This window comes from Mustelus asterias, chromosome 18, assembly GCF_964213995.1.
Source record: "Mustelus asterias chromosome 18, sMusAst1.hap1.1, whole genome shotgun sequence".
NCBI lineage: Eukaryota > Metazoa > Chordata > Chondrichthyes > Carcharhiniformes > Triakidae > Mustelus > Mustelus asterias.
This window is the reverse complement of record NC_135818.1, coordinates 30,258,393-30,330,481: the sequence shown is the minus strand read 5'-3', so window position 1 is coordinate 30,330,481 and position 72,089 is coordinate 30,258,393. Positions and strand designations below refer to the sequence as shown.

Sequence of the window (72,089 nt, the reverse complement as noted above, 5' to 3'; positions counted from 1 at the left end):
TGTCCGAAATGGACACTGCAGACAAAGCCACGGCTGCTCCTTTGCCTCTGGAGGAATGCAGTGAACCAGAACTATGGCGCTCACGTCAAGAGAGACGAGCGCCTGTTCGATACACCCTGTCCAATTCAGACGTTGAGTTGGAGGAACCGGACCAAGCATTGAAACCCAAAAGAGACTTGTGAGGCATGTGAACTGTCAAGGTGTAATGGTCTTAAAGGGGGAGGGGTGTAATGACCGCAACAAGGCCCATGAGGCTTGCCTTGATCTCCCTGATTGAGGTAATGATTGCCTGCCCAATCAGGGAATCTCACCTGTGTATATATTGAGGAGTGTCAGGTCTACTGACAGTCCCGATTCTGACTTTGTATCTGAAGCACTCTTAGGATTGGAACTGTTTCACTTTAGGTATGATTCAACTGACCCGTTAGGGAGCTTTTCTCAAATCAAGTTCATTTAAGTTAACATGTATAGAAAGAAAATTAGCAATAATTTTTACCAGGGAGAAAGAAAGTCTCTAGGTACTCGCTAGCACCCACCAACAGCAGAATTTCCAGGAAGGAAAGAATACCTACTTCCAGCGAGCCAGCAGAATTTTCAATACCAGGGAGAAAGAAAAATAGAAACACTGCTTTTCAGTCTGATGTCCAAACACCTTTTAAACTAAACCTGAAAGTAGGAGTGTGGAGGAACCACATGACTTTGACTTGTCAATCAATCTTCCTACAACACTTCAATCAACAAAACCTCATTTAAACCGTTTAAGCAGCAATAAAAAGACACCGAAGCAGGCAGCCAGTGCCGCAATGAAATTTAAAGGCCTGCTTACAAACTGCAGAGAACATGATTTCAGAAAAAAATTCTTAAAGGTCACAATAGCCCTTCAATATTCAGATCCCAATCTATGCCATGTCTTTGTTATAACTATCAGATTATACTTATTAATTTATATTTGCTCTATCAGTTTAGCTGTTTTGTTTTGAATGCCAAATGCGTTTAGATACTGTGCCATTAGTTTTGTCCTTTTGGAGCATCTAATTTTATCTGCTGATTTACTCGGTTTGCAGCTCTATCCCTGTCTGTCATGGTTTGTTCATCATTTCCCATATTGGTACCTTACTCTCTTGCTTTGTCTCCACTCTTTGGTTTACCTCACCTTTCCAAATTTAATCTCTTATTCCCATATTCGATTTAAAACCCTCTCTACCTCCCTAGCTATGCAGCTCGCTAGGACACCAGGCTCAGCATGGTTCAGGTGTAGACCACCCCAATATCCCACTTTCCCCAGCATTGGTGCCAGTGCCCCATGAAGCAGAACCCTCTTCTCGCACACCCGTCTTTGAGCCATGTATTCAATTGTCTAATCTTATTTGTTCTATGTCAATTTGCACAGGGCTGAGGTAATACTCCAGAAATTATTATCCTTGATGTTCTGCTTCTTAATTTGCTGCCCAGCTCCTCGTACTGATTATGCAGAACCTCCTTCTTCATCCTGCCTATGTCGTTAGTATCTACATGGACCACAACAAGTGAATCTCCCCCTCCACTGCAAGTTCCTCTCCAGCCCTGAGCAAATGTCCCAGGTGCTGGCAGACAACATAGCTCTTGCTCCTTGCTACAAAGTACAATGTCAATCCTCCTCACCATACTGTTCTGTATGACCATAACATTCCTTTGTGCTCTCCCTATTGAATGGTTTCCTGTACCACAATGTCAAAGAACAAAAGAACAAAGAACAATATAGCACAGGAACAGGCCCTTCGGCCCTCCAAGCCCGCGCCACTCCCTGGTCCAAACTAGACCATTCTTTTGTATCCCTCCATTCCCACTCCGTTCATGTGGCTATCTAGATAAGTCTTAAACGTTCCCAGTGTGTCCGCCTCCACCACCTTGCCCGGCAGCGCATTCCAGGCCCCCACCACCCTCTGTGTAAAATACGTCCTTCTGATATCCATGTTAAACCTCCCCCCCCCTCACCTTGAACCTATGACCCCTCGTGAACGTCACCACCAACCTGGGAAAAAGCTTCCCACCATTCACCCTATCTATGCCTTTCATAATTTTATACACCTCTATTAGGTCACCCCTCATCCTCCGTCTTTCCAGTGAGAACAACCCCAGTTTACCCAATCTCTCCTCATAACTAAGCCCTTCCATACCAGGCAACATCCTGGTAAACCTCCTCTGCACTCTCTCTAAAGCCTCCATGTCCTTCTGGTAGTGTGGCGACCAGAACTGGGCGCAGTATTCCAAATGCGGACGAACCAACGTTCTGTCCAACCGCAACATCAGACCCCAACTTTTATACTCTATGCCCCGTCCTATAAAGGCAAGCATGCCATATGCCTTCTTCACTACCTTCTCCACCTGTGCCATCACCTTCAAGGATCTGTGCACTTGCACACCCAGGTCCCTCTGCGTATCTACACCCTTTATGGTTCTGCCATTTATCGTATAGCTCCTCCCTACGTTAGTTCTACCAAAATGCATCACTTCGCACTTATCTGGATTGAACTCCATCTGCCATTTCTTTGCCCAAATTTCCAGCCTATCTATATCCTCCTGTAGCCTCTGACAATGTTCCTCACTATCTGCAAGTCCAGCCATTTTCGTGTCGTCTGCAAACTTACTGATCACCCCAGTTACACCTTCTTCCAGATCGTTTATATAAATCACAAACAGCAGAGGTCCCAATACAGAGCCCTGCGGAACACCACTAGTCACAGGCATCTAGCCGGAAAAAGACCCTTCCACTACCACCCTCTGTCTTCTGTGACCAAGCCAGTTCTCCACCCATCTAGCCACCTCCCCCTTTATCCCATGAGATCCAACCTTTTGCACCAACTTACCATGAGGGACTTTGTCAAATGCTTTACTAAAGTCCATATAGACGACATCCACGGCTCTTCCCTCATCAACCATTCTAGTCACTTCTTCAAAAAACTCCACCAGGTTAGTGAGGCATGACCTCCCTCTCACAAAACCATGCTGACTATCGTTATTGAGTTTATTCCTTTTTAAATGCGCATACATCCTATCTCTAAGAATCCTCTCCAACAACTTTCTATGATTTCTATGGTAACTGGGGTGATCAGTAAGTTTGCAGACGACACGAAAATGGCTGGACTTGCAGATAGTGAGGAACATTGTCAGAGGCTACAGGAGGCTACAGAACTTCCCTACCACAGACGTCAAGCTCACCGGCCTATAATTTCCCGGGTTATCCTTCCTACCCTTCTTAAATAACGGGACCACATTAGCTATCCTCCAATCCTCTGGGACCTCACCTGTGTCCAGTGACGAGATAAAGATTTGCGTCAGAGGCCCAGCGATTTTATCTCTCGTCTCCCTGAGCAGCCTGGGATAGATTCCATCAGGCCCTGGGGAGTTGTCAGTCTTTATATTCCCTAAAAAACCTAACACTTCCTCCCTTGTAATGGAGATTTTCTCTAACGGGTCAACACACCCCTCCGAGACACTCCCAGTCAACACATCCCTCTCCTTTGTGAATCCCGATGCAAAGTATTCATTTAGGATCTCTCCTACTTCTTTGGGCTCTAAGCATAATTCCCCACTTTTGTCCCTGAGAGATCCGATTTTTTCCCTGACAACCCTTTTGTTCCTGACGTATGAATAAAATGCCTTGGGATTCTCCGTAATCCTGTCTGCCAAGGACATTTCGTGACCCCTTTTTGCCCTTCTAATTCCTCGTCATGGTCAGTGTTATATTTCAATACTATTAGATTCATCAATACATGGAGGTTATTCAAAATCGCAGCTTCTGCTTATTTTACTTCAGCAACTGAATTAACTAACAACATGGGTTCTGCGATCCCATGAAGTACTGGCTTGCAAAGTGCAACTGACTAAACGAGGCATTCAGTATATAACATTCCTTACATAATCCCCCTTATTGGAAATGTCAGTTTAGCAAAACATTTTCTGATCTAGGGAAAGATGGTAGACGCCCTCAAAAGAAAAACCACGTAGGTTCACCTGAACTGTGACTCAGATGCTCAGGAGGTCTTGTCTCCTGGTGTGGGTTATGGCAGATCTCTGGTGCTTTTATAGGGTAATGTTCTTTGGAGACTGATGGCAATTTCCGATTTGTAGCAGAATCTGAAGTAGTGTCTAATGCAAGTGAGAAGCTACACTAAGGAGGTGAGACTGGAGTCAATATTCCTTGACTTGGAGATGAGACATTCGAAGGGGTAAAATCAAACTCTTTCATAAGAGGTGCATTCTTAGAGATGGAGCTTTACTTGGCAACAGTTGGTCAACATGTCTCCGTCAAGTGAGATCATTCGCAGTTTGGACTGTGTATGGAACAGGTCCTGCCTGAGCAATCACAGGAGGAGGAAGCCATTGAGCTCCGGCAGCTTAATTACGAGCCAGAACTCCTTGTCCAAAACAGAATATTTTTGATATTGATGTTTGTGCTCTTTTCTTCACTTGGTCATGTTGATTTTGTACAACTTGTCATGTTTTTGTTAGTTTCAGAAGATCAAATCATGTGCACAGTTGCCATCCCATTAGTAGTAATGCTGGGATTGCTTTAGTTATAGCATGTGCCGTGTTTTGATTTGTCAGCAAAAGACACTTTTAAATGGAGGAACATCCTTGTGCTGATCTTGATGTTTGTGTGGAGTTTGCACATTCTCCTCCATGTCTGCGTGGGTTTCCTTCGGGTGCTCCGGTTTCCTCCCACAGTCCAAAGATGTGCGGGTTAGGTGGATTGGTTATGCTAAATTGCCCCTTAGCGTCAGGGGGACTAGCTAGGGTAAATGCATGGGGTTGTGGGAATAGGGCCAGGGTGGGATTGAGGTCAGTGCATTTGCGATGGGCCGAATGTCCTCCTTCTGCACTGTAGGATTCTATGATTCTATGATTCTAAATCTCTCTTATAATCCATTGGTGGATGAGTAGTATGGTGCTGAAGTGAGGTGATGAATTCTGTTACCTTGCGCTTCTCAAAAAAATTCTCAACCTCCTGCAAGAGAAATTGAGGTCTTTTGCCAGTCTCAAACTGACGGAGCAGGAAGGAACACTATGGATGATGGATGATGGAAGCATATACTGCCTCCGTTGGTCCAGGCAATATTTAACGGGGATCCTGATGAAGTGCGGATGTTGATTTATAAAACCGAAGACGTCAATGCTTTGGTAGGCCACTGCTACATTTTTGGCAAAACTTATCTCCAGAACACTATTTATTTACTGATTAGTTCATAGAATTGGATCTATAAATCTGGGTCATTCTGATGAGTGCTGATCAACTTCAACTCACTGGACACCAGAGACAAATGTTGCACAGTTTGCATGCCTGAGCAAATGTTGGCGGCCAGGGCATTTCTCAATGGTTGGAATTGGCTGACATTTATCATTCATTCCAAGAATAGTTTGCCAAATACTGAGTAAGTAACATTGGAAATAGATTTCTCTCTAAACTGTGGGAGGTTTATAGTTTGAAATCTAATTTCCAATGACGTGTATGGCTGGTCCTGTAACAAATGTGTTGAATGAATCAACCTATTTATCATTAGATAAGGTTCCATTGTATGCAGGCCATAATGCATACAATTTATTTGCATGTAATGCTTTATCCTACCGAGGGTAGTAAACGCAATTTCCCTGACTGGGAATTTGTTGAAAAGATTAAATGTACTAGGTGACACTCTTTTTCTCCTCCTTAGCTTTTCTAGGCAGTTTCAGAAGTTTTGATTTCTCGTTGTTTCATGACAAAAATTACACTCTGCTGCCTTGAACAATTGATATTATTAATAGTAAGAAGTCTCACAACACCAGGTTAAAGTCTAACAGGTTTATTTGGAATCACAAGAATGACACTTACCTGATGAAGGAGCAACGCTCTGAAAGCTCGTGATTTCAAATAAATCTGTTGGACTTTAACCTGGTGTTGTGAGACTTCTTACTGTGCCCACCCCAGTCTAATGTCAGCATCTCCACTCTTTGATATTATTAATGTTTAAGCCTGAGCAGTGTGTTGGAACGCCATTTCAGTTTGGGAAGCACCACAGCTCAGTTGAACCTTGTCCTCAAATGGCAGTCACAAACAATAAGTTTGCAGATGACCCAAAATGGGTAATGTACTGGACATTGAAGAAAGTTATCTAAGATTACAACGGGATCTTGATCAATGGCCAGTAGGCCGAGGAAAGGCAGATGGAGTTTAATCCGGATAAGTACGAGATGTTTTGCTAAAACAAACCAGGCAAGACTTACACAGTTAATGTTAGGGCCCTGGGGAGTGTTGTCGAACAGAGAGACCTAAGGGTGTAGGTACAAGTTTAGGGCCAGTTATAGATGGCAGAGGGAAGTTATGTGTGGAACCGGAGGAGATTGGTGAAGCATTGAACCAATATTTCTCTTCGGTGTTCACGCAAGGGGACATGAATATAGCTGAGGAGGACACTGGGTTGCAAGGGAGTAGAATAGACAGTATTACAGTTGATAAGGAGGATGTGCAGGATATTCTGGAGGGTCTGAAAATAGATAAATCCCCTGGTCCGGATGGGATTTATCCAAGGATTCTCTGGGAGGCAAGAGAAGTGATTGCAGAGCCTCTGGCTCTGATCTTCAGGTCGTCGTTGGCCTCTGGTATAGTACCAGAAGATTGGAGGTTAGCGAATGTTGTCCCATTGTTTAAGAAGGGGAACAGAGACTTCCCCGGGAATTATAGACCGGTGAGTCTCACTTCTGTTGTCGGCAAGATGTTGGAAAAAATTATAAGGGATAGGATTTATAGTTATTTGGAGAGTAATGAATTGATAGGTGATAGTCAGCATGGTTTTGTGGCAGGTAGGTCGTGCCTTACTAACCTTATTGAGTTTTTTGAGAAAGTGACCAAGGAGGTGGATGGGGGCAAGGCAGTGGACGTGGTATATATGGATTTTAGTAAGGCGTTTGATAAGGTTCACCATGGTAGGCTTCTGCAGAAAATGCAGATGTATGGGATTGGGGGTGATCTAGGAAATTGGATCAGGAATTGGCTAGCGGATAGGAAACAGAGGGTGGTGGTTGATAGTAAATATTCATCATGGAGTGCGGTTACAAGTGGTGTACCTCAGGGATCTGTTTTGGGGCCACTGCTGTTTGTAATATTTATTAATGATCTGGATGAGGGTATAGTTGGGTGGATTAGCAAATTTGCTGATGACACCAAAGTCGGTGGTGTGGTAGACAGTGAGGAAGGGTGTCGTAGTTTGCAGGAAGACTTAGACAGGTTGCAAAGTTGGGCCGAGAGGTGGCGGATGGAGTTTAATGCGGAGAAGTGTGAGGTAATTCACTTTGGTAGGAATAACAGATGTGTTGAGTATAGGGCTAACGGGAGGACTTTGAATAGTGTGGAGGAGCAGAGGGATCTAGGTGTATGTGTGCATAGATCCCTGAAAGTTGGGAATCAAGTAGATAAGGTTGTTAAGAAGGCATATGGTGTCTTGGCGTTTATTGGTAGGGGGATTGAATTTAGGAGTCGTAGCGTTATGTTGCAACTGTACACAACTCTGGTGCGGCCGCACTTGGAGTACTGTGTGCAGTTCTGGTCCCCACATTACAGGAAGGATGTGGAGGCTTTGGAGAGGGTGCAGAGGAGGTTTACCAGGATGTTGCCTGGTATGGAGGGGAGATCCTATGAGGAGAGGCTGAGGGATTTGGGATTGTTTTCGCTGGAAAGGCGGCGGCTAAGAGGGGATCTTATTGAAACATATAAGATGATTAGAGGTTTAGATAGGGTGGATAGTGATAGCCTTTTTCCTCTGATGGAGAAATCCAGCACGAGGGGGCATGGCTTTAAATTGAGGGGGGGTAGTTATAGAACCGATGTCAGGGGTAGGTTCTTTACCCAGAGGGTGGTGAGGGATTGGAATGCCCTGCCAGCATCAGTAGTAAATGCGCCTAGTTTGGGGGCGTTTAAGAGATCCGTAGATAGGTTCATGGACGAAAAGAAATTGGTTTAGGTTGGAGGGTCACATTTTTTTTTAACTGGTCGGTGCAACATCGTGGGCCGAAGGGCCTGTTCTGCGCTGTAATGTTCTATGTTCTATGTTCTATAGTTCCTTGAAAGTGGCGTCATAGGCAAACAGGGTGGTGAAGGCGGCGTTTGGCACACTTGCCTTGATCGGTCAGAGCATGGAATACAGGAGTTGGGGCATTATGTTACAACTGTACAAGATATTGGTCATGCCACATTTGGAGTACTGTGTATGATTCTGGTAGCCCTGCTATAGAAAGGATGTTATTAAACTGGAAAGGGTGCAAAAAAGATCTACAAGGATGTTACTGGGACTAGAAGGTTTGAATTATAAGGAGAGGCTGGATATGCTGGGACTTCTTTCCCTGGAGCATAGGAGGATGAGGGGTGACCTTTTAGAGTTATATAAAATCATGAGGGACATAGATAAGATGAATAGCCAAAGTCTTCTCCCCAGGGGAGGGGTCTCTAAAACTAACATAGGTTTAAGGGGAAAGATTCAAAAGAGACCTGAGGGACAACTTTTTCACACAGAGGGTGGTGCGTATATGGAATGAGCTGCCAAAGGAGTTTTAAAGTTTCTTTATTAGTGTCACAAGTAGGCTCGCATTAACACTGCAATGAAGTTACTGTGAAAATCCCCTAGTCGCCACACTTCAGCGCCTGTTCAGGTACAGTGAGGGAGAATTTGGCATGGCCAATGCACCTAACCAGCACGTCTTTCGGACTGTGGGAGGAAACCAGAGCACCCGGAGGAAACCCACGCAGACACTGGGAAATGCGCAGATTCTGCATAGACAGTGACCCAAGCTGGGAATTGAACCTGGGTCCCTGGTACTGTGAGGCAGCAGTGTTAACTGCTGTGAGGCAGCAGTGCTAACAATGTGCAACGTGCTGCCCCTAGCAGGGTAGATAAGGGGAAACCAGCGAATATAGTATGTAGTTGCTGGGCTCGCAAAATCTCACTAACTGTCCTGTCTGGAGACAATACACATCTCTTTAACCTGTCCTTAACCCTCTCTCCACTCACATTGTCTGTACCTTTAAGACTTGATCACCTGTAAAGACTCACATTCCAACCATTATTTCGTAAATTGAGTTTGTGTCTTTATATGCCCTGTTTGTGAACAGAACTCCCACTCACCTGATGAAGGGGCAGCGCTCTGAAAGCTAGTGGATTGTGCTACCAAATAAACCTGTTGGACTTTAACCTAGTGTTGTGAGACTTCTTACTTCAGATTTTCAGAAGGCATTGGATAAGGTACCACATGATAAGAGCTCATGGGATGGGGGTACTAAGTTAGCATGGATTTGGATCAGTTAAAGGATGTAAAACAGCAGGAAAAGCAGTTAATTTGCAGGATTGCAGCTTGTGACTAGTGGAATACTGCCAGAATCAGTGTTGGGGCCTCAGCTTTTTACAATTTGTATTAATGATTTGAATAAAGGGACTGAGCGTAATGTATACACATTTGTTGTCAGTACAAAGTTTGTTGGTAATGTAAACTGCGAGAAGAATACAGTTTACAACAGGTTTTCTGGTACAGAACTTGGAGTATTGATGAAAAAAGATATTTGCCAAAGCTTTTCATCTTGCACACATCAGGACCATTGTAAAAATACCAATGTTAGGGAAACAACAACTTTATACAATATGAGAAAAGAGTGCTGATTGCTTGGCAAGTGGACTCTGGTGACACGTTTGTCCTGTTGAGTGCAAGATGAAAAGCTTTGACAAAATTTCTTTTTTCAGTAATAATCAAACTATTAAATATTGGTGCGCACCTTGTACAAGAAACACAAAGTTAATGTCCAGGCACAGCAAGCAGTTGGGAAGGTGAATGTTATATTCACCTTCAATGCAAGGGAGTTGGGAAACACAAAATTAGGGAGTTGTACTACAATAAAGCAATGCTTTGATGAGACTGCACCCAGAATACTCTGAAAGGTTCTGGTCAAGGGGGGATACACTTAGAGATGATGCAATGAAAGCTCACTGGAGTAATTCATAGGAGGAGGGTTTTCCTGGGACACTGACATTGAATAGAACGGGCCGAGAGAATAGAATCTTGGGTTATAGCACAGAGGAAGGTCATTTGGTTCATGTCATCTGGCTCTCCGAAGAAGCAATTCACCTCATGCCACTCCCCAACCTTCTCCCAATAGCCTGTACATTCTTCTCGTTTAGATGATTTAATTTTCTCTTGAAACTGCCTCCACCACATTCTTGGGCAGTGATTTCCAGATCCTAATAGAGTTGTAGAAGTTTCCATCATGGAAACAGGCCCTTTGGCCCAACTTGTCCATGCCGCCCCTTTTTTTTTTAAAGCCCTAAGCTGGTCCCAATTGCCCGCATTTGGCCCATATACCCTATACTAATAATTTTCTATGTAAAGTAAAAAGCTTTATCACGTGTTGCCAGTTACCTTAAATCTGTGCCCTCTTGTTTCTTGATCCTTCCATTAAGTTTCATTAGAGCCATGCTCTATCTATTCTATCCACACTTCACATAATTTTGAATAGCTTGATCATATTCATACTCAGGTAACTGCAAGAAAACATGGGATTCTGAGTGGCTCTGACAGATTAGATGCTGGCTGAAGAGTCTAAAACTACAGAGCATAGTTCTGGATAGGAGTCGGCATTTGCTGCCTCACAGCGCCAGGGACCCGAGTTCAATTGCGTGTGGAGTTTGCACATTCTCCCCACGTCTGTGTGGGTTTCCTCTGGGTGCTCCAGTTTCCTCCCACAGTCCAAAAATGTGCAGGTTAGATGCATCAACTGTGGCAACCTCATTGCTGCAGCCAGCCCCTGAAGGTTCTGGAACAGCAATCCCTGCTGACCAAGGTGATCCTCCACCCTGCTCCCTGATTGGTTCCGCAGGTCATGTGACCCTTACTCTGCCGATTGATCCTTAAAGGGACAATCACAGCATCCGACCCATTCTAAGTCCTGTTTATACAAATGTCAATACTGAATTTACATGGACCCAGATAATTAAACATTTAGTACATGAATCCAATCCATTAAGAATTAACTCTTTCAGGTGGTTTCCGATTCCTAGTGGAGCAGCATAACTCCTCTGGCTGGAATGCTTACCCTGAAGTACTGTCAGTAGAAACCACAATCAGGCATAGACATCTTGGTTCCATCTGTTTCCATGGGGATGTCAGTTGCATCAGTAACAGGATAACCTGGTACTTAAATGCTTGGATAGTCCACAACATTCCCTGATGGCAATTTGGATTCTGATGGCAGCACTGGCTGTTGGGGCAACTCTTGCTCTCTCAAATGGTCTACATGTTTCCGGATGATCCTTCCTTCTATGTCCCCTTGATAAGTCAGGTTCCATTTTTGGACAACAACTCCAGGAACCCAAAATTTGATTTGATTTATTATTGTCACATGTATTAGTATACAGTGAAAAATATTGTTTCTTGCACGCTATACAGACAAAGCATACCATCCATCGGAAAGGAAAGAATGCAGAATGTAGTGTTGCAGTCATAGCTAGGGTGTAGAGAAAGATCAACTTAATGCGAGGTAGGTCCATTCAAAAGTCTTATGACAGCAGGGTAGAAGCTGTTTTTGAGTTGATTGGTTCGTGACCTCAGACTTTTATATCTTTTTCCTGACGGAAGAAGGTGGATGAGGGTATGTCAGGGGTGCATGGGGTCCTTGATTATGCTGGCCCAAGTCAACGGGAAGTATAGACAGTGTCAATAGATGGTAGCCTGGTTTGCATGATGGACTGGGCTTCATTCACAACCCTTTGTAGTTTCTTGCAGTCTTGGACAGAGCAGGAGCCGTACCAAGCTGTGATACAACCAGAAAGAATGCTTTCTATGGTGCATCTGTAGAAGTTGGTGAGAGTTGTAGTGGGCATGCTCAATTTCCTTAGTCTCCTGAGAAAGTAGAGGCTTTGGTGGGCTTTCATAACTATAGCATCCGCATGGAGGGACCAGGACAGGTTGTTGGTGATCTTCAATCTGGATACCTAAAAACTTGAAGCTCTCCACCATTTCTACTTCTTCACCATTGATGTAGACAGGGGCATGTTCTCCACTACGCTTCCCGAAGTCAGTGACGATCTCTTTCATTTTATTGACATTGAGGGAGAGATTATTGTCGTCGCACCAGTTCACCAGATTCTCTATCTCTTTCCTATACTTCATCTCATCATTGTTTGAGATCCGACTCACGATGGCAGTGTCATCAGCAACTTGAAAATCAAGTTGGAGGGGAATTTGGCCACACAGCCATAGGTGTATAAGGAGTATAATAGGGGGATGAGAACACATCTTTGCAGAGCCCCGGTGTTGATGATCGTGGAGGAGGTGGCGTTGCCTATCCTTACTGACCGCGGTTTGTGGGTTATCACAGAAGAAATCATAGAAACCCTACAGTGCAGAAAGGTTAGGATCCAGTTGCAGAGGGAGGAGTGGAGCCCCAGGCCATGAAGTTTGGAGATGAATCTTGTAGGAATAATGGTGTTAAAGGCTGAGCTGTAGTCTATGAATAAGAGTCTGACATAGATGTCTTTGTTATCTAGGTGTTCCAGGGTTGAGTGTAGGGCCAGGGAGATGGCGTCTGCTGTGGACCTGTTGCATTGATAGGTGATGTGGAGATGCCGGCATTGGACTGGGGTAAACACAGTAAGAAGTCTCACAACACCAGGTTAAAGTCCAATAGGTTTATTTGGTGGCGGGGGCCACTGGCTTTCGGAGCACTCGCTGCTCCTTCGTCAGGTGGGTAGGAGTTCTGTTCACAAACAGGGCATATGGAGACACAAACTCAATTTACAAAATAATGGTTAATAATGTGAATCTTTACAGGTGTGTATGTGAATACACATCTCTTTAACGCATGCTTAACACTCTCTCCACTCACATTGTCTGTACCTTTGAGACTTGATTACCTGTAAAGACTCGCATTATTAACCATTATTTTGTAAATTGAGTTTGTCTCTTTGTATGCCCTGTTTGTGAGCGGGAGCTCCCGCTTGCCTGACAGGGGAGCGGTGGGCGCTCCGAAGGCTAGTGGCTTTTGCTACCAAATAAACTGTTGAATCTTAACCTGGTGTTGTGAGACTTCTTACTGCATTGATAGGTGAACAGTAATGGTTCCAGGCAGTCTGCTCAGCAGGAATTGATTTGTGCTATGACTAATCTTTCAAAGCGCTTCATATTGATGGATGTCAGAGCCACTGAACGATAGTCATTAAGGCACACTGCCTGGCTTTTCTTTGGTATCGGGATGACGGTTGTCGTCTTGACGCAGGATTGGTGTAAAGAGAGGTTGAAGATGTCTGTGAATACTCCCGCCAGCTGGTCTGCGCAGAACTTGAGTACTCATCTGGATACCCCATCTGGGTCAGTTGCTTTCCGTGGGTTGACTTTTGAGAAGGTTGTTCTGACGTCGGCAATGGTGACCTCGGATACATGTTCATCCATGGCTTCTGGGATGGAGGACGTGCTTTCACTGACCTCTTGCTCAAAACGGGCACAGAATGTGTTGAGCTTATTTGGGAGTTGCGGGTGGCGGGGAGGGGGGGGGGGGTGCATTGGAACCAGCGATTTTACCTGCCTTCATCTTGTAGCTTATGTTTTGCAGACCTTGCCATAGTTGACCCACTTCCAAAATTCCGCACATACATTGTTTCATCCACTGAAAATGACCGTGTTGACTTACATGGATCATGGATTGTATTCTGACTGCTTTGGCTGGCCTCAACTCTCCCAAGCAAATTTGGAAACACAAGACTCTGGTCTTGTTCTCAGATGACGGTTCATTAACAACTCTCCTTGCGGGACTCCCATTGTTGCATGTGGAAATGCTCCTATAGCCCAGAAGGAAGCATAAGATTCTGGTCTTCTGGGTCCCCCCTGACTGCTCCTTTAGGCCAAACTTAAAAGTTGGACGGCTCATTCAGCTAATCCATTGGAAGCTGGGTTGTAAGGCCCAGTCCTAATATAATTGATACCACTGAGGGCGATGAAATTCTGAAACTCAGGACTCATGAAGGCTGTTCCATTATCAGACTCTATGACTTCAGGTATTCCGTGGGTGCAGAAACATTGGTGTAATTTATCAACTGTGGTGCGATAATTATTGAGCCTTCACTTCAAACACTTCCATCCACTTTGTACATTAACAAAGAGCAAAAACAGTCTGAATTGGTGAACATGATCAATATGGACTTGTACCCATGGCCGGCCAGACCACTCCGAAGGGTGCAGTGGGGCTGCAGCAGGCAATTTTAATTGCAATTGGCACTGCTCACAGTACTTGACTAGGGCACTCAATAGTGGAATCAATGCCAGGCCACCAGACATGTGAGCATCTTCATCTGAGTATACCCGGATGGGCACTGTGTAATTCAGCTAGGGGCAACTTTTCCTGGTACAAGGACGACGATTCCTCCTCCCCACAGTATGATGCCATCTTGGCAATTCCACTCATCTTTTCATATAAAATAGTTTAATCTCTTCAGAAGCTGACTTATTAGCCCAACCCATTGATAAAAGCAAAATACTTCGGATGCTGGAATCTGAAACAAAACAAAAAATGCTGGAAAATCTCAGCAGGTCTGACAGCATCTGTAGGGAGAGAATAGAGCCAATGTTTTGAGTCTAGCTGATCCTTCATCGGGGGGGGGGGGAGGGCGGGGGGGGGGGCAAAGGTACAACAGTCTCGCAAAGGTAGTGACTAAATGCATCTGCATTCACTATATATGTTCCAGGCTGGTGCTTGAAGATATATTCATAGGCAGAGAGGACTAACATACAACGTTGAATTCTTGCTGATGCAATTAGCAGAATAGCCGGGTCTGGATGGGATGTACCCCAGGTTACTGTGGGAGGCAAGGGAAGAGATTGCAGAGCCTCTGGCGATGATCTTTGCGTCGTCGATGGAGACGGGAGAGGTGCCGGAGGATTGGAGGATTGCGGATGTGGTTCCTATTTTCAAGAAAGGGAATAGGGATAGCCCAGGAAATTACCGACCGGTGAGTCTAACCTCAGTGGTTGGTAAGCTGATGGAGAAGATCCTGAGGGACAAGATTTATGAGCATTTAGAGAGGTTTAGTATGCTCAAGAATACTCAGCATGGCTTTGTCAAAGGCAGATCATGCCTTACGAGCCTGGTGGAGTTCTTCGAAAATGTGACTAAACACATTGACGAAGGGAAAGCGGTAGATGTGGTTTATATGGATTTTAGCAAGGCGTTCGATAAGGTCCCCCATGCAAGGCTTCTAGAAAAAGTGAGAGGGCATGAGATCCAAGGGGCTGCTGCCCTGTGGATCCAGAACTGGCTTGCCTAAAGGAGGCAGAGAGTGGGTATAGATGGGTCTTTTTCTAAATGGAGGTCGGTCACCAGTGGTGTGCCCCAGGGATCTGTTCTGGGACCCTTGCTGTTTGTCATTTTCATAAATGACCTGGATGAGGAAGTGGAGGGATGGGTTGGTAAGTTTGCCGACAACACGAAGGTTAGTGGGGTTGTGGATAGTCTGGAGGGATGTTAGAAGGTACAGAGGGACATAGATAGGATGCAAGACTGGGCGGAGAAGTGGCAGATGGACTTCAACCCAGATAAATGCGTAGTGGTCCATTTTGGCAGGTCAAATGGGATGAAGGAGTACAATATAAAGGGAAAGACTCTTAGTACTGTAGAGGATCAGAAGGACCTTGGGGTCCGGGTCCATAGGACTCTAAAATCGGCCCTGCAGGTGGAGGAGGTGGTTAAGAAGGCGTATGGTGTGCTGGCCTTTATCAATCGAGGGATTGAGTTTAGGAGTCTGGGGATAATGATGCAGCTATTAAAGACCCTCGTCAGACCCCACTTGGAGTACTGTGCTCAGTTCTAGTCACCTCATTACAGGAAGGATGTGGAAAAATTGAAAGGGTGCAGAGGAGATTTACAAGGATGTTGCCTGGATTGAGTGGCATGCCTTATGAGGATAGGCTGAGGGAGCTCGGTCTTTTCTCCTTGGAGAGACGTAGGATGAGAGGAGACCTAATAGAGGTCTATAATATGTTGAGAGGCATAGATCGGGTGGACTCTCAGAGGCTTTTTCCCAGGGTGGAAATGGCTGCTACGAGAGGACACAGGTTTAAGGTGCTGGGGGGTAGGTACAGGGGAAATGTTAGGGGGAAGCTTTCCACACAGAGGGTGGTGGGCGAGTGGAATCGGCTGCCGTCAGTGGTGGTGGAGACAAATTCAATAGGGTCTTTTAAGAGACTCCTGGATGAGTACATGGGACTTAATAGGATGGAGGGTTATAGGTAGGCCTAAAAGGTAGAGATATGTTCGGCACAACTTGTGGGCCGAACATATCACTTTTCCACTTATCTTTGTGTCGTCTGCAAACTTCGTTACCCTACACTCCGTCCCCTCCTCCAGATCATCTATATAAATGGTAAATAGTTGCGGCCCGAGTACCGATCCCTGCGGCACGCCACTAGCTACCTTCCTCCAACCGGAAAAACACCCATGACCATATGAACCCCAAGATCTCTCTGTTCCTCCACAGTCTTCAGAACCCTACCTTTGACCCTGTAATCCACATTTAAATTTGTCCTACCAAAATGAATCACCTCGCATTTGTCAGGGTTAAACTCCATTTGCCATTTTTAAACCTTATCCATTTTGGTCAGGCACTAAGCCAGCATCTCCCATGAGTCAGAGGGTATTTTTGACCTCTTCAGGGAGACTTTGAGGATATCCTAAAACATTTTGCTGTCTTCCTGGGAGTTTCCTATTGCAACCTCTATGTAACCTCTATTGTAACCTCAATGGGCAGCACGGTAGCACAGTGGTTAGCACTGCTGCTTCACAGCTCCAGGGTCCCGGGTTCGATTCCCAGCTCGGGTCACTGTCTGTGTGGAGTTTGCACATTCTCCTCGTGTCTGCGTGGGTTTCCTCCGGGTGCTCCTGTTTTCTCCCACAGTCCAAAGATGTGCAGGTTAGGTTGATTGGCCAGGTTAAAAATTGCCCCTTAGAGTCCTGAGATGCATAGATTAGAGGGATTAGCGGGTAAATATGTGGGGGTAGGGCCTGGGTGGGATTGTGGTCGGTGCAGACTCGATGGGCCGAATGGCCTCCTTCTGCACTGTAGGGTTTCTATGATTCTATGAACCTAATTCCAAGTCGGGCAGTTGCTTGAGCAGTTTGGATGTCAGGCATGCGAATGATATGCCCAATCCAGTGGAGCTGATTTTGAGTGATTCTTGCCTTCATGCTGGACAATTTGGCTTGAGAGAGGACACTGCTGTTCTACCATTTGGAAGATCTTGCGAAGGCACCGCTGGTAATACTTCTCCAGTACTTTGAAGTCCCTGCTGTAGGTGTCCAAGTTCCCGAATCAATTGGAGCATCAGGATCACTGCTGCCCATTAAGTCATGATCTTAGATCCTGGCCCTCAAATATTCTCTTGCTCAGTTGGCCAAAGGCTGAGTTGACACACATTGGAGGCAATGATGAGTTTTGTTGTCTAAGTTTGCCTCAGTCAAGAAAAGGTTCCTCAGGTATAGATGCCATCAGGGCCTGATGGCATCTATCCTCGACTGCTCAGGGAGACGAGAGATGAAATTGCTGGGCCTCTGATGGAAATCTTTGTCGCTTCTTTGGACACGGGTGAGGTCGCTGAGGATTGGAGGATAGCAAATGTGGTCCCGTTGTTTAAGAAGGGTAGCAGGGATAACCCAGGAAATTATAGGCCGGTGAGCTTGACGTCCGTGGTAGGGAAGTTGTTGGAGAGGATTCTTAGAGACAGGATGTATGTGCATTTAGAACGGAACAATCTCATTAGTGACAGACAGCATGGTTTTGTAAGAGGGAGGTCGTGCCTTACAAATTTGGTGGAGTTTTTTGAGGAAGTGACAAAAACGGTTGATGAAGGAAGGGCCGTGGATGTCGTCTATATGGATTTCAGTAAGGCATTTGACAAAGTCCCACATGGCAGGTTGGTTAAGAAGGTTAAGGCTCATGGGATACAAGGAGAAGTGGCTAGATGGGTGGAGAACTGGCTTGGCCATAGGAGACAGAGGGTAGTGGTCGAAGGGTCTTTTTCCGGCTGGAGGTCTGTGACCAGTGGTGTTCCGCAGGGCTCTGTACTGGGACCTCTGCTATTTGTGATATATATAAATGATTTGGAAGAAGGTGTAACTGGTGTAATCAGCAAGTTTGCGGATGACACGAAGATGGCTGGACTTGCGGATAGCGAAGAGCATTGTCGGGCAATACAGCAGGATATAGATAGGCTGGAAAATTGGGCGGAGAGGTGGCAGATGGAGTTTAATCCAGATAAATGCGAAGTGATGCATTTTGGAAGAAATAATGTAGGGAGGAGTTATACAATAAATGGCAGAGTCATCAGGAGTATAGAAACACAGAGGGACCTAGGTGTGCAAGTCCACAAATCCTTGAAGGTGGCAACACAGGTGGAGAAGGTGGTGAAGAAGGCATATGGTATGCTTGCCTTTATAGGACGGGGTATAGAGTATAAAAGCTGGAGTCTGATGATGCAGCTGTATAGAACGCTGGTTAGGCCACATTTGGAGTACTGCGTCCAGTTCTGGTCGCCGCACTACCAGAAGGACGTGGAGGCGTTGGAGAGAGTGCAGAGAAGGTTTACCAGGATGTTGCCTGGTATGGAGGGTCTTAGCTATGAGGAGAGATTGGGTAAACTGGGGTTGTTCTCCCTGGAAAGATGGAGAATGAGGGGAGATCTAATAGAGGTGTACAAGATTATGAAGGGTATAGATAGGGTGAACAGTGGGAAGCTTTTTCCCAGGTCGGAGGTGACGATCAGGAGGGGTCACGGGCTCAAGCTGAGAGGGGCGAAGTATAACTCAGATATCAGAGGGACTTTTTTACACAGAGGGTGGTGGGGGCCTGGAATGCGCTGCCAAGTAGGGTGGTGGGGGCAGGCACGCTGACATCGTTTAAGACTTACCTGGATAGTCACATGAGCAGCCTGGGAATGGAGGGATACAAACAATTGGTCTAGTTGGACCAAGGAGCGGCGCAGGCTTGGAGGGCCGAAGGGCCTGTTTCCTGTGCTGTACTGTTCTTTGTTCTTTGTATGGTAAATGGTCCATATTTTCCACAATCCCACTGTGATCTCCATTAATGTTGTGCTGTGGGAGTTGGTTAGAAGTGGAAATTAGTTTTCCAGGTGTTAAACAAAAGATCCATTTTCTCATTTGTTTTGGCGGAGTTGACCGTAACCTGCAGCTCAGTTTCTGAGTGAATGCACACAAGCATCATCTACACACTGAAGCTCAATGACTGAGGTTGGAGTGACTTTGGTTTCAGATTGAAGGGATGTAGCTTGAACAGTTCCCTGTGTGTTCTGTACATGACCCCCATACATGTGGGTAGTTTGATGGTGAGGTGCAGCATTACAGCAGAGAAGATGGAGAAATGCACAACGACAAAGTGTAAAGCAGACGCTCACTCTCTTGGCAACCACTCCAAGTTGATAGCATTCTTCATTCCTATTCACATGAAATGGAAATGCCTGTCGGCAATGTGAAGACAGTGTTTAATCTGATAAAGAGCTTCCAATATTCTGTTACTATCTGATCTGTTGCCCTGTCTGTACTAATCATTTCCTCCTACTATTTTATCAGTGTCTGGGCACTTTGCAATCTGACCGTAGATTCAACTCTTTTTCAGCTTTAAAATGTGGTTAGAACCTTTGAAAATGATCTGATAAAAATCTGCTCTTCATCGGATTGTTTTCAGGATGCGGCGCTTCCTTTTGAGAGGCTGAATGTGAGTTGGGGCTTTTTCAGTTGGAGATGTGCTCATATCTGTAAATAGCCACACAGAGTAAACGATAGGGTCCGTGCTCAATTCCCTCCGTGTGCAAAACTCCGCCTGCGGAAATATATAAACTGACTTGAGTTAGCGAAGGCTGGAGAGCGCGAGAGAGTCCAGATACGAGCAAGGACTGTGATTTGCAGATATTGGACAAGTGAAGCTCGGATCAAACATGCCCAAGTGTCCCAAGTGTAATAAAGAGGTGTATTTTGGTGAGCAATCTCGTTTTCAACAGAATATTACTTTCTAAAACTTCGAAATGGGTCAACATTATTTTCTTAAGTGTAACTTTATTACTTACTGAGACAAGTTCGCCGTTTAGGGCGCAGGTGCTGTTCTATCTCTCCGAGCGCAGAGATCTGTATATTGCCCTGTTGCAGTTCCAGGAGAGATTGCTGATTTTGGGATGACTAGCTCTGTGGTGTTAATTGATATTTCTTATTTGGTGGATGGGGCGACTCATGTTTCTGAAGAATCAACTTTCTTTTCAGCCTTAAAATACTGTTGGAACCTTAGAAAAGGATCTGATAAGATCTGCTGTTAATCGGGTTGTTTTCAGGAAGTGGCACTTTGTGAGACAGAGCTGCCGCTCTTTTGAGTTGTTTCTGTATAAAGCCAGAGTAAACTGTAGGGCGTTGTAACCGCGCCCTGTAGCCATTCATGTGTAACGAAAGGTAAAATTGTATTTGTGGGTAGGTTTAAAGGATTTATATTAATCTTTTACTCCATTCTTAAAGTTGCAAAGCCAATTCTCAGAGTGGATCAGGCAACTCCATATCCATTCCTTGCTTGCTCTAAAAATCAAATTCCAATTGAATCCAATAGAGGCCTGATCTTAGCCAAAATGAATCAGTTAGCCTTGGTGCTGATATATAGAGGGCACCAGGATTACTCTGAACAAACCCAAACCTAACTGTCTCCATCTGGGTGTGCCCAGACCAGTCCGCTGATTATTGTCAGATACTTTAATCCAACCCAGTCAGGTTGGCATGCTTTGGGAACTTTTACCTCCAACCTCCTCCAGCTCTAAAATCCTCAGATGTCTGCCCCCCAACCCCCCAATTCTGATCCCTTGCTTATCCCCGATTTCAAATGTGTGACCATTTTTGGCTATGCTTTAAGCTGTCTGGGCTCTCAACTCTGCGATTCCATAAACTTTGCCGATGCTTCACCTCGCTTTCCTCCTTTAAGATGCTCTTTAAACCTACGTCTTTGACCAAGCATTTGCCATCCAATCTAATATCTCCTTAAGTCACACAGTTTCAATTTGTGTGATTAGCCTTTTATGAAATACCTTTAAGCATTTTACGATATTGAAGACACTGCGATTACAACTTGTTATTGAGACGGACTCCTGTTATAACCCTACTGGGGCCATTAACACTGAAAGAGGAAATCTGAAAACCCATCAATTATGCCACGAATTTCACATTTTTAAATAAAAACAAATTTTATTGTATATTAAAAGAATTAAACATTATTAATGCAACACTCATAAAAACATGTAAGCTTAAAATTTAGTTCTACTTTTTACTCCCCCACAAGAGTTCTCATATGAAAGCTTTAAAGTCCAGACCAAACCAAATGTGTATCACCACTGGCAAGAATTCACTGATTTCTCTTCAGTGTTCCAGTTATTCACCAAGGTACAAGATTTCAAAAGGTACAAGGCACCTTTCAATTAACTCGTGACTAAATGACCCTCCAATTTATTTATAAACTTTATGACTTTGGATTCCACAGCTCCAGTTCAAGCCACCCCATAACCTTTGGTAGCAATAATAGGAAGACAGATTATTATTTGAATGGGTGAAAATTGAGAGAGGTGGATACTCAGCGACACCTTGGTGTCCTCATGCATCAGTCATTGAAAGTAAAGCACGCAGGTACAACAGGCGGTAAAGAAGGCAAATGGTATGTTGGCCTTCACAACGAAAGAATTTGAGTATAGGAATAGGGATGTTTTACTGCAATTGTATAGGGCGTTGGTGAGGCCGCACCTGGAGTATTGTGTACAGTTTTGGTGTCCTTATCTGAGGAAGGATATTCTTGCAATAGAGGGAGTGCAGTGAAAATTTACCAGGCTGATTCCTGAGATTTCAGGTCTGTTATATATGGAGAGACTAAGTTGGTTAGGATTATATTCATTGGAGTTTAGAAAAGTGAGGGGGGGAATATCTCATAGAAAGTTATAAAATGTTAATAGAGTTAGACAGGGCAGATTCAGAAAGAATGTTCCTGATGGTGGGGGAGTCCAGAACTAGGGGTCATAGTTTGAGGATAACGGGTAAACCTTTTAGGACTGAGGTGAGGAGAAATTTCTTCACTCAGAATGGTAAACCTGTGGAATTTACTACCACAGAAAGTAGTTGAGACCAAAACGTTGTGTGAATGCAAGAAAAAAAAAAAATATAGCTTGCAGCTAAAGGGATCAAGGGATATGGGGGGAAAGTAGGATCAGGATATTGAATTTGATTATCAGCCATGATCAAAATGAGTGGCAGAGTAGGCCCAAAGGGCCGAATGGCCTACTCCTGCTTCTCGTTTCTATGACTTGTGCACAGTGGCTTAAAACATCAGGAAATGATCTCAGTTTCCAAAAACCCACAGCTATGATTTCAAGCTGCAACCAGGCTGATTATTTATGGAACATCAACTGCAACTAGCTGCCTTTCATTGAGAGGATTACTGTAGATTTTTTTTAGCTTCCAGCTAAACAAATTCTCCACCCTTACCAATTTTGTCTTATACTGAGTGCCAGCTTCAATCACAGGTTGTGTCATGGACAGAAGATGTAGCAGTTATTCAAATCATGGTTTTATATAAGTTTGTTGTAATCTTTCCAATTTTCAATAATATGTCCAGAAATTAACCCGCGGTTGGTTTGAAACAGAGGAAAGAGGCCATTCAGCCCTTTAAACCTGTTCTTCAATTCAATGAGATCATGGCTGATCTATGACCTAACTTCATATATCCCACTTTGTCCCATGTGCATGAATACCTTTTGGATAACAAAAATTTATCCACCTCAAATTTAAAATAAATAAACAATTAGTCTGGCATCAACTATCATTTGCAGAAGAGAGTTCTGCCACCCTTTGTGTGTATAAGTGTTTCCTAATTTCGCTTCTGATAGATCTGGTTCTAAATTTTAGATAACTTTTAGACTCCTAGACTCCCCGATGAGTGGAATTAGGCTAGATAGAGAGAAATAATTTATTTCCCATAATAGCTTGAAAACTTTGATCAAATTACCCCTTGTTCTTCTAAATTTCAGGGAATGCAACCCTACATTGTGTAATCTCGCCTCATAATTTAACCTTTGCAATCCAGGTATCATTCTATTAAATCAATACTGCAGTCTCTCCAAGGCTGCCACTGCCCACAGCACTCCAGGTGTGAATGAAGCAGGGCTTTGCACAGTTGAGGTATAACCCACTTAAATTCTCATTCTCTAACCCACCCACCCACTCACCTATCCACCTCACCTTACAATGCACTCATCGTTTCTGCTGCTCAGAAGATTTGGACCATTATTTTCTGTACCTTTTCATGACATTTTAATGATCTACACACCTGGACCTTCAATTCTCTTTGGGCCTCCACTGTTCAATTTTTTTATCATTTAGAAAGTACTCTGTTCTATCCTTTTTAAGTCCAAGGTGGATGACCTCACATTTGCCTACTGTAAAATACATTTGCCATTGTTTTTGCCCATCTATTTAATCTATCCCAATTTCTTGCATTTTTTGCCTTGTTAACCTGTATTGCTTTGTTTAATGATCTATGAATCTATCTCTAGGTCCCTCAGTTTCTCTATCCTATTTAGACTGCATGTAGTCTCCTTATTCTTCCATTCTTCCAAACAAAAGTGTACTGCCTCACATTTGCCCAGATGGAAATTCATGTGTTATTTATATGCCCATTCTCAAGGACAGTGGCCTTTTCAAAGCAAACAGAATCACCCAAATGCTCCCCACCATGTAGCATTTTAAACTTTGTTCAAAATTCTTATTGCAAGGAACTGTTGTCCATCTTGTTGTAAAAGAATTCTTTTGTCACAATGGATTATTTTCTTCCCAGCTGAAAAAGTGACATCCCTGGGAAAGGACTGGCATAAATTCTGCTTGAAATGTGAAAAATGCAACAAAACCTTGGCACCTGGCAATTTCTCTGAAGTAAGCCATCTCTTAATTTGTCTCCTTGTTCCAAAAATGTACTAATTTGTTTCCTTCCCTTTTAAAAAAGAGATGTTGATTTTGTGTCATCTTGTTGCAGCATGACGGAATGCCTTACTGTACCAGACCTTGCTATGGTGCTCTCTTTGGGCCAAAAGGTGAGACATCTATTTCACACATTTGACTGCCTGATCCTTAAAGTTAGTAGGAATAAGTTACTATAATCACATGGGCTAGAATACAAAGGGATGGAAGTCGTGTTTCAGCCATGGATAGACACTATTTGGAGCATTGTGCTGAGTTCTAGTCTTGGAAGGAGTGCAGCGCAGTTTTAACAGAATGGTACTAGATGTTGGAGAGGTCTCTCCTCAAGGCTACGTATTGCTCAAACTTAAGCTACACAAAGGCTCATGAAGCACAGAGTACTGATTTTTAAGACTTGACTTTATTTAACCAAACAATTGAATGGGAGAATGATATGAAGAAGTCCAGCACTCCAGATCAGAGATGTTGGCCACCTGATATCACTCTGCTAATCAAAGCCCTCGCAAGGACAATTATACAGTTACAAAATCATTTCTCCTACCTTCCCGGTAGACATAATCCAATAAACATTAATACAAATCAGTCAATAATCATCCTGTCATTAACTCCAGCCAATAACAATACACACCATGACCTAATGGGATCTCATTTGCTATTAATTACGGACATTACCCTCCTCTTATTGCCTCGTAACATGAGACGCTGGACATGAAACGGGAGGATAGTTCCCACTGAATTAAACCCACGTGACTCTCATCCGACCCTGAGAAATCCCTTATGTCTACTCGCCACCTGCATTATCAACTCGAGTTGTATGACTCTATTCATCAAACTGGCATTGGTAGCCACCTTGTTCCCTACCACTGCTGAGAATATAACTGCTCTCAGTGGAACTATTGTTTCTTAATACCTCTCCGACCAGGGCTTGCTGTATTCTGTCATTCAGTGAAGTTTCACAAAAATCCTAAAACAGACTTCATTCATTTCATAAATTCAAGATACATGTTTTAAAATGAAAAATGCTCTATAGCAACAGCCCTGACTTGCGTTCGCATAGTCCAAGATCATTCACTCTTAAGTCAGTATTGTGTTAGTGTTCCTAAACTTATGATGTGTGTTGTTAGCCTATTCTGGCCCCCTACATAACTAGGCTAAGTAGGTTAAACTTTCAGGACAGACCGATTTGATTAGGCTTGTATTCTACTGTGTATGGAACATTAAGGGGTGACCTAATTAAGGGGTTTGAAATGGTTAAAGGATTTGATAGGGTGGATTGAGGAAATACTATTTCCACTGATCAGAGTGTACAGACTCATCGCAATAAAATTAGAACTTAGAACATAGAACATAGAACATAGAACATTACAGCGCAGAACAGGCCCTTCGGCCCACGATGTTGCACTGACCAGTTAAAAAAAAAAAAAACTGTGACCCTCCAACCTAAACCAATTTCTTTTCGTCCATGAACCTATCTACGGATCTCTTAAACGCCCCCAAACTAGGCGCATTTACTACTGATGCTGGCAGGGCATTCCAATCCCTCACCACCCTCTGGGTAAAGAACCTACCCCTGACATCGGTTCTATAACTACCCCCCCTCAATTTAAAGCCATGCCCCCTCGTGCTGGATTTCTCCATCAGAGGAAAAAGGCTATCACTATCCACCCTATCTAAACCTCTAATCATCTTATATGTTTCAATAAGATCCCCTCTTAGCCGCCGCCTTTCCAGCGAAAACAATCCCAAATCCCTCAGCCTCTCCTCATAGGATCTCCCCTCCATACCAGGCAACATCCTGGTAAACCTCCTCTGCACCCTCTCCAAAGCCTCCACATCCTTCCTGTAATGTGGGGACCAGAACTGCACACAGTACTCCAAGTGCGGCCGCACCAGAGTTGTGTACAGTTGCAACATAACGCTACGACTCCTAAATTCAATCCCCCTACCAATAAACGCCAAGACACCATATGCCTTCTTAACAACCTTATCTACTTGATTCCCAACTTTCAGGGATCTATGCACACATACACCTAGATCCCTCTGCTCCTCCACACTATTCAAAGTCCTCCCGTTAGCCCTATACTCAACACATCTGTTATTCCTACCAAAGTGAATTACCTCACACTTCTCCGCATTAAACTCCATCCGCCACCTCTCGGCCCAACTTTGCAACCTGTCTAAGTCTTCCTGCAAACTACGACACCCTTCCTCACTGTCTACCACACCACCGACTTTGGTGTCATCAGCAAATTTGCTAATCCACCCAACTATACCCTCATCCAGATCATTAATAAATATTACAAACAGCAGTGGCCCCAAAACAGATCCCTGAGGTACACCACTTGTAACCGCACTCCATGATGAATATTTACTATCAACCACCACCCTCTGTTTCCTATCCGCTAGCCAATTCCTGATCCAATTTCCTAGATCACCCCCAATCCCATACATCTGCATTTTCTGCAGAAGCCTACCATGGTGAACCTTATCAAACGCCTTACTAAAATCCATATATACCACGTCCACTGCCTTGCCCCCATCCACCTCCTTGGTCACTTTCTCAAAAAACTCAATAAGGTTAGTAAGGCACGACCTACCTGCCACAAAACCATGCTGACTATCACCTATCAATTCATTACTCTCCAAATAACTATAAATCCTATCCCTTATAATTTTTTCCAACATCTTGCCGACAACAGAAGTGAGACTCACCGGTCTATAATTCCCGGGGAAGTCTCTGTTCCCCTTCTTAAACAATGGGACAACATTCGCTAACCTCCAATCTTCTGGTACTATACCAGAGGCCAACGACGACCTGAAGATCAGAGCCAGAGGCTCTGCAATCACTTCTCTTGCCTCCCAGAGAATCCTTGGATAAATCCCATCCGGACCAGGGGATTTATCTATTTTCAGACCCTCCAGAATATCCTGCACATCCTCCTTATCAACTGTAATACTGTCTATTCTACTCCCTTGCAACCCAGTGTCCTCCTCAGCTATATTCATGTCCCCTTGCGTGAACACCGAAGAGAAATATTGGTTCAATGCTTCACCAATCTCCTCCGGTTCCACACATAACTTCCCTCTGCCATCTATAACTGGCCCTAAACTTGCCCTAACCAACCTTCTGTTCTTGACATACCTATAGAACGCCTTAGGATTCTCTTTAACCCTATCCGCCAAAGTCTTCTCAGGTCTCCTTTTAGCCCTTCTAAGCTCGCTCTTCAACTCCCTCTTAGCCAATCTAAAGCTTTCTAGTGCACTACCCGAGTGCTCACGTCTCATCCGAACATAAGCCTCCTTTTTCTTTTTAACCAACAAAGAAACTTTTTTGGTGCACCACGGTTCCCTAGCCCTACCAATTCCTCCTTGCCTGACAGGGACATACCTATCACAGACTCGCAGTAGCTGCTCCTTGAAAAAACTCCACATGTCGGACGTTCCCAGTCCCTGTAATCTCCTAGTCCAACCTATGTTTCCTAATTCTCTCCTAATAGCCTCATAATTACCCTTCCCCCAGCTAAAACCATTGGCCCGAGGTTCATGCCTATCCCTTTCCATCACTAAGGTGAACGTAACCGAATTGTGGTCACTATCACCAAAATGCACACCAACTTCCAAGTCTAGCACCTGGTCTGGCTCATTTCCCAGCACCAGATCCAATATAGCCTCACCTCTAGTTGGCCTGTCTACATACTGAGTCAAAAAACCTTCCTGCACGCTTTGAACAAAAACTGACCCCTCTAACGAGCTAGAGCTATAACAATTCCAGTCAATATTAGTCAAGTTAAAATCCCCCATAACAATTGCCCTATTACTTTCACTCCTAAGCAGGATTGACTCCGCAATCCTTTCCTCAACCTCTCTAGAACTTTTAGGAGGTCTATAAAAGACTCCCAACAGGGTGACCTCTCCTCTCCTATTTCTAATCTCCGCCCATACTACCTCAACAGATAAGTCCTCATCAAACCTCCTCTCTGACACTGTGATACAATCTCTGACCAATAATGCTACCCCTCCCCCTCTTCTACCTCCTTCCCTACTTCGACTAAAACATTTGAACCCCGGGACCTGCAGCATCCATTCCTGCCCCTGCTCTATCCATGTCTCTGAAATAGCCACAACATCGAAGTCCCAGGTACTGATCCACGCTGCAAGTTCACCCACTTTATTGCGAATACTCCTGGCATTGAAGTATACACATTTCAAACCCTGCTCCACCCCACCTCTGCAATGCCGTGCATTGCAGTCCCCATCCATGCATCCCTCACTTTCAGCCCCACTACTCAGGATCCCTCCCCCCCCCCGAATCAGTTTAAACCTCCCTGCATGGCCTTAGCAAATTTACCCCCCAGGATATTGGTCCCCTTCTGATTAAGGTGTAGACCATCCTTCTCATAGAGGTCACACCTTCCCCAGTACGAGCCCCAATTGCTTAAGTACCTGAACCCCTCCCTCCTGCACCATCCCCTCAGCCATGAATTCAAACCTTCCCTCTCCCTATTCCTCTCTAAACTATCCCGTGGTACAGGCAAGAGTCCAGAGATAACCACTCTGTCAGTCTTGGCCTTTAGTTTCCACCCCAACTCCATAAATCCCTGCCTAATATCCCCTTCCCCTATCCTCCCTATGTCGTGTGTCCCCACATGTACAATAACTTGTGGTTTATCTCCCTCCCCCCTAAGAGTCCTGAATACCCTGTCAGACACATCCCGGACCCCAGCCCCTGGTAGGCAACACACCAACCCTGAGTCCCTACCTTTAGTTCCGACCCTCCTATCTGTCTCCTTAATTGTGGAGTCCCCAATCACAAGGCCCAGTCTTTTACAGCCCCTAACCACCTGAGCTTTCTCACTCGGCTCACCCCCAGAGATCTGCTCTCTATGCTCAGTTGATTCCTCCTCAACTGTAGCCTCCAGCACCGAAAACCTATTATGGAGGGGAACCGCCCCAGGGGATTGTCTTCCCGATTGCTTCTTACCCCTCCTCCTGGCATTGACCCAAGCCTCATTTCTAGGAGTTACTATTTCTCTATAACTCCTATCAACTTCCACCTCCGCCTCCCGAATTATGCGGAGTTCCTCTACCTCCCCCTCCAGCTCCTTTACACGCTCCTCCAGAAGCTGCAATCTAATGCACTTCTTACAACTAAAATCTCCTGAAACACTACTGGATTTCCTCACCACATACATCCCACAGGAGATGCAGCATACTGCCTGAACTGCCATCCCTGAAGCCATTACCAGCAAGAAAAAAAGAAAACAAAAAAAAAAAACTTCCCCACACTTCCCCAACTGTCACTCTCCACTGCAGCCCGAGCAACACTCCCTCACTGAGACACCAACTGTCACACTCTTGGCTGTTAATGCAATGAAATCAGAAAACGTTTTTGCACAAAGCATAGTGGAAATTTGGAACTGTATCCCTCAGAAGATACTGTACAATTTGGATTTCCAAAACTGAGATTGAGGACCGAAAAAATGATCTTTCCCCAATAATCCAAAGGATCAGTCCAGCCAATCATTGTCTAGAATGGAGGAGGTGCTGAATGATAATCCAGTGTTGGGGAGACAATAGTGTAGTGGGATTGGCTCTGGACTAGCAACCTAGAAACCCTGGAAAATGGCCTGCGGACCCGGGTTCAAATCCCACCACAGCAGATGGCAAAATTTGAATTCAATTAAAATCTGGAATCAAAGGTCTAATGATGACCATGAAACCATTGTCAATTGTCGTAAAAATCCATCTGGTTCATTATTGTCCTTCAAGGAAGGAAATCTTCCATCCTTTCCTGGTCTGGCCTACCTGTGACTCCAGATCCACAACAATGTGGATGACTCTTAAATGCCCTCTGAAATGGCTTAGCAAGCCACTCAGTTCAAGGGCAATTAGGAAAATCTCAGCAGGTCTGATAGCATCTGTGGAGAGAGAACAGAGCCAACATTGAGTCTGGGTGACCCTTCATCCAGACTCAAAATGTCGGCTCTATTCTCTTTCCACAGATGCTGTCAGACCTGCTGAGATTTTCCATCATTTTCTGATTTTGTTTCAGATTCCAACATTTCCAGTATTTTGTCTTTATCAAGGTCAATTAGGATTAACATTTAGCAATAAATGCTGGCCCAGCCAGAGAAACCCACATCCCATGAAGGAATAAGAAAACAGGATAACCTTGATTGGCTTCAGGTACAAAAATTAAATAATTCCCCAACTCTCACATCATCTCTCTTCACAATATAAATTTCACCCGTTTCTAAAAATTGATTCCAACAAAGTCCAAAAACAGACAACACTTAAATATAGCGTTGGAAACTCTACCATGGAAGAGAATGTGGAAAGAAGACTCACACTTCTTTAACACATCTTCCAGTTGTCCCAAACCATTCTACAGCCGGTGAAGTACATTTCAAGTGTAGTCATTGTTATAATGTAGGAAACACAACAGCCAATTTACACACAGCAAGATGCCCAAATAGCATTGTAACCAGGTAATTTTTTTTAGTGATGTTGGGTGAGGGATAAATATTGGCTAGGGCACCAAGGGGAAGTTCCCCCAACTCTTCCTTGAGTTAGTGTTACGAGACCATACACTTTGACAGGGCAGATGGGACTTTAGTTTACCATCGCATCCAAAAGACACAGGCAGGAGTTCCCATTATAACAAACGGGCTAAGGGCAGGAAAAATTCATCCTGATCTCAGCAGTGTGACTTAAGCTGATTTTGAACTCATGGTCTTGATCTGCAGTTGGTCCAACAGAAACCATTGGTAGGATTAGCATGCGGCTGAGAACAAATGTTTTACTAGTAAGTGCGAAGATGCTCTGTTTTAAGATGCCACCAGTGACCATATTTGAGCTGTTCACTGAGGTAAATTGAGCAAACTTGGTCAATTCTGGCCTTACTCGCTGATTCTTTGCTTACACTTGTTGCTGACGGCATCTTTCATCTTTTACAGGATTTGGACATGGTGGTACTGAAAGCCATAAATATAAATAAACACAAGGTACAGTATGTGGAGCAATGGTGTTACTCCATATTACATTTCGAATTCTTCTGAGTCCCAGTATTTAATGGGCCTTCTCAATGCATTGCAAAACACCTTTAGAATGGCAAACCCAATGTGCATCTGAATAAACTACAGGGAAACTATGTACTACACTGTAAGGTAATGCTAAACTGTTACAACTGCCTATTACAAGTCTAATACTGGAAAGAACTTGAAGAAAAATCTCAAGGTCTCAGAGAGAGTGCAAGGATGGTACTGGGGTGACTGACTTCCATTACATGCAGAGACTGGGATTCTCCTCCTTAGAACAGAAAAGGTTGAAGGGACATTTATGAGGGGTGTTTAAAGTCCTGAATGGTTTTGATAGAGTGGGAAGAGGGCAACTGTTTTCAATGGCAGGAGAGTCGGTAAGCAGAGGACACAGATTTAAGATAATTTGCAAAAGAATTCAAGGGGAGATGAGGAGATAATTTTCAAAAGAATTCAAGGGGAGATGAGGAGATAATTTTCAAAAGAATTCAAGGGGAGATGAGGAGATAATTTTCAAAAGAACTCAAGGGGAGATGAGGAGAATTTTTATATGCAGAGATTGTTGTGACCTGGAATGGACAGGATGGTGGAGACTTATTCAAGAACAAAGAGAACAAAGAACAATACAGCACAGGAACAGGCCCTTCGGCCCTCCAAGCCTGCGCCGCTCATGTGCCCAACGAGACCATTCGTTTGTATCCCTCTATTCCCAGTCTGTTCATGTGGCTATCTAGATAAGTCTTAAGTGATCCCAGCGTGTCCACCTCAATCACCTTGCTTGGCAGTGCATTCCAGGCCCCCACCACCCTCTGTGTAAAATACGTCCCCCTGAGATCTGTGTTGAACCTTGCCCCCCTCATCTTGAATCCGTGACGCCTTGTGTTCGTCACCTCCGATCTGGAAAAAAGCTTCCCACTGTTCACCCTATCTATGCCCTTCATAATTTTATACACCTCTATTAGGTCGCCCCTCATCCTCCGTCTTTCCAGGGAGAACAACCCCAGTTTACCCAATCTCTCCTCATAGCTAAGACCTAAGATACCAGGCAACATCCTGGTAAACATTCTCTGTACTCTCTCCAAAGCCTCCACGTACTTCTGGAAGTGTGGCGACCAGAACTGGACGCAGTATTCCAAATGTGGCCTAACCATCGTTCTATACAGCTGCAACATCATATGCCAACTTTTATATTCTATGCCCCGTGCAATGAAGGCAAGCATGCCACTTGCCTTCTTGACCAACCTCTCCACCTGTGCTTTCACCTTTAAGGATCTGTGGACTTGTATACCCAGGTCCCTCTGTGTGTCTATACTCCTGATGGTTCTGCCATTTATTGTACAGCTCCCCCTTACATTAGATCTACCGAAATGCATCACTTCGCATTTATCTGGATTAAATTCCATCTGCCATTTCTCCGCCCAATGTTCCAGCCTATCAATATCCTGCTGTATTCTCTGACAATGTTCATCACTATCCGCAACTCTAGCAATCTTTGTGTCGTCCGCAAACTTACTGATCACACCAGCTACATCTTCCTCCTTTAAAAGACAATGGACTAAATGCTTGAAGAGAAATGAAAAATTACAAGACTGGGGGAAAGAGGAGAGAGAAGCCGGATAGGGTTTTCAAAGAGCTGATAGTCAGGAGGGGCGACCTCCTTCTGGAAGATTCCTGTGTCACAGTAGCACTGAATGTGCTGATATCTAAATGTTGGACTCTAATCACGCCTGATCTTCTGACTAAGGCCAGCCAAGATCTATGTAGCACAGACGGGGCCCACAATTAGGGGAAGCTCAGTGAAAGGTACGTATGCCACACCCCTCTTTTAAGTTTAAAGTTTTTAAAGTTTATTTATTAGTGTCACAAGTAGGCTTACATTAACACTGCAATGAAGTTACTGTGAAAATCCCCTAGTCGCCATACTCGGGTTCGGGTACACTGAGGGAGAATTTAGTATGGCCAATACACCTAACCAGCCTTTCTTTCGGACTGTGGGAGGAAACCGGAGCACCCGGAGGAAACCCACGCAGTCACGAGGAGAACGTGCAGACTCCGCACAGACAGTAAGCTATGCCAGGAATTGAACGCGGTTCCCTGGCTCTGTGGGGCAGCAGTGCTAACCACTGTCCCACTGTGCCAGTTTTAAAACCCCAGCTGCTGTAAACCAGGTAAATTTAACAGTCCAGCCAGGTTTAAAGATCGTGACAAGCCAGGAAGAAGGTAAGTATAAAAGATAAGTGCGGGGTCAGGAATCAGGCTAGAGGTGGGGAGGGTTAGGTCAGGTCTGGGGTAGGAGGAAGGTCGATTCAGGGTAGGGGGGGGTTTGGTGGGAGTCTGGCATTGGCGGGAGTTGCACATTGGCCTGAAGTTCTGGGTAACTACCACTGTAAGAGTCAGAACCATCCAAAGTTTACGATTTAAATCACATTTTCAGACTGTTCCCATTGCAGGGCAATTGTCTATTTCAGTTGAAACTTCCCAATCAGTTGCCATGCAATCCTTACCTGGGAACTTTTGTTTGGGGGGGGGGGGGGGGCGGGGGGATTCTCATGTGCATCTTTGAGGTACCCCCAGGTACATTGCCTTGGAACTCGCTTGTTACAGCTCATTGAGGTGATCAAGAGGTCATCATGTCTGCATGTAAGTCTAAGGATACCCAGTGTCACTGACACAATACCCTGGAACCTCAGAACAGCACTGTGGAAGCGCCTTCACCATGTGGACCGCAGAGATTCACAGAGAAAGCTCATTCTTCTTTTCTCGAGGGCAGCTACGGTGGGCAATTACTATCAGTCTTGCCCACAGCATACACATTCCCAGAATAAACAAACAGAGATTATATGATTTCAACATATTTGGATGAAGGAATGTAAACTATTCTCTGTCTATCTTTAAATCAGCATTTATGTGAGATGTATCTTTAAATTGGTAATTTGGGGTGATGTCTGGAAGTACTTCCACACACATAGTGGAAATTTGGAACAAAGTCCCTCACAAAAAGTTTGTTACGACTGCAGGTAATTGAAAATTTCAGTACTGATTTTGACAGGTATCTCTAAGGGAAAGGTACTAAGGCTTTAGAACCATGCGCTTAGCAGAGCCATGATCTAATTGAATAGTGGAACAAGTTCGAAGGGATTAATGGTCTTCTGTTCCTACATTTTTGTATAATACAATATTAATGTACATTGATCGATTGATGACATACAAAGGGACATTAGTGGGAGGGACCAATCTGCATTCCTGACACCACATTACAAAGGTGCATGTCCTAGCTCAGCAAGTGTCACAGCCCTAATGTCAGACACCACATGGAAAAGTGGTCATTATTTCCAATGTTCCATCAATAAATTGCAGAGATCAGATGATGATCTATTGAATATAACCAGAGTCTTCTCCTTTCTAGATTTTGAGTTTGCAATGACTGACATCCAGAGAAGGGGCCACAAGATTGGAAAATGGAAGCAGAGAAAAGCCTGTTTATGAATTACCAGCCCGGTATAACTGGCTCCTACTATATGGCATTGTGTGTGTACACTGGTGTGTAATCCAGCCTTCTCGCATCCCACTTCAAAGTTTTAGAATGTTTGTTGTACAGAGTGAACAACCTGTCACAATATTAATAAATGATTCCTTTAAAATTAGCAACAGTGTCTGATAAAGACTCTTGGGGGTTGAATTTCCATGTGGGGAAGATGGGAGGGGGATAATCTCCCAGAGGGCCAGGAAAGGGCAGTGTTATCAGTTACGTCAGTGTTTCTCCTTGATCTTCAGGAACTATCTCTGCACATCACAGTTGGCTATCATTGTGGCTCCACTTGTTTCAAAGTCAGTCTGTAATAAATTTGTAAGTTCTTTTCATCTAAAAATTAAAGAATGTTGTATCTTGGAGCTATGCAGAGATGACACTGTTTTCTATGTCGAATAAGTTTTATTCACAGTACTTCAGATCCAACATGGCTTCATTTAGAACATAAGAACGTGAGAACTAGGAGCAGGAGTAGGCCATCTGGCTCCTCGAGCCTGCTCCGCCATTCAATAAGATCCTGGCTAATCTTTTTGTGGACTCCGCTCCACTTACCCGCCCGCTCACCATAACCCTTAATTCCTTTACTGTTCAAAAATTTATCTATCCTTGCCTTAAAAACATTCAATGAGGTAGCCTCAACTGCTTCACTGGGCAGGGAATTCCACAGATTCACAACCCTTTGTGTGAAGAAGTTCCTCCTCAACTCAGTCCTAAATCTGCTTCCCCTTATTTTGAGGCTATGCCCCCTAGTTCTAGTTTCACCCGCCAGTGGAAACAACTTCCCTGCTTCTATCTTATCTATTCCCTTCATAATCTTATATGTTTCTATAAGATCTCCCCTCATTCTTCTGAATTCCAATGAGTATAGCCCCAATCTACTCAGTGTCTCCTCATAAGCCAACCCTCTCAACTCCGGAATCAACCTAGTGAATTTCCTCTGCACCCCCACCAGTGCCAGTATATCCTTTCTCAAGTAAGGAGACCAAAACTGTACACAGTACTCCAGGTGTGGCCTCACCAGCACCTTATACAGCTGCAACATAATCTCACTGTTTTTAAACTCCATCCCTCTAGCAATGAAGGACAAAATTCCATTTGCCTTCTTAATTACCTGCTGCACCTGCAAACCAACTTCTTGAGATTCCTGCACAAGGACACCCAGGTCCCTCTGCACAGCAGCATGCTGCAATTTTTTACCATTTAAATAATAGTCCATTTTGCTGTTATTCCTACCATTTGATGACCTCACATTTACCAACATTGTACTCCATCTGCCAGACCCTCGCCCACTCACTTAGATTTTCTATATCCCTTTGCAGACTTTCAGCGTCCTCTGCACACTTTGCTCTTCCACCCATCTTAGTGTCATCTGCGAATTTTGACACACTACACTTGGTCCCCAACTCCAAATCATCTCTGTAAATCATAAACAATTGTGGTCCCAATACTGATCCCTGAGGCACAACACTAGTCACTGATCGCCAACCAGAAAAACACCCATTTACCCCCACTCTTTGCTTTCTGTTAGTTAACCAATCCTCTATCCATGCTAATACATTACCCGTAGCACTGTGCACCTTTATCTTATGTCGCAGTCTTTGGTGCGGCACCTTGTCAAATGCCTTCTGGAAATCCAGATACACCACATCCACAGGTTCCCCATTGTCCACTGCACATGTAATGTTCTCAAAGAATTCCACCAAATTAGTCAAACATGACCTGCCCTTCATGAACCCATGCTGCGTCTTACCAATGGAACAATTTATATCCAGATGTCTCACTATTTCTTCCTTGATGATAGATTCAAGCATTTTCCCTACTACAGAAGTTAAGCGAACCGGCCTATAGTTACCCGCCTTTTGTCCACCTCCTTTTTTAAACAGTGGCATCACATTTGCTGTTTTCCAATCTGCGGGAACCACCGCAGAGTCCAGCGAATTTTGGTAAATTACCACTAGTGCATTTGCTATTTCTCCCGCCATCTCTTTTAGTACCCTGGGATGCATTCCATCAGGACCAGGAGACTTGTCTACCTTTAGCCCCATTAACTTGCCCAACACTCCCTCTTTCGTGATAATGATAGTTTCTAGGTTCTCACCTGCCATAGCCTTCCTGTCATCAATTTTTGGCATGTTATTTGTGTCTTCCACTGTGAAGACCGACACAAAATACCTTTTCAATGCTTCAGCCATTTCCTCATTTCCAGTTATTACATCCCCCTTCTCATCCTCTAAAGGACCAATGTTTACTTTCGCCACTCTTTTTCGTTTTATATATTTGTAGAAACTTTTGCTATCTGTCTTTATATTCTGAGCTCGTTTACTCTCATAATCCATTTTCGTGGCTTTCTGCTGACTTTTAAAGATTTCCCAATCCTCTAGGTTCCCACTAATCTTTGCCACTTTGTTTGCATTTTCTTTCAATTTGATACCCTCCTTTATTTCCTTTGATATCCATGGCTGATTATCTCTTTTCTACAGTCCTTCCTTATCACTGGTATATACTTTTGCTGAGCACTGTAAAAGATCGGTTTGAAAGTCCTCCACTGTTCCTCAATTGTCCCACCATAAAGTTTTTGCTCCCAGCCTATCTTAGCCAACTCCTCCCTTATCCCTTTGTAGTATCCTTTGTTTAAGCACAAGACACTGGCATTGGATTTTACCTTCTCAGGCTCCATCTGTATTTTAAATTCAACCATACTGTGATCGCTTCTTCCAAGAGGATCCCTAACTGCAAGATCATTAATTATTCCCGTTTCATTACACAGGACCAGATCTAGGGTGGCACGGTAGCACAGTGGTTAGCACTGCTGCTTTACAGCTCCAGGGACCTGGGTTCGATTCCCGGTTTGGGTCACTGTCTGTGTGGAGTTTGCACATTCTCCTCGTGTCTGCGTGGGTTTCCTCCGGGTGCTCCGGTTTCCTCCCACAGTCCAAAGATGTGCGGGTTAGGTTGATTGGCCATGCTGAAATTGCCCCTTAGTGTCCTGGGATGCGTAGATTAGAGGGATTAGCGGGTAAAATATGAAGGGATATAGGGGTAGGGCCTGGGTGGGATTGTGGTCGGTGCAGACTCGATGGGCTGAATGGCCTCTTTCTGTACTGTAGGGTTTCTATGATTTCTAGGATAGCTTGCTCCCTTGTCGGTTCCATTATATATTGTTCAAGGAAGCTATCGCGGATACATTCTATGAACTCCCCAAGTCTGCCTTGACTGACCGGGTTTGACCAATTGATATGTAGATTAAAATTCCCCCATGATAATTACTGTGCCATTTTACATGCATCAGTTATTTCTTTGTTTATTTCTCGCCCCACCATGATGTCATTATTTGGTGGCCTATAGACTACGCCTATCAGTGACTTTTTCTCCTTACTATTTCTAATTTCCACCCAAATGGATTCAACCTTTTTTCCATAGAACCTATATCACCTCTAACGACTGCCCTGATATCACCTTTAAATATCGGAGCTACACCACCTCCCTTACCTTCCTGTCGGTCCCCCCGAACAGTTTGGTACCCCTGAATATTCAACTCCCAGTCGTGACCATCCTGCAACCATGTCTCTCTAATGGTCACCAAATCGCACTCATTTGCAATGATTTGTGCTGTCAACTCATTTCTAGTTGGACCAAGAATATACTTATCAAGGAAGTTCTCCTAAACACATTTCAGAAATTCCTCCCCTTCCTTACCCTTTATTCTAGATTCACAATCAACGTTCAGCTAATTAAGTCCCCCAGTATCGCCATTCTATAGTTATTGCACATCTCTGTGACTTCCTCACCAATTTGTTTCTCTCCCTTTCACTGTTTCAGCCCACAGAATATCCCAAATAGTGTAACCCTACTATTTTTGCTTCCCAACTATAGCCAGATGGACTAATCAGCAACATCGGCTTTAAACGATATACCCTGATGTCAGAAACAAAAATAGAAAAATACACAGCTCACACGGAATCCCAACCCCATGCAGATAGCCCACTCTGGCCCTGTCCCCCAGCTCTGCAAAGGTTCTGCCCAGTCTCCACCCTCTCCCCCCTGGGGGTTGTGCTTGCCTGTGCATCTCCTGCAAGTTCTGTTTGCCAGTTTTTAAAAACATGTAAATTCCACTGACGTGATGTCACATCATGCTGCAGGAGTGAGATTTTCCTATATGGGGAGGGATGTTGCAGCAGGGAAGCCCGCTAATTGTATTCAAATGGATTTTCCATCATTGCATGGCAGGAATCCCATTCCATCACAGGACAATCGAGCGGGGAAATCCATAAAATCTGTTTTGGGACTCCCCCTCGATTCTCCACCCCTCTGTCATTCCCATCCACTGAAAATGGGGGTGAAATATCCCCTCTGTCTTTGCACACTCCAACTGCAATGTCTTCCCCAGTCATTGATTCCTTCTCTATCTTTTCTGAACTTTTTTTTATCTTTGTATATTAAAGTCAAGCCCTCACCATTTTAAGCCACATTTCCATTACAGACATTACATCATATTCCTATATTGCTACTTATGCTTGTAGTTCGCCAAGCTTAGTCACCACAGTACATATGAAGAGTTAAAGATAAGATCACCAAGCACAAGGGAATCCATTAGGCCATAACAAAAGTAGAACAAGGACTTAATATGACATCCATGACTTGCTGAGAGACTGGGATAAGAACAGGCAACATCCTGGTAAACCTTCTCTGCACTCTCTCTAAAGCCTCCACATCCTTCTGGTAGTGTGGCGACCAGAACTGGACGCAGTACTCCAAATGTGGCCTAACCAGCATTCTATACAGCTGCAACATCAAACTCCAGCTTTTATACTCTATACTCCGTCCTATAAAGGCAAGCATACCATATGCCTTATTCTCCACCTTCTCCATCTGTGCTGCCACCTTCAAGGATTTGTGGACTTGCACACCTAGGACCCTCTGTGTTTCTATACTCTTGATGGCTCTGCCATTTATTGTATAACTCCCCCCTACATTAGTTCTTCCAAAATGCATCACTTCGCATTTATCTGGACTAAATTCCATCTGCCATTTCTCTGCCCAATTTTCCAGCCTATCTATATCCTGCTGTATTGCCCGACAATGTTCATCTCTATCCGCAAGTCCAGCCATCTTCGTGTCATCCGCAAACTTGCTGATTACACCAGTTACACCTTCTTCCAAATCATTTATATATATCACAAATAGCAGAGGTCCCAGTACAGAGCCCTGCGGAACACCACTGGTCACAGACCTCCAGCCGGAAAAAGACCCTTCGACTGCTACCCTCTGTCTCCTGTGGCCAAGCCAGTTTTTTACCCATCTAGCCACCTCTCCTTGTACCCCATGAGCCTTAACCTTCTTAACCAGGTTCAACTAAGTCTTCCATAATAGTATTCACAACACTAGGGCCTAAAGAAGTTGGTACTGCTGGAGATGATTCTGAGAAATCATTTCGAGATGACAACAATTGGCCAGCATGGCATCGCCAACTAGTTCATCTTTGGTTTGAACTGTGTAAGAAATTGGACCTGTTTTTGTGAAAACTATGGCAGATGTTTCACGCTTGGCATAATTATGCGCTAACACTCAATCTCCTTGTTGAAATGAGCATTGTTTTGCCTTTATTTCTCATCTCGCAACTTGAGATTGATGCTCTATTATCTCTGAAGTTTCTGGAGGTAGTAACAAATCAAACATAGTTCTCAATTTCTGTTTACGAGTAGTAACGCAGGTGAACTTTGAGTAGTCACATGAGTTCTGTTTCTTTGAGATGCCAAAAAGCTATTCACACGACATGATAATGAACCATGCTCTTTTGAAACTTTTAAGGATTGTATGAATCTTTCAGCCAAACCATTGGTTGATGGATGATAAGATGTGCATTTTGTATACTGAATACTATTTACTTTGAGATAATCCTCAAATGCTTGCCAAGTAAAAACTGAATCATTATCGCTAAGAATCTGTTCTAGTTTATCAAATCTTGCAAAATGTTTATCAAGTTTTTTAATGGTTCGTTCAGTAGTAGTAGATCTCATGATAACAACTTGTGGCCAGCAACCGTGTGTGCATCAGTTATGACTAAGAATATGTAACCCTCAAATGAAAAAGAAAAATTTCCATCCAAACTTTGCCATGGCATTTTAGACTACTTCCAAGGGTGTAAAGGAGACAATGGTGGAGTATTTTTATTCATGCACAGGATTGACATGGTCCCACTTTTTCTTCAAATTAGCATCCATGTCCAGCCGCCAAAATAACTACGTGCTAATTCCTTCATTCGGACAATACCAGGATGTTCATCAGGTAGTTGTTCAAGAACCTTTCTATGCAGACTAGGAGGAATAATCACTCAGATTCCCCACAATGGACACCCACCTTGGACGGTCAACTCAAGCTTTCTTGACACATATGGTTTCAAGTCAGGATCTGTCTGGTGCATTCCAGCTCGAGTTCCTTTCAATACCATACTCATCATCATAGAATCATAGAATCCCTACAGTGCAGAAGGAGGCCATTCGGCCCATCGAGTCTGCACCGACCACAATCCCACCCAGGCCCTACCCCCACATATTTTACCCGCTAATCCCTCTAACCTACGCATCTCAGGACTCTAAGGGGCAATTTTTTTAACCTGGCCAATCAACCTAACCCGCACATCTTTGGACTGTGGGAGGAAACCGGAGCACCCGGAGGAAACCCACGCAGACACGAGGAGAATGTGCAAACTCCACACAGACAGTGACCCGAGCCGGGAATCGAACCCGGGACCCTGGAGCTGTGAAGCTGCAGTGCTAACCACTGTGCTACCGTGCCGCCCCATCATCTTCTCCATCATGGGATGATTTTTGGTATGTCTCTGAACTTGAGAAACTGTCACAAGCAAATGATGTACCAGCAAAAAATGAAGAATATTCGCAAAACTAGTTGGTGTCACCTGCTCAATAGATAAAGTAAAGCGTGATGATGCATCAGTATTACCATGGCACTCTGATTGACGATACTGCATATCGTAAGCGTGTGCAGATGAAATCAGTGACCACCTTTGCAATTGGCTAACAAAGGTGTGCCTTTTTATGGCCGTAAAATAGTTAAGGGTCGATGATCAGTCAATAATATGAAATTATGATGAAACCTTCGTATGGCAAAAATTATACGCAATGCTTCTTTTTCTAGCTGAGCATAGTTTGAATCAGCACTAGTCCTTGCACTAGCAAGGAGTATAGTGAACAAAATGGATGAGCTTAGAGCGTGGATCGCTGCTTGGAAGTGTGATGTGGTGGCCATTACAGAGACTTGGTTATCTCAGGGTCAGGACTGGGTACTTCAAGTGCCGGGTTTCAGATGTTTCAGGAGGGACAGGGAAGGAGGCAAAAGAGGTGGGGGAGTGGCACTGTTGATCAGGGATAGTGTCACAGCTGTAGAAAAGATGGATGCCACGGAAGGATTGTCTATGGAATCTCTGTGGGTGGAGGTTAGGAACAGGAAGGGGTCGGTAACTTTACTGGGTGTTTTCTATAGTCCGCCCAATAGTAGCAGAGATGTGGAGGAGCAGATTGGGAAGCAGATCCTGGAGAGATGTGATAATAACAGAGTGGTCGTGATGGGAGATTTTAATTTCCCAAATATCGATTGGAATATCCCTAGGGTAAGGGGTTTAGATGGGGAGGAGTTTGTTAGGTGTGTTCAGGAGGGCTTCCTGACACAGTATGTGGATAAGCCTACAAGAGGAGAGGCTGTGCTTGATTTGATATTAGGGAATGAACCTGGGCAGGTGTCAGATCTATCAGTGGGAGAGCATTTTGGGGATAGTGATCATAACTCTATCTCCTTTACACTAGCATTGGAGAGAGATGGGATCAGCCGAGCTAGGAAAGTGTTTATCTGGAGTAAGGGCAACTATGATGCTATTAGGCAGGAAATTAGAGGCATAAATTGGAAGGAGGTTTTCTCAGGGAAATGTACGGAAGAAATGTGGCAAATTTTCAAGGAACATTTGTCTGGAGCTCTGCACGGCAATGTTCCGGTGCGACAGGGGAGTTATGGTAGGTTACAGGAACTGTGGTGCACGAAAGCTGTAACGGATTTAGTCAGGAAGAAAAGAAAAGCCTACAAAAGGTTCAGGGAGCTAGGTAATGTTAGAAATCTAGAAGAGGATACGACTAGTAGGAAGGAACTAAAGAGGGAAATTAGGAGAGCCAGGAGGGGACATGAGAAGGCCTTGGCAGACAGGATAAAGGAAAACCCCAAGGCATTCTACAAGTATGTGAAGAGCAAGAGGATAAGATGTGAAGGAGTAGGACCTATCAAATGTGATGGTGGGAAAGTCTGTATTGAACCGGTTGAAATAGCAGAGGTACTCAATGAATACTTTGCTTCAGTATTCACAGTGGAAAAGGATCTTGGTAGTTGCAGTGCAGACTTGCAGTGGACTGAGAAGATTGAGCATGTGGGCATTAGGAAAGAGGATGTGTTGGAGCTGTTGAAAAGCATCAAGTTAGATAAATCGCCGGGACTGGAAGGGATGTACCCCAGGTTACTGTGGGAGGCGAGGGAAGAGATTACTGATCTTCTGGCGATGATCTTTGCATCGTCAATGGAGACGGGAGAGGTTCCGGAGGATTGGAGGATGGCGGATGAAGTTCCGTTATTCAAGAAAGGGAGAAGAGGTAGCCCAGGAAATTATAGACCGGTGAATCTAACCTCAGTGGTAGGTAAGTTGATGGAGAAGATCCTGAGAGGCAGGATTTATGAACATTTGGAAAGGAATAGTATGATCAGAAGTAGCCAGCACGGCTTTGTCCAAGGCAGATCATGCCTTACAAGTCTGATTGAGTTTTTTGAAGATGTGACTGGACACTTAGATGGAGGAAGAGCGGTAGATGTGGTTTATATGGATTTCAGTAAGGCGTTTGATAAGGTGCCCCATGCAAGGCTTGTGGAGAAAGTGAAGGGGCATGGGATACAAGGGGACGTTGCTTTGTGGATTCAGAACTGGCTTGCCCACAGAAGGCAAAGAGTGGTTGTAGATTGGTCTTTTTCAGAGTGGAGGTCGGTCACCAGTGGGGTGCCCCAGGGATCTGTTCTGGGACCCTTGCTCTTTGTGATTTTTATAAATGACCTGGATGAGGAAGTGGAAGGATGGGTTGGCAAGTTTGCTGATGGCACAAAGGATGGAGGTGTTGTGGATAGTGTAGAGGGATGTCAGCAGTTGCAACGAGACATAGATAAGATGTAAGACTGGGTGGAGAAGCGGCAGATGGACTTCAACCCAGATAAGTGTGTGGTGGTTCATTTTGGCAGGTCAAATAGGATGGAAGAATATAATATTAAGGGTAAGACGCTTGGCAGTGTGGAAGAACAGAGGGATCTTGGGGTCCGGGTTCATAGGACGCTCAAAGCGGTGTCTCAGGTAGAGGCTGTTGTTAAGAAGGCGTATGGAATACTGGCCTTCATCAATAGAGGAATTGAGTTTAGAAATCGGGAGATAATGCTGCAGTTGTATAGGACCCTGGTCAGACCCCACCTGGAGTACTGTGCCCAGTTCTGGTCGCCTCAATACAGAAAGGATGTGGAAGCCATAGAACGGGTGCAGAGGAGATTTATGAGGATGTTGCCGGGATTAAGTGGTATGCCTTATGAGGATAGGTTGAGAGAGCTAGGTCTATTCTCCGAGGAGAGGCGAAGGATGAGAGGTGACCTGATCGAGGTGTATAAGATGTTGAGAGGTATTGATAGAGTGGATTCTCAGAGGCTTTTACCTAGGGCTGAAATGGTTGTCACGAAAAGCCACAGGTTTAGGGTGCTGGGGGGTAGGTATAGAGGAGATGTTAGGGGTAAGTTTTTCACTCGGTGGGTGCGTGGAATCGGCTGCCGGTAGTGCTAGTGGAAGCGGATTCGATTGAGTCTTTTAAGAGACTTTTGATAGGTTCATAGAGGTTAGTAAGATAGAGGGTTATAGATGAGCCTAGAAGGTAAGGAAATTGTTCGGCGCAACTTGTGGGCTGAAGGGCCTGTTTGTGCTTTTCTATGTTCTATGTTCTAGTCAGAATACGTGAAACAAAAGCTCTTGATCATTCTTCTCCCAAAGGCATAATATGTAAAGCTACTGCCCCTGCTCCATAAGGTGAATCATCACAAGCAAGTAGTAATGGTAGTTTTGGATTAAAATGAACCAATACTTAAGTGCCAGGGAAACTATTGGAGAAAATTCTTTAGGTGAGAATTAATTTCCACTTGGAAAGGCATGGGTTAATTAGGTTAATCTTCATGGCTTTGTCAGAGGGAAGTCATGCCTAACAAATTTGTTAGAATTTTTCAAAAATGTGATCAAGTGTGTGGATGATGGAAGTGATTGGGGCGGCACGGTAGCACAGTGGTTAGCACTGCTGCTTCACAGCTCCAGGGACCTGGGTTCGATTCCCAGCTTGGGTCACTGTCTGTGTGGAGTTTGCACATTCTCCTCGTGTCTGCGTGGGTTTCCTCCGGGTGCTCCGGTTTCCTCCCACAGTCCAAAGATGTGTGGGTTAGGTTGATTGGCCAGGTTAAAAAAAAAATTGCCCCTTAGAGTCCTGAGATGTGTAGGTTAGAGGATTAGCGGGTAAATATGTAGGGATATGGGGGTAGGGCCTGGGTGGGATTGTGGTCGGTGCAGACTCGATGGGCCGAAGGGCCTCCTTCTGCACTGTAGGGTTTCTATGGTTTTCAGTTGATGAAGCTTTGCTTTTAACAAGGTCCCACATAGGAGACAGATTGAGAAGGTTAAAGCACATGGAATTCAGGGAAACTTGACGAGGTGGATCAGAAACTGACTTAATAATAGGACTATTATTTGGCTACTAATTCAAACTCTTTCAAAGTATTCCAGTTTAATGTGACAAACTAAATGGAGGAGTCGACACTTAATTCTCTTCACAATCTTCCTTTATTTTACTGAGCTTTAAATGTTAACTAAACATTAACCCTACACTGAACATTAGCTCCTTAACTGAATATTAACTCTAATTCTTTAACTGAACATAGATACTACCCAGTTTAGAACAAAATATAGGTCTGTTCCTGATGTAGAATCTGTCCTCTGAAGATGTTCTTCAGGGCACACTTCTTGTGACGGTTGATCTCCAGAGTTATCTCGAGAGAAAAAGGACTGAAACATCTCTTTTATCCACAAATAGTTTCAACTTTTCAAAAGTTCTTTGGCACCTAGCCAATGGTGTAACCGGAAATCGATCACATTGCTCGACCAGGCCAATGAAGTGACTCGCAAATAACTCCATAATGCTTAGTTCAGATGTCATGTGGCTCACATAGCCTTTACCCATAAACCTCGGTGTCATAGAGTCGAGCTAAACAACTCCCCATATTTGGTCAACGCAGGAAGTTTCTGGTCACAGCTCCCAGACCAGGGCCCACAGTAACTCTGCAGCCTGCATCTGTTTTTAATTACATCTTGACCAAAACCCCAGCAGATTTAACTCTCAGTCACCATTGCTTTTCAAAGCAAATATTGCCATTATTGTAGTTAAAACCATTGTTGTAGTCATTCTTTCTCCATCTACAAAACGCAAAGGGTAGTAGTAGAAGGCTGTTTGAGTGACTGTGTCCAGTGGTGTATCACAAGGATCAGTAATGGGACCCTTATTGTTTGTTATATACATAAATGATTCAGATGAAAATATGGGGGGAATGTTAAGCAAGTTATAGAACATAGAACATTACAGCGCAGAACAGGCCCTTCGGCCCACGATGTTGCACCGACCAGTTAAAAAAAAACTGTGACCCTCCAACCTAAACCAATTTCTTTTCGTCCATGAACCTATCTACGGATCTCTTAAACGCCCCCAAACTAGGCGCATTTACAACTGATGCTGGCAGGGCATTCCAATCCCTCACCACCCTCTGGGTAAAGAACCTACCCCTGACATCGGTTCTATAACTACCCCCCCTCAATTTAAAGCCATGCCCCCTCGTGCTGGATTTCTCCATCAGAGGAAAAAGGCTATCACTATCCACCCTATCTAAACCTCTAATCATCTTATATGTTTCAATAAGATCCCCTCTTAGCCGCCGCCTTTCCAGCGAAAACAATCCCAAATCCCTCAGCCTCTCCTCATAGGATCTCCCCTCCATACCAGGCAACATCCTGGTAAACCTCCTCTGCACCCTCTCCAAAGCCTCCACATCCTTCCTGTAATGTGGGGACCAGAACTGCACACAGTACTCCAAGTGCGGCCGCACCAGAGTTGTGTACAGTTGCAACATAACGCTACGACTCCTAAATTCACTCCTAAATTGCAGACAACACAAAGATTGGTAACTAGTGAAGAAGATGGTTACAGGTTACAGAAAGATATAGATGGGTTGTTCAAATGGGCAGAGCAGTGTTTAGAACCATAGAACCTTACAGCACAGAAACAGGCCTTTTGGCCCTTCTTGCCTGTGCCGAACCATTTTTATGCCTAGTCCCACTGACCTGCACCTGGACCATATCCCTCCACACCCCTCTCATCCATGTACCTGTCCAAGATTTTCTTAAATGTTAAAAGTGAGCCCGCATTCACCACCTCATCGGGCAGCTCATTCCAAACTCCCACCACTCTCTGTGTGAAAAGCCCCCCCTAATATTCCCTTTAAACTTGTCCCCCCTCACCCTTAGCCCATGTCCTCTAGTTATTTTCTCCCCGAACCTCAGTGGAAAAGGCCTGCTTGCATTCACTCTATCTATACCCATCATAATTTTATACACCTCTATCAAATCTCCCCTCATTCTTCTACGCTCCAGGGAATAAAGTCCTAACCTATTCAATCTCTCTCTGTAACTCAGTTTCTCAAGTCCCGGCAACATCCTTGTAAACCTTCTCTGCACTCTTTCAATCTTATTAATATTCTTCCTGTAATTAGGTGACCAAAACTGCACACAATACTCTCAATTCGGCCTCACCAATGTCTTATACAACCTCACCATAACATTCCAACTCCTATACTCAATGCTTTGATTTATAAAGGCCAATGTACCAAAAGCACTCTTTACGACCTTATCTACCTGTGACACCACTTTTAGGGAATTATGTGAAGAAGTCTTGTTCGAACCTGTGCATGAAGATGTTGGCATATTGAGGTGCGAATTTGGTCCCCATGGCTGTTCCGTGTGTCTGGATGAAGAACTGGTTGTTGAAGATGAAGACATTGTGGTCCAGGATGAAGCGGATGAGTTGTAAAATTGCATCTGGAAACTGGCAGTTGTCGGCGTTGAGTACTGAGGCTGTTGCAGCAATGCCATCATCGTGCCACAGCGAAAAACCGCACCGACCTCCTCAGAAGACAAACACGGGACACGGTGGACAGAGTACCCTTCATCGTCCAGTACTTCCCCGGAGCGGAGAAGCTACGGCATCTCCTCCGGAGCCTTCAACATGTCATTGATGAAGACGAACATCTCGCCAAGGCCATCCCCACACCCCCACTTCTTGCCTTCAAACAACCGCACAACCTCAAACAGACCATTGTCCGCAGCAAACTACCCAGCCTTCAGGAGAACAGTGACCACGACACCACACAACCCTGCCACAGCAACCTCTGCAAGACGTGCCGGATCATCGACACAGATGCCATCATCTCACGTGAGAACACCATCTACCAGGTACACGGTACCTACTCTTGCAACTCGGCCAATGTTGTCTACCTGATACGCTGCAGGAAAGGATGTCCCGAAGCATGGTACATTGGGGAAACCATGCAGACGCTACGACAACGGATGAATGAACACCGCTCAACAATCACCAAGCAAGACAAGCACTTCAGCGGTCACGGGCATTCAGCCTCTGATCTTCGGGTAAGCGTTCTCCAAGGCGGCCTTCACGACACATGACAGCGCAGAGTCGCTGAGCAGAAACTGATAGCCAAGTTCCGCACACATGAGGATGGCCTAAACCGGGATGTTGGGTTTATGTCACACTATTTGTAACCCCCACAGATTGCCTGGACTTGCAAAATCTCACTGGCTGTCCTGTCTGGAGACAATACACATCTCTTTAACCTGTGCTTAATGCTCCCTCCACTCACATTATCTGTATCTTTAAGACCTGGTTGGCTGTAGAGATTCGCATTCTAATCAGTATTCTGTAACTTGATTTTGTGTCTCTGTGCCCTGTTTGAGAGCAGATTTCCACTCCATCTGACGAAGGAGCAGCGCTCCAAAAGCTAATGGTATTTGCTACCAAATAAACCTGTTGGACTTTAACCTGGTGTTGTTAAATCTCTTACTGTGTTCTTCCATTGAGCCAATGTATAATCCAATTTACTACCTCTCCATGTATACCTAGCGACTGAACCTTCCTAACTAATCTCCCATGCGGTACCTTGTCAAAGGCCTTACTGAAATCCATGTAGACAACATCCACTGCCTTCCCTTCATCCACTTTCCTGGGAACCTCCTCGAAAAACTCTAATAAATTGGTTAAACATGACCTACCATGCATAAAGCCATGTTGACTCTCCCTAATAAGTCCCTGTCTATCCAAATATTTGTAGATCCTATCTCTTCGTACTCCTTCCAATAATTTACCTACTACTGACGTCAAACTTACTGGCCTATAATTTCCCGCATTACTTTTTGAGCCTTTTTTAAACAACGGAACAACATGAGCTATCCTCCAATCATCCGGCACCTCACCCGTGGATACCGACATTTTAAATATATCTGCCAGGGCCCCTGCAATTTCAACAATAGTCTCCTTCAAGGTCCGAGGGAATACCCTGTCCGGTCCTGGGGATTTATCTACTCTGAATTGCCTCAAGACAGCAAGCACCTCCTCCCCTTTAACCTGTATAGGTTCCATGACCTCCCTACTTGTTTGCCTTATTTCCATAGACTCCAGGCCAGTTTCCTTCACAAATACGGATGCAAAAAACCCATTTAATATCTTTTGGTTCCATACATAGCCGACCACTCTGATCTTCAAGAGGACCAATTTTATCCCTTACTATCCTTTTGCTCTTAATATACCTGTAGAAGCTCTTAGGATTATCCTTCACCTTGTCTGCCAGAGAAACCTCATGTCTTCTTTTAGCCCTCCTGATTTCTTTCTTAAGTAGTTTCTTGCACTTTTTATACTCCTCAAGCATCTTATTTGCTCCCTGTTGCCTATACACGTCATACATCTCTCTCTTCTTCTTTATCAGAGTTCCAATATCCCTCGAGAACCAAGGTTCCTTATTCTTATTCACTTTGCCTTTAATCCTGACAGGAACATACAAACTCTGCACTCTCAAAATTTCTCCTTTGAAGGCCTCCCACTTACCAATCACATCCTTGCTAGAGAACAGTCTGTCCCAATCCACGCTTTTTAGATCCTTTCTCATTTCTTCAAATTTGGCCTTTTTCCAGTTTAGAACCTCAACCTGAGGACCAGATCTATCTTTATCCATGATCAAGTTGAAACTAATGGCGTTATGATCACTGGAACCAAAGTGGTCCCCTACACACACTTCCATCACTTGTCCTAACTCGTTTCCTAATAGGAGATCTAATATTGCATCCTGTCTAGTTGGTACCTCTATAAATTGATTTAGAAAATTTTCCTGAACACATTTTACAAACTTTAACCCATCTAGACCTTTAACAGTATGGGAGTCCCAATCTATATGTGGAAAATTAAAATCCCCTACGATCACAACTTTATGTTTCCTGCAGTTGACTGCTATCTCTCTGCAGATTTGCTCCTCCCATTCTCGCTTACTATTGGGTGGCCTATAATACACCCCCATTAATGTGGTCATACCGTTCCTGTTTCTCAGCTCCACCCATATGGCCTTGGTAGACAAGCCCTCTGATCTGTCCTGCCTGAGCATTGCTGTAACATTTTCCCTGACTAGCAATGCCAGCCCCCCCCCACCCTTCATCCCTCTGCCTCTATCACATCTGAAACATCGGAACCCTGGAACATTGAGCTGCCAGTCCTGCCCCTCCTGTAGCCAAGTTTCACTAATGGCTATAATGTCATAATTCCATGTGTCAATCCGCGCCCTCAGCTTGTCTGCCTTCCCCACAATACTCCTGGCATTGAAATAGGTGCACCTCAGAAGATTATTACCACCACACACAACCCTTCTATTTGTGATTTTGCATGAACTATTAACATCATTTATTTTCACCCCCGCTCCACTATCTGCTCTGGCACTCTGGTTCCCATCCCCCTGCAAATCTAGTTTAAACGCTCCCCAATAACACGAGCAAACCTCCCTGCAAGTATATTGGTCTCCTTGTAGTTCAGGTGTAACCTGTCTCTCTTGTACAGGTCCCACCTGCCCCAGAAGAGGTCCCAATGATCTAGAAATCTGAAACCCTGCCCCCTGCACCAGTTCCTCAGCCACGTGTTCATCCGCCCGAGCATCCTACTCTTACCCTCACTGGCACGTGGCACAGGTAGCAATCCTGAGATTACTACCCTCGGGGTCCTGCTTTTTAACTTCTTACCAAGCTCTCTATACTCAGACTTCAGGACCTCCTCACTCTTCCTTCCTACGTCATTGGTACCGATGTGTACCATGACATCTGGCTGATCACCCTCCCACTTCAGAATGCTGTGCACGCGATCAGAGACATCCCTGATCCCGGCACCCGGGAGGCAACAAACCATCCGGGAGTCTCTGTCACGACCACAGAACCTCCTGTCTGTACCTCTGACCATCGAGTCCCCTATCACTACCGCTCTCCTCTTCTTCCAACCTCCCTTCTGCGCTGCAGAACCAGACTCAGTGCCAGAGATCCAGCTGCTGCAGCTTGTCCCAGGTAAGGCATCCCCCACAACAGTATCCAAATCGGTATACCTATACTACCAGAAGGATGTGGAGGCTTTAGAGAGAGTGCAGAGAAGGTTTACCAGGATGTTGCCTGGTATGGAGGGTCTTAGCTATGAGGAGAGATTGGGTAGACTGGGGTTGTTCTCCCTGGAAAGACGGAGAATGAGGGGAGACTTAATAGAGGTGTACAAAATTATGAAGGGTATAGATAGGGTGAACAGTGGGAAGCTTTTTCCCAGGTCGGAGGTGACGATCATGAGGGGTCACGGGCTCAAGGTGAGAGGGGCGAAGTATAACTCAGATATCAGAGGGACGTTTTTTACACAGAGGGTGGTGGGGGCCTGGAATGCGCTGCCAAGTAGGGTGGTGGGGGCAGGCACGCCGGCATCATTTAAGACTTACCTGGATAGTCACATGAGCAGCCTGGGAATGGAGGGATACAAACGAATGGTCTAGTTGGACCAATGAGCGGCACAGGTTTGGAGGGCCGAAGGGCCTGTTTCCTGTGCTGTACTGTTCTTTGTTTTGTGGAGGGGAATGGCCACAGGGAAACCCTGCTCTGCCTGCCCTTTCCCTTTCCCTCGCTTGACGGTACCCCAATTACCTGTGCTCTGTGCCTTTGGCGTAACTGCCTCCCTGAAGCTACCATCTATAAACTCCTCATTCTCCTGAATGATTCGGAGGTCATCCAGCTCCTGCTCCAGTTCCCTAACGCGGTCTGTTAGGAGCTGCAGCTGGATGCACCTCCTGCAGGTGTCGTTGTCAGGGACACCGGAGGTCTCCCTGACTTCCCACATCCTGCAAGAGAAGCATTCCAACACCCTGCCTGGCATTCTTTCTACTCTGAAGAAACAATAACAACTTACTGGAACCTACCCTCGCCTCTGCCTGTTCACGCCGAAGCCTGTTTGAGCCAAAGCTGTCCCACTCTGCTCCCTCTCACTCGCCGCCCGCTCACAATGCTGCCCGCTCGATACAGCGGCCTGCGTTTTAAACCTTCCGCGCGCTCCTGGCTGACGTCAGAAAAAAAAACTTCCCAGGTCTCACTGGGGCCTACTTCCGGTTTTAGACTTCCGGCTGCCTTACAAAAACTCCGAAAAAAGAAAAAAAATTAAGTTATAAATCCCTCTTTCCTATGAGCTGTCCTCACTTGAATCACCTCTCTAGCTGCTCTTCTGGAACAATGACCTGATAAGTTTAACCCTGATAAGTGTGAGGTGATAACCTTTGGAAGAAGAAACAAGATGAGAGAGTATTTAATGAATGGCAGGGCACTGGGAAGCTCATTATTCACAGATCCCTGAAGTCAGCCGTGCACATGAATAGGATGGTTAAGAAGGCATATGGGACACTTGCTTTCATCAGTTGTAGTATAGAGTATCAGAGCAAGGAGGTAATGTTGGAGCTGCACAGATCATTGGTGAGGCCACAGCTGGAGCACTGTGTGCAGTTCTGGTCACCTCACTACAGGAAGGATGTGATAGCATTAGAGGGGGCACAGAGGAGGTTCACCAGAATGTTGCCTGGGATGGAGCATTTGAGTGATGAGAAACTAGATAGGCTTGGATTGTTTTCTTTAGAGCAGAGAAGGCTGAGGGGGGACATGATTAATGGGGTATAAAATTATGAGGGCCATGGATGGGGTGAGTAGGGACCAGCTGTTCCCCTTGGTTGAGGGGTCAATTACAAAGGGGCATATTTTTAGGGTCAGGAAGGGGCAGAAGATCCAGAGAGGATTTGAGAAAAAAACATTTTCACTCAAAGGGTGGTGGGAATCTGGAATGCACTGCCTGTTAAGTATTGGAGGCTGGGACTCTTACAAGCTCTAAAAAATATTTGGATGAGCACTTGAACTATCATAACTTTTTTTTTATTCATTCGTGGGACATGGACGTCACTGGCTGGCCAGCATTTATTGCCCATCCCCAGTTGCCCTTGATAAGGTTGTGGTGAGCTAGCTTCTTGAATCACTGCAGTCCATGTTCTGTGGGTTGACCCACAATGCCGTTAGGGAATGAATTCCAGGATTTTGATCTAGCGACTGTGAAGGAATGGTGGTATATTTCCTTGTCAGGATGGTGAGTGACTTGGAGGGGAACTTGCAGGTGGTGGTGTTCCCATGTATCTGCTACTCTTGTCCTTTGAGATAGAAGCGTTCGTGGATTTGGAAGGTGCTGTTTAAGGATAGAGTCATAGAGGTTTACAGCATGGAAACAGGCCCTTCGGCCCAACTTGTCCATGCCGCCCTTTTTTTTAAACCCCTAAGCTAATCCCAATTGCCCGCATTTGGCCCATATCCCTCTATACTCATCTTATCCATGTAAATATCGAAATGCTTTTTAAAAGACAAAATTGTACCCACCTCTGGCAGCTTGTCCCAGGCACTCACCACCCTTTGTGTGAAAAAGTTGCCCCTCTGGACACTTTTGTATCTCTCCCCTCTCACCTTAAACCTATACCCTCTAGTTTTAGACTCCCCTACTTTTGGGAAAAGATATTGACTATCTTGCTGATCTGTTCCCCTCATTATTTTATAGACCTCTATAAGATAACCCCTCAGCCTCCTGTGCTCCAGAGAAAAAAGTCCCAGTCTATCCAGCCTCTCATAGAAATCATAGAAACCCTACAGTGCAGAAGTAGGCCATTCGGCCCATCGAGTCTGCACCGACCACAATCCCACCCAGGCCCTACCCCCACACATTTACCCGCTAATCCCGCTAACCTCAGGACTCTAAGGGGCAATTTTTAACCTGGCCAATCAACCTAACCCGCACATCTTTGGACTGTGGGAGGAAACCGGAGCACCCGGAGGAAACCCACGCAGACACGAGGAGAATGTGCAAACTCCACACAGACAGTGACCCGAGCCGGGAATCGAACCCGGGACCCTGGAGCTGTGAAGCAGCAGTGCTAACCACTGTGCTACCGTGCCGCCCTTATAACCCAAACCATCAAGTCCCGGTAGCATCCCAGTAAATCTTTTCTGCACTCTTTCTAGTTTAATAATATCCTTTCCACAACAGAACTGCACACAGTATTCCAACTGTGGCCATACTAATGTCTTGTACAACTTCAACAAGACTTCCCAACTCCTGTATTCAATATTCTGACCGATGAATCCAAACATGCCGAATGCCTTCTTCACCACTCTGTCCACCTGTGACTCCACTTTCAAGGAGCTATGAACATGTACCCCTAGATCTCTTTGTTCTGTAACTCTCCCCAATGCCCTACCATTAACTGAGTAAATCCTGCCTGGTTCAATCTACCAAAATGCATCACCTCGAATTTGTCTACATTAAACTCCATCTGCCATTCGTTAGCCCACTGGCCCAATTGATCAAGATCCCATTGCAATCGGAGAAAACCTTCCTCTCTGTCCACTATGCCACCAATCTTGGTGTCATCCGCAAACTTACTAACCACGCCTCGTGTATTCTCATCCAAATCATTGATATAAATGACAAATAACAGTGGACCAGAGGATCTTTGGTGAATTGCTGCAGTGCATCTTGTAGTCACACTGCTGCCACTGAGCATCGGTGGTGGAGGGAGTGGATGTTTGTTGATGTGGTGCCAATCAAGCGAGCTGATTTGTCCTTGATGGTGTCAAACTTCTTGAGTGTTGTTGGAACTTCACCCCTCCAGGCAAGTGGGGAGTATTCCATCACACTCCTGACTTATGCCTTGTAGATGGTGGATAGGCTTTGGGGAGTCAGGAGGTGAATTATTTGCCACAGTATTCCTGGCCTCTGACCTGCTCTTGTAGCCACTGTGTTTATGTGGTGAGTCCAGTTGAGTTTCTGGTCAATGATAACCCCAAGGATGTTGACAGTAGGGGATTCAGTGATGATAACACCACTGAATGTCAAGGGACGGTGATTATTGGCGATGGTCATTGCCTGGCATTTGTGTGGCACGAATGTTACTTGCCACTTGTCAGCCCAAGCTTGGATATTGTCCAGATCTTCTTGCATTTGAATGTGGACTGCTTCAGTTTCTGAGGAGTCGAGAATGGTGCTGAACATTGTGCAATCATCGGTGAACATCCCCACTTCTGATGTTATGAAGGAGGGAAGGTCATAGAATCCTACAGTGCAGAAGGGGGCCATTCGGCCCATCAAGTCTGCACTGACCACAATCTCACCCAGGCCCTATCCCCGTAACCTCATGCATTTACCCTAGCTAGTCCCCCTGACACTAAGGCGCAATTTCGCATAGCCAATCCACCTAACCCACACATCTTTGGACTGTGGGAGGAAACCGGAGCATCTGGAGGAAACCCATGTAGACATAGGGAGAATGTGCAAACTCTTTCCAGACAGTGACCCAAGCTGGGAATTGAACCCAGGTCCCTGGCGCCATGAGGCAGCAGTGTTAAGTACTGTGCAACTGTGCCGTCATTGATGAAGCAACTGAATATTGTTGGGCCTAGGACCCTACCCTGAGGGACTCCTGCAGAGACGTCCAGGAGCTGAGATGGCTGACCTCCACAATCACAACCATCTTCCTATGTACCAGGTATGACTACAACCAACGGAGTGTTTGCTCCCTGATACCCATTGATTCCAGTTTTGCTAGGGCTCCTTGATGCCACACTTGGTTGAATGTGGCCTTTATGTCAAGAGCTGTCATTCACACTTCTCCTCTGGAATTCAGCTCTTTTGCCATGTTTGAACCAAGGTTGTAATGAGGTCAGGAGCTGAGTGACCCTGGCGAACCCAAATTGGGCGTCACTGAGCAGGTTATTGCTGAGCAGGTGCTGCTTGATAGCACTGTCAATGACCCCTTCCATCACTTTGCTGATGATCAGAGTAGACTGATTGGGCGGTAATTGGCTGGGTTGGATTTGTCCAGCTTTTTATATATAGGACATACTTTGGCAATTTTCCACATTGTTGGGTCGATGCCAGTGTTGTAACTGTACAGGAAGAGCTTGGCTAGAGGAGCAGCAAGTTCTGGAGCACAAATCTTCAGAACTACTGCTGGAATGTTATCAGGACCCATTGTTGTTTCAGTATCCAGTGCCTCCAACCATTTCTTGATATCATGTGGAGTGAATCGAATTGGAGACTGGCATCTGAGATGCTGGGGACCACTGGAAGAGGCTGAGATGAATCATCCACTCGGCACTTCTGGCTAAAGATTGCTGTGAATACTTTTGCGGAGCCTCTTCCTCCAGTGAGTTGTTTAATTGTCCAGAATTCAAGGATATGCAACAAGTGCAAGAAAATGGGATTAGTTAGTGCAGACTCGATGGGCTGAAAGGCCTTTTTTGCACTGTCTCTACGACTCTATTAAGACTTCTGCAAAGCATTTTTGACATACTTGTATGCTTTTTCACATTCTGTTCTCCAGTCCTATGACTATTTCACGCATAGTAAATTATGCAATGGCTTCAATAATGTAGCTCAGTTAGAAACAAATTTACCATAATAATTTACTAATCCTAGAAAGAACCTCAATTGTGTCACATTCATTGGATGTGGCGCTTCTAAAATAGTGTCAATCTTTTTAGGTGCTTTATGTGGGCCTTTGCTATCAATACTGTGACCCAAATACAGGACTGATGTCTGGAAAAAGTTACACTTTTCTTGATATACAGACCATGTGCTTGAAGATGTTCCAATATTGCTTCTAAATTATTCAAGTGCTTCCGTTCATTGGACCCTGTAATTAGAATATTATCCATGTAACACCAGAGAGACCACCTAAAATCTGATCCATTGATCTTTGGAATAGGACTGGTCCAGATGTTATTCCAAAAGGCAATCTTTTATAATGAAAATTCCTTTATAAGTAACAATTACAAACAATGATCGAGATTCAGCAGCTATATTAATCTGTAAATATGCTTATGAAAGATCAATCTTGCTGAATTTCTGCCCACCTGATAACCCAGCAAACAAGGCTTCAATTAAAAAGTGGATATTGATCAGCACATAACACTGGATTTATGATTGTTTAAAATCACCACAAATATGAACTGAACCATTTGGTTTCATGACCGGTACGATAGGGGTATGCCAGTCACTCATTGTAACTGGCTCTAACAGTGTTAACAAGTCTACTAATTCTTCTTTGACTCAGTGATGAATTGTTTTTGGTACTGCTCTTGCATTGAGACTTTTTCATTGACTATTAGGCTTCATCTTCAGTTTCATTTTAATTCCCTTCATTAAGCCAATTGTCTCTTCAAATACACTCTTGTGGGAGTTATGTACAGGCCACCTAGCAGTCAGGATGTGGGACAGAAAATAAATCAGGAGATAGAAAAGGCATATAAAAAAGGCAATGTTACAGTAATCATGGGGGACTTCAATATGCAGGTGGACTGGGAAAGTCAGGTAAGTAGTGGATCCCAAGGAAAGGAATTTGTGGAATGTCTAAGAGATGGTTTTTTGGAGCAGCTTGTGACAGAGCCTACTAGGGAACAGGCAATTCTGGATTTGGTGATGTGTAATGAGGCAGACTTGATTAGGGAACTTAAGGTGAAGGAACCCTTAGAGAGTAATGACCACAATATGATTGAATTTATCCTGCTGTTTGAGAAGGAGAAGCTGGAATCAGATGTAAGGGTATTACAATTAAATAAAGGTAACTACATAAAGGTAAAAACATGAGGGAGGAGCTGGCCAGACTTGATTGGAAAGGGAGCCTAGCAGGGAAGACAGTGAAACAGCAATGGTAGGAGTTTTGGGGGGTTATTTGGGAGGCACAACAGAAATTCATCCCAAGGAGGAAACATACTAAGGGGAGGATGAGGCACCCATGGCTGATGAGGGAAGTCAAGGACAGCATAAAAGCAAAAGAAAAAGTACACAAAGTGTCGAGGATGAGTGGGAAGCCATAGGATTGGGAAGCCTTTAAAAGTGAGCAGAGGACAACTAAAAAAGCAGTAAGAGGGGAGAAGATGAAATATGAGTGTAAGCTAGCTAGTAATATAAAAGAAGATAGGAAGAGTTTTTTTCAATATATGAAAGGTAAGAGAGAGGCAACAATAGACATTGGACCACTGGAAAATGAGGCTGGAGAAGGAAACAAAGCAATGGCAGAGGAATTGAATAGTTACTTTGCATCAGTCTTCACAGTGGAAGACACCAGTGGGATGCCAAAGCTCCAGGGGAATCAGAGGGCATAGGTGAGTGTCATGGCCATCACTAAGGAGAAGGTTCTGAGGAAACTGGAAGGTCTGAAGGTGGATAAATCACCTGGACTGGATGGACTACACCCAAGGTTCTTAGAAACCCTACAACACAGAAAGAGGCCATTCGGCCCATCGAGTCTGCACCGACCACAATCCCACCCAGGCCCTACTCCCATATCCCTAGATATTTACCCACTAATCCCTCTAACCTACGCATCCCAGGACACTAAGGGCAATTTTTTTTTTTAGCATGGCCAATCAACCTAACCCGCACATCTTTGGACTGTGGGAGGAAACCGGAGCACCCGGAGGAAACCCATGCAGACACGAGGAGAATGTGCAAACTCCACACAGACAGTGACCCAAGCCGGGAATCGAACCCAGGTCCCTGGAGCTGTGAAGCAGCAGTGCTAACCACTGTGCTACCATGCCACCCGTTCTAAAATAGATAGCTGAGGAAATTGTGGAGGCATTGGTAGTGATCTTTCAGGAATCACTGGAGGCAGGGAGGATCCCAGAGGACTGGAAAGTAGCTAATGTAACACCACTGTTTAAGGAAGGAGGGAGGCAACAAATGGGAAATTATAGGCCGGTTAGCCTGACTTTGGTCATTGGCAAGATTTTAGAGTCCATTGTCAAAGATGAGGTCGTGGAGTACTTGGAAGTGCATGATAAGAAGGATGTGGAAGCGCTGGAAAGAGTGCAGAGGAGATTTACCAGGATGCTGCCTGGTTTGGAGGGTAGGTCTTATGAGGAAAGGTTGAGGGAGCTAGGGTTGTTCTCTCTGGAGCGGAGGAGGCTGAGGGGAGACTTAATAGAGGTTTATAAAATGATGAAGGGGATAGAGTGAACGTTCAAAGACTATTTCCTCGGGTGGATGGAGCTATTACAAGGGGGCATAACTATAGGGTTTGTGGTGGGAGATATAGAACATAGAACATAGAACATAGAACATTACAGCGCAGAACAGGCCCTTCGGCCCACGATGTTGCACCGACCAGTTAAAAAAAAAAACTGTGACCCTCCAACCTAAACCAATTTCTTTTCGTCCATGAACCTATCTACGGATCTCTTAAACGCCCCCAAACTAGGCGCATTTACTACTGATGCTGGCAGGGCATTCCAATCCCTCACCACCCTCTGGGTAAAGAACCTACCCCTGACATCGGTTCTATAACTACCCCCCCTCAATTTAAAGCCATGCCCCCTCGTGCTGGATTTCTCCATCAGAGGAAAAAGGCTATCACTATCCACCCTATCTAAACCTCTAATCATCTTATATGTTTCAATAAGATCCCCTCTTAGCCGCCGCCTTTCCAGCGAAAACAATCCCAAATCCCTCAGCCTCTCCTCATAGGATCTCCCCTCCATACCAGGCAACATCCTGGTAAACCTCCTCTGCACCCTCTCCAAAGCCTCCACATCCTTCCTGTAATGTGGGGACCAGAACTGCACACAGTACTCCAAGTGCGGCCGCACCAGAGTTGTGTACAGTTGCAACATAACGCTACGACTCCTAAATTCAATCCCCCTACCAATAAACGCCAAGACACCATATGCCTTCTTAACAACCTTATCTACTTGATTCCCAACTTTCAGGGATCTATGCACACATACACCTAGATCCCTCTGCTCCTCCACACTATTCAAAGTCCTCCCGTTAGCCCTATACTCAACACATCTGTTATTCCTACCAAAGTGAATTACCTCACACTTCTCCGCATTAAACTCCATCCGCCACCTCTCGGCCCAACTTTGCAACCTGTCTAAGTCTTCCTGCAAACTACGACACCCTTCCTCACTGTCTACCACACCACCGACTTTGGTGTCATCAGCAAATTTGCTAATCCACCCAACTATACCCTCATCCAGATCATTAATAAATATTACAAACAGCAGTGGCCCCAAAACAGATCCCTGAGGTACACCACTTGTAACCGCACTCCATGATGAATATTTACTATCAACCACCACCCTCTGTTTCCTATCCGCTAGCCAATTCCTGATCCAATTTCCTAGATCACCCCCAATCCCATACATCTGCATTTTCTGCAGAAGCCTACCATGGTGAACCTTATCAAACGCCTTACTAAAATCCATATATACCACGTCCACTGGAAGGATATCAGAGGTAGGTTCTTTAGGCAGAGAGTGGTTGGGGTGTGGAATGGACTGTCTGCAGTGATAGTAGAGTCAGACACTTTATGAACATTTAAGCGGTTATTGGATTGGCACATGGAGCACACCAGGATGATAGGGAGTGGGATAGCTTGATCTTGGTTTCAGATAAAGCTCGGCACAACATCGTGGGCCGAAGGCCTGTTCTGTGCTGTACTGTTCTATGTTCATAAGATAGGACTGAGTCAGCACGGCTTTGTCAAGGGGAGGTCATGTCTGACAAATCTGTTAGAGTTCTTTGAGGAAGTAACAAGGAAGTTAGATAAAGGAGAACCAGTGGACATATTTATTTATGTAACCCCCTGCTGACCACTATATGGGGGCTATTATTTAAATATTCAATCAACAGGATCCCGAATTCCTAGCGGTTGATGTTGATTTGGCTAATTCCCTGTTTACCCATAAATGTCAGTACTGTAAGTCGGAATATCAAAACTAAATTTAATAACACATATCATTAACAGACATGAAACAGTGAGCTCTGCCTCTCTCTCTCTCTGCCTGGAAAAAGCTCTCTCTCTCTGCACTCTACCTCTCCAGCTCTGCCTCTCTCTCCAGCTCTCTGCCTCTCCCTCTCTCTGCACTCTTCCTCTCCAGCTCTGCCTCTCTCTCCAGCTCTCTGCCTCTCCCTCTCTCTGCACTCTACCTCTCCAGCTCTGCCTCTCTCTCCAGCTCTCTGCCTCTCTCTCTCTCTGCACTCTACCTCTCCAGCTCTGCCGCTCCAGCTCTGCCTCTCTCTCTCTCTCTGCTCTCTTCCTCTCCAGCTCTGCCTCTCTCTCCAGCTCTCTGCCTCTCTCTCTCTCTGCACTCTACCTCTCCAGCTCTGCCTCTCTCTCCAGCTCTCTGCCGCTCCAGCTCTGCCTCTCTCTCTCTCTCTGCTCTCTTCCTCTCCAGCTCTGCCTCTCTCTCCAGCTCTCTGCCTCTCTCTCTCTCTGCACTCTTCCTCTCCAGCTCTGCCTCTCCCTCCAGCTCTCTTCCTCTCCAGCTCTCTGCCTCTTCACTTCCAGCTCTCTTCCTCTCCAGCTCTCTGCCTCTTCACTTCCAGCTCTCTTCCTCTCCAGCTCTCTGCCTCTTCACTTCCAGCTCTCTTCCTCTCCAGCTCTCTGCCTCTTCACTTCCTGGCGCCTTATTTTTTTTCTCCCGCCCCCAGTGCAATCCCATTGGCCCAGCCCACATCACTCAACCAACAGCATCCTGTTCACAGCACCCACCCTGCAAACAGGACACTGAAGCCCACCAGGGATAAAGAACACTGGTAACTGTCTTCCCCACAAATTTTCCTCAGTCCCTTACATTCTCCCCCCACCAAAAATACAGCATGCCCCCATGCTGAAGTACATGACATAGGACCCAGATAACCAATTACACCATGTACCTTATAGTGTGATGACTGGTATAATAGTGGGTGAAAAGAGTGGTACCTTATTTATACATGACGAGCACTGAGCAAAGGAGTTACACCACCATGTATGACAACTATTGCAGTGTTCAGGAAAATGCCTAGTGGGTGGCGTAGCTGAGTGAACACTTGTATGTCCTACTACTACAGACTTTGTACACGGCTCTCCCAGCTTTGTATAATGGAAACGGTCTGCTGGCTTTCTCTCTCTCTCTGATCTCCTTATCTCTGGTTCTGGATTGGCTATGTTAGATGTGTCTGTAGTGTAAGTGCCCTCAACAGAACTGTCTGATTCTACTTCCCTTTGCTCAGTTACTATCTCTTCTATCACAACAGGTAGCCCTTCTGAAGATTCTGAGCTCGCTGCGACTTCTGTCACCTCTGTAGCATTTGTGGGGGGATTGGACTCTGTAGGCATGACATCCTGTTTCGGTTGTTCACAGATTCCCTCCGGATTGTCAATGATCAAGTCCTCTGGGTAATGTCCATACTCTGACTCTGAGTCTGAAGAGTTTTGATCTCCCAGGGGCACATCAGCTGCGGAGTCATCTTTGTGAACCTCAGGAGTTTGATTCCTTTCTTTTGCTTTTCTGCGCCTGAGGGCTCTTGGAGAGGGAGTAGGCTTTGAGTCAACCTCAGTGCTCAATTGGACCTCTTGTCCCAGGGGCAAAATATGATTTCGGTGCATGACCTTAATGGGTCCCGAACCATCTGCAGGCTTTAGACGATAAACAGGAAGATCAGACATTTGACTCTCAACCACATAAGGATTTGCACTCCACCGATCAGCAAGCTTCTGTTTCCCTTTCAGGCCAAGGTTTCGAATGAGGACTCTATCAATGGCTTCAAGCAATGGTAGCGCACTCTCTGGTCATACCTCTCCTTGTTACTTTGGTTCATTTTAGCGGAAGTGGCTTGGGCCAACTGATAGGCTGCTTGCAGCTCTTTCTTCATCTTAGACACATACTGCAAGTGGGAAGTTGTTGAGGTCCCATCCGCTGACACGCCAAAGCAAATGTCCACAGGAAGTCTGGCTTCCCTCCCGAACATTAAAAAGTAGGGCGAATACCCGGTAGCTTCATTTGGGGTACAGTTGTACGCGTGGACCAGATGTGCAATGTGCTGACTCCATTTGGACTTTTGACTGGGCTCAAGAGTTCCTAGCATGTTCAACAGGGTTCTATTGAACCTCTCTGGTTGAGGGTCACCTTGTGGGTGGTATGGTGAAGTTCTTGATTTCCTCACACCCAACATGGTCAACATCTCTCTCACCAACTGGCTTTCAAAATCCCGACCCTGGTCTGAATGTATGCGAGCTGGTAGGCCGTAGTGAATGAAGTATTTCTCCCATAGAGTTCTGGCAACCGTTATGGCTCTCTGATCCTTGGTTGGGAATGCTTGTGCATAACGAGTGAAGTGGTCAGTGACTACCAACACATTGCACACATTGCGGGAATCAGGTTCTATGGAGAGAAAGTCAATGCATACAAGATCCATAGGGCCTGAACTTTGGATGTGGGAAAGTGGTGCTGCTCTCTGTGGCAGAGTCTTTCTCTTAATGCAGCGTTCACATGTCTTGCAGTAGGTCTCTACGTCTAGCTTCAGGCGGGGCCAGAAGAATCTGTCACAGACGAGTGCATAGGTCTTGTCAAATCCCAGATGTCCATTGTTGTCATGCAGTGACTTCAGAATCATATGGTGGAACTGCTTGGGGAGCACAAGCTGTCGCCATAAGCGTAGGTCAGACTGTTTGACTGTCCTGTAAAGCAGACCCTGCTCGATTGACCACTTCCCCCACTCTCGTTTCAGAAGTGTAAGATCAGGATGGTTTGTCTGTATTTGACTTGCTGGTGCCTTCTGATTGACAGCTAGCCATATTTCTCCGATACACGGGTCGCTTTTTTGAGCAGCTTGAAGCTCTGCTGGACTGAAAGTGGGCAGCTGATCAGCTACTACTGCAACGGTATGACAGAAAGCCTTGGGAACTGCAGACACATGAGCCCCTATTTGTTCGATCACACATGGATAGGAGTGTCCTGCTCGTGTGCTACTCGACACCGTCTGACAGAGAGCCCGCACTCCTGGAACTGGGATTTCTTGCCATTCATCATCTGGTGTCATGCTGTCATGTGGACGTCGAGACAATGAGTCTGCGTCAAGGTAATGCCGGCCTGGTCTATACTTAAGGCTAAAGTTGTAGGTGGACAGTGCTGAGAGCCAACGATGACCAGTGGCATCCAGTTTAGCTGACGTTGTGACGTAGGTCAGGGGATTGTTGTCCGTTCTGACTTGTACAGTAGCTCCGTAAAGATAGTCATGTAGCTTATCCACAATAGCCCACTTGAGAGCCAAAAACTCCAGTTTGTGTGCTGGATAGTTTTTCTCAGATGGCGAGAGACTTCTGCTGATGAATGCAACTGGGCGTAGACCATCATCATGCTCTTGGTATAAGACACCACCTAGTCCGTCTAGGCTAGCATCCACGTGCAGAATGTAAGGCTTCTGTGGATCCGCGAACGCCAATACAGGGTCTTTGGTGAGCCGGGTCTTGAGTCCTTGGAAAGCATGTTCGCATTGCTCACTCCACCGAGAGCCAAAGGGTTCAGAAGGCTTGAAGTAAGTCTTGTCAGGTGAGTTTGCAGTCTGACTCCCCTTGGAGCGGGGACGGGAAGGATATCCTTGAAGGAGTCCGTTGAGGGGACGGCAGAGTTTGGAGAAGTCCTTGACAAAGCGGCGATAGTAGCCACAAAATCCAAGGAAGGATCTGAGCTCTGTCACCGTTTGGGGTCTTGGCCAGGAGACAACAGCCTCTACCTTGGATGGGTCCGTCGCTATTCCGTCCTGCGACACTACATGTCCAACGTAGGTGACAGAAGTCCTGCCAAACTGGCACTTGTCAAGCGACAGCTTCAGACCTTCTTCTTGGAGCCGGTCAAGCACTTTGAGCAACCGCTCCTCGTGTTCTTCGAGGGTTCGTCAAAACACAATGAGATCATCCAGGTACACCAACACCTCCAGAAAGTTCATGTCGCCGACAGTATGTTCCATGACTCTCTGAAAAGTGGCCGGTGCTCCGGAAATTCCCTGAGGCATGCGTTCGAACTGATAAAAACCCAACGGGCAGATAAAAGCAGTCTTCTCCTTGTCAGCCTCACTCATGGGTATTTGATAGTACCCGCTCCTCAGGTCGAGGACTGTGAACCATTTACTCCCAGACAAGCAGTGAAGAGCGTCTTCTATCCTTGGGACAGTGTACTGGTCCGGTATTGTTCGAAGGTTAAGGGTTCGGTAGTCCACGCACATTCGTACCTTCCCTGACTTCTTGCGTACGACTACTATTGGCGATGCGTAGGGACTACGCGATTCAGAGATGATGCCATGGCTTTGTAGTCCCTGTAGGTGCTGGCGCACATCCTCAAAGTCAGCAGGCGACAAACGACGTGACCTCTCTCGGAAGGGCCTTGCATCCTTCAGTCTTATTTCATGTCTGGTGCTTTTAGAACAACCTACATCCCACTCGTGCTGAGAGAAAACCTCTTTCCTCTCCATCATTTTCTCACAGAGACGCCTCCTTGCCTCCTCTGGCATAGGAGAGGCTCCAAAATCAAAAGAGGAAGGGGTCAGTTCAATTGCAGCTTTATCCGCACACTGTGCCCTCGGCAGAGAAACAGGGGCTACTGGAAAAATATGGGCTACTGGAGTCCCACGTTTCAAGGAGATTTCTCTGGATGACAGGTTCTTCACAGTCACAGTAATGCGTCTGCTGGAAACAACTGATGCAGGATGAACCTCAGGCCTCACCCACAACTCTTCAGGGGAAAAAGTGTCATTAGGCTGATCTGTTAGTGCTAGCTGGTCTGTGAAATCACCAGGAAACTTTGGGAGGCCAGTGACTTTAAACACTTGTCCTGGTTGCAAGGTGATTGGCTTGTGCTGGGTAAACCACACAGTACCATGCTTGTCTACCCCTTCTGTTGTTTCAGACTGGGTGAGTGTCTCATAAGCTTCTCGGAGGACGGGGTGTATGGTCAAAGTACCCAAGAAGCGTTCTCCCGCCTGTTCTTTACAGGACTCAACCAACTCTCTCACTAGCCGGGTATTTGTCCCCACCAGCACGGCAATGTTGTTATCTTTCACAGGGTCAGGACATACTAAGGCCAAAGTGTCAACTGTCTGCGGCACTCCGGTTACAGCGGCAGTGAACTCGAGTTGTATGGACAGGTAGCCATCATATGGGTATTGGTGAGAGCTTAAACCCCATATTTCCAGGTCTTCAAGTGGCTGGAGAGGTAAGTGTTTCAGGTAGGTGTCGTAGAAGTTGCGATACAAAATGGTTACTTGGGAGCCACTGTCAAGCAAAGCTCTTGCATAAACTCCTTCTATTTGCACAGGTACACCAGAGATGGGCCCCACTAATCCTGCAGGTAACTGTTTTGAGCCCTCCTTCGCTGGGGGTGGACAGTGGGTGGAACGTATTTCACACGGAACCAAGCACCGTTCCTTCACATGGCTCCTGAGAAGTTTCCCTGCTGTCTGCTTGGCTTTGATCAGCTTCTGATTCACTCTCCTCAGATCCTCGAGTTCTTTGCACTCTCTCCTTGAATGCCCATCTTGCCCACACCTGTAGCAAAAGATTCCTGCCGGCAGTGGTTTGGACATTTTCACTCGGGGCGACGCGTCCCGAACAGCAGCTTCTGGCACCTGCTGTACGGACCCAGTCCTTGCTGTCGTACTTTCAGATGTGGGGGTAACTGGAACGGCGCTCAACAGTCTGGCCACCTGAGAAGTCAGTTCCCTTACCTCATTTCGTAGGCTGTTCAACTCAGACGTAGCTGAGGACTGCGGTACACTGCCGATGGCTGCGGTAGCAGTAGCTTTCACCCCTTCTCTGGCGCTAATCCAATTTTCTTCCTCTCTCACCTCCCGCATCAGCTGGAAGAAGGAAGGGGGTTTGTCCAGGGTGTGGCTCACCCTTACACGCAGAGCAACCATGTCTCGAGTGAGTGCACCCTTGACTAGCTGTTCCATCCGAGCTCGATTCATGTCTGCAGCCGTAATTCCTCCCTTAAGAAGAGCACGATGGAGAAGTTTGTCAAGGCGATATAGAAAAGCAGAGAGTTTTTCTCCTTCATCCTGGTTTGTGTGTCTGAACTTGGCCAAGATGTCGGCTCCACTCTCTGTGGTGCCATAAGCTGTGTCCAGAGCAGATAAATAATTGGTGGCCGTAGCAGTGGGAGTGCTAACTTTCAAAAATTGAATGACGTCAGCAGCAGGCCCTTTTAAACTCTCCACCACACGCTGTCTCTTGGCGGCGTCAGTGCATTGCCACTCGCTGATCATCTGGGTAGCCTGCTCCATCCAGACATCGTATTCTTCCTCACCTGGGGGTACAGGTTTCAGTCCTGAAAACAGTCTCAGCTTTCTGTAGCTAGGCCCATCGGTAGACACTTGGTTGCACTTGTCCACCAGTTTGCCAATAGCAGTCACTAAATCCATGTTCACATCCACTTTGGGAGCTTGATTTTCTGATACTATGGCCTGAAAATCCTCCATCGACTTGCCTTCCTGTTGTAGTAATAACAACAGCTTTGTATGGAAAGCATCCTCTTCAGGAACAGCATCCTGTGTGACAAGGCTTTCTAGCGTATGTACAGCCCATGGCCCAGCTTTTCCTTCAATACCTACATCTGGAGGTACAGTGTCAGGGGCTAAATCAATGCGAGTCTCCACTAGTATGAACAACTGTGTGCCAGTAGAATCCCCACGGCAACCACAAATCTTGGTGCGACCAAAGACTTTCACTGTGTTTAAGACCCTAGCAATGGTCTCCTCACTAGTATCTACTGGCACATTGCTCAGTAATATGCCACGAGAAAGACTGATATTCTTTTGGCGGCTCCAGTCAGCGGCCTGAGAAAAATCCATTGTCTTAAGTGAGCTGCTAACACTGTAAAACTTTTCCTGTTGTAATTACTGGGTTAACTGTTACTGACTGACAGAAAAAAATTATATTTGACCTGTATGGGTAAACAGGAATGATCTCAGCGGTGCCTCCAAAAATGTAACCCCCTGCTGACCACTATATGGGGGCTACTATTTAAATATTCAATCAACAGGATCCCGAATTCTTAGCGGTTGATATTGATTTGGCTAATTCCCTGTTTACCCATAAATGTCAGTACTGTAATCGGAATATCAAAAATAAATTTAATAACACATATCATAAACAGACATGAAACAGTGAGCTCTGCCTCTCTCTCTCTCTGCCTGGAAAAAGCTCTCTCTCTCTGCACTCTACCTCTCCAGCTCTGCCTCTCTCTCCAGCTCTCTGCCTCTCCCTCTCTCTGCACTCTACCTCTCCAGCTCTGCCTCTCTCTCCAGCTCTCTGCCGCTCCAGCTCTGCCTCTCTCTCTCTCTGCACTCTTCCTCTCCAGCTCTGCCTCTCTCTCCAGCTCTCTGCCTCTCTCTCTCTCTGCACTCTTCCTCTCCAGCTCTGCCTCTCTCTCCAGCTCTCTGCCTCTCCCTCTCTCTGCACTCTACCTCTCCAGCTCTGCCTCTCTCTCCAGCTCTCTGCCGCTCCAGCTCTGCCTCTCTCTCTCTCTGCACTCTTCCTCTCCAGCTCTGCCTCTCCCTCCAGCTCTCTTCCTCTCCAGCTCTCTGCCTCTTCACTTCCTGGCGCCTTATTTTTTTTCTCCCGCCCCCAGTGCAATCCCATTGGCCCAGCCCACATCACTCAACCAACAGCATCCTGTTCACAGCACCCACCCTGCAAACAGGACACTGAAGCCCACCAGGGATAAAGAACACTGGTAACTGTCTTCCCCACAAATTTTCCTCAGTCCCTTACATTTAGATTTCCAAAAGGCCTTTGACAAGGTGCCGCATAGGAGACTGTTAAATAAGTTAAGAGCCCATGGTGTTAAGGTTAAGATCCTGGCATGGATGGAGGATTGGTTGACTGGCAGAAGGCAGACAGTAGGGCTAAAGGGGTCTTTCTCAGGATGGCAGCCAGTGACTAGTGGTGTGCCTCAGGGGTCAGTGCTGGGACCGCAACTTTTCACAATATACATTAATGATTTGGAAGAAGGAACTGAAGGCACTGTTGCTAAGTTTTCAGATGATACAAAGATATGTAGAGGGACAGGTAGTATTGAGGAAGCAGGGGGGCTGCAGAAAGACTTGGACAGGTTAGGAGAGTGGACATAGAAGTGGCAGATGGAATACAATGTGGAAAAGTGTGAGGTTATGCACACTGGAAGGAGAAAAAGGAGGCATAGAGTATTTTCTAAATGGGGAAATGCTTAGGAAATCAGAAACACAAAGGGATTTGGGAGTCCTTGTTCAAGATTCTCTTAAGGTTAATGTGCAGGTTCAGTCGGCAGTTTGGAAGGCAAATGCAATGTTAGCATTCATGTCGAGAGGGCGAGAATACAAGAACAGGGATGTACTTCTGAGGCTGTATAAGGCTCTGGTCAGACTTCACTTGGAGTATTGTGAGCAGTTTTGGGCCCTGTATCTAAGGAAGAATGTGCTGTCCCTGGAAAGGGTCCAGAGGACGTTCACAAGAATGATCCCTGGAAAGAAGAGCTTGTCATATGAGGAACGGTTGAGGACTCTGGGTCTGTACTCATTGGAGTTTAGAAGGATGAGGGGGGATCTTATTGAAACTTACAGGATACTGCGAGGCCTGGATAGAGTGGACATGGAGAGGATGTTTCCACGAGTAGGAAAAACTAGAACCAGAGGGCACAACCTCAGGCTAAAGGGACAAGCCTTTAGAATAGAGATGAGGAGGAATTTCTTCAGCAGAGAGTGGTGAATCTGTGGAACTCTATGCCGCAGAAGGCTGTGGAGGCCGGGTCATTGTGCGTCTTTACGACACAGATAGTTAGGTTCTTGATTAATAAGGGGATCAGGGGTTATGGGGAAAAGGCAGGAGAATGGGGATGAGAAAAATATCAGCCAGGTTTGAATGGCGGAGCAGACTCAATGGACCGAATGGCCTAATTCTGCTCCTATGTCTTATGGTCTTGTATTTATCCAGAAGGTTCTGCAAGTCTGTTTGGCATTTCCCAATCTTTTGACAGCATTCCAGTTAAGTTTTAATTTCTCCAACCATGATCTTCCAAATAGAACTGGGAAATTACCACGGCCCACATGGGGAGGCAACTCTGCTGTTTGTCCACTCATCAACCAAGAACAAAGAACAATACAGCACAGGAACAGGCCCTTCGGCACTCCAAGCCCGCGCTGCTCCCTGGTCCAAACTCGACCATTCTTTTGTATCCCTCCATTCCCACTCCGTTCATGTGGCTATCTAGATAAATCTTAAACATTCCCAGTGTGTCTGCCTCCACCACCTTGCCCGGCAGCGCATTCCAGGCCCCCACCACCCTCTGTGTAAAATACGTCCTTCTGATATCAGTGTTAAACCTCCCCCCCCCTCCCACCTTGAACCTATGACCCCTTGTGAACGTCACCACCGATCTGGGAAAAAGCTTCCCACCGTTCACCCTATCTATGCCTTTCATAATTTTATACACCTCTATTAGGTCACCCCTCATCCTCCGTCTTTCCAGTGAGAACAACCCCAGTTTACCCAATCTCTCCTCATAACTAAGCCTTTCCATATCAGGCAACATCCTGGTAAACCTCCTCTGCACTGTCTCTAAAGCCTCCACGTCCTTCTGGTAGTGTGGCGACCAGAACTGGACGCAGTATTCCAAATGCGGCCGAACCAATGTTCTATACAATTGCAACATCGGACCCCAACTTTTATACTCTATGCCCCGTCCTATAAAGGCAAGCATGCCATATGCCTTATTCACTACCTTCTCCACCTGTGCCGTCACCTTCAAGGATCTGTGGACTTGCACACCCAGGTCCCTCTGCGTATCTACACCCTTTATGGTTCTACAATTTATCGTATAGCTCCCCCCTACGTTAGTTCTACCAAAATGCATCACTTCGCATTCATCAGGATTGAACTCCATCTGCCATTTCTTTGCCCAAATTTCCAGCCTATCTATATCCTTCTGTAACCTCTGACAATGCTCCTCACTATCTGCAAGTCCTGCCAATTTTGTGTCGTCCGCAAACTTACTGATCACCCCAGTTACACCTTCTTCCAGATCGTTTATATAAATCACAAACAGCAGAGGTCCCAATACAGAGCCCTGCGGAACACCACTAGTCACAGGCATCCAGCCGGAAAAAGACCCTTCCACTCCCACCCTGTCTTCTGTGACCAAGCCAGTTCTCCACCCATCTAGCCACCTCCCCCTTTATCCCATGAGATCCAACCTTTTGCACCAATCTACCATGAGGGACTTTGTCAAACGCTTTACTAAAGTCCATATAGACGACATCCACGGCCCTTCCCTCGTCAACCATTCTAGTCACTTCTTCAAAAAACTACACTAGGTTAGTGAGGCATGACCTCCCTCTCACAAAACCATGCTGACTATCGTTAATGAGTTTATTCCTTTCTAAATGCGCATACATCCTATCTCTAAGAATCCTCTCCAACAACTTCCCCACCACGGACGTCAAGCTCACCAGCCTATAATTTCCCGGGTTATCCTTCCTACCCTTCTGAAATAACGGGACCACATTAGCTATCCTCCAATCCTCTGGGACCTCACCTGTGTCCAGTGACGAGACAAAGATTTGCGTCAGAGGCCCAGCGATTTCATCTCTCGTCTCCCTGAGCAGCCTGGGATAGATTCCATCAGGCCCTGGGGATTTGTCAGTCTTTATATTCCCTAAAAAACCTAACACTTCCTCCCTTGTAATGGAGATTTTCTCTAACGGGTCACCACATCCCTCTCCTTTGTGAATACCGATGCAAAGTATTCATTTAGGATTTCCCCTACTTCTTTGGGCTCTAAGCATAATTCCCCACTTTTGTCCCTGGGAGGTCCAATTTTTTCCCTGACAACCCTTTTGTTCCTAACGTATGAATAAAATGCCTTGGGATTCTC

At 45.4% G+C, this 72,089-nt stretch overlaps 1 protein-coding gene across 1 annotated transcript; it reads left to right on the top strand.

Annotated features, from left to right (window-relative positions):
* Window positions 1-19,816: 19,816 nt before the first annotated feature.
* Window positions 19,817-34,963, top strand: crip1 (cysteine-rich protein 1). Its single transcript, XM_078233657.1, has 5 exons — window positions 19,817-20,026; window positions 23,898-23,992; window positions 24,093-24,150; window positions 30,994-31,041; window positions 34,481-34,963. The coding sequence occupies exons 1-4, from the start codon at window positions 19,987-19,989 to the stop codon at window positions 31,032-31,034; spliced, it is 234 nt and encodes a 77-aa protein (XP_078089783.1). The 5' UTR covers window positions 19,817-19,986; the 3' UTR covers window positions 31,035-31,041; window positions 34,481-34,963.
* The last annotated feature ends 37,126 nt before the right edge of the window (window positions 34,964-72,089 follow it).

Excerpts from the sequence above, each read along its gene's own strand:
- crip1 (XM_078233657.1), top strand. The coding sequence starts at position 19,987 with ATGCCCAAGTGTCCCAAGTGTAATAAAGAGGTGTATTTTG. Across the intron at positions 20,027-23,897 it reads TAATAAAGAGGTGTATTTTG|CTGAAAAAGTGACATCCCTG; the intron begins GTGAGCAATCTC and ends TTTTCTTCCCAG. Across the intron at positions 23,993-24,092 it reads CACCTGGCAATTTCTCTGAA|CATGACGGAATGCCTTACTG; the intron begins GTAAGCCATCTC and ends ATCTTGTTGCAG.